The sequence below is a fragment of the Hyperoodon ampullatus genome, assembly GCF_949752795.1.
Source record: "Hyperoodon ampullatus genome assembly, chromosome: 7".
Taxonomy (NCBI): Eukaryota; Metazoa; Chordata; class Mammalia; order Artiodactyla; family Ziphiidae; genus Hyperoodon; species Hyperoodon ampullatus.
Window position 1 is genome coordinate 81,748,409 of NC_136920.1, and position 72,089 is coordinate 81,820,497.

Below are 72,089 nucleotides of genomic sequence, written 5' to 3' on the forward strand. Positions count from 1 at the left end.
CCAGGAGAACCAGCTTCTGCACCTGCAGGAGACCCAAGTGACTATCCACCAGCCGTGTAGGGAGAACCTGCATCTGCACTGGAAAGAGAGCCAGGTAAGAATCCCAACAGCCCTGCAGGGAGAACCAGCATCTGCACCTGCAGGAGACCCATGTGAGAATTCCACCAGCCCTGCAGGGACAAAAAGCATCGGCACCTGCAGGAGACCCTTGCGAGAATCCCGCCAGGCCTGCAGGGAGAACCAGCTTCTGCAACTGCAGGAGTCCCAGGTGAGAATCCCACCAGCCCTGCAGGGAGAACCAGAATCTGCACCCAAAGGATAGACCCTGGTGAGAATCCCACCAGCCCTGCTGGGAGAAACAGCATTTACACCTGCAGGGGACCCAGGTGAGAATCCCAACAGCTGGGCAAGGAAAACCAGCATCTGCACAAGCAGGGGGCCCAGTTGACAATCCCACCAGCCCTGCAGGAAGAACCAGCATCTGCACCTGCAGGAGACCCAGGTGACAATCCCACCAGCCCTGCAGGGAGAACCACCATCTGCACCTGCAGGACACCCAGGTGAGAACACCACCAACGCTGAAGAGAGATCCAGCATATGCCCCTGAAGGAGACCCAGATGACAATCCCAACAGCCCTGCAGAGAGAAACAGCAGCAGCACCTGCAGGACACTCAGGTGAGAATCCCCACAGCCCTGCAGGGAGAACCAGCATCTGCACCTACAGGAGAGCCAGGTGAGAATCCCACCAGCCCTGCAGGGAGATACAGCATCTGCACCTGCAGGACACCCAGGTGAGATTCCCACCAGCCCTGCAGGGAGAACCAACATCTGCCGCTGCAGAAAACCAGGTGACAATACCATCAACCCTGCAGGTACATCAAGCATCTGCACCTGCAGAAGACCCAGGTGAGAAACCCACCAACCCTGCAGGAAAACCAACTAATGCACCTGCAGGAGACCCAGGTTAGAATCCCACCAGCCCTGCAGAGAGAACCAGCATCTGCACCGGCAGAACACCAAGGTGAGAATCCCTACAGCCCTGCAGGTACATCCAGCCTTTGCACCTGCAGGAGACCCAGGTGAGAATCCCACCAGCCCTGCATGGGGAACAAGCATCTGTACCTGCAGGAGACCCAGGTGACAATCCCAACGGCACTGCAGAGGGAACCAGCTTCTGCACCTCCAGGAAAAACAGATGAGAATCTTACCATTCCTGCAGGAAGATCCAGCATCTGCACCTTCGGGAGACCCAGGTGAGACTCTGACAAGCCTTGCTGGGAGAACCAGCATCGGCACATTCAGGAGACCCATGGGAGAATCCCAACAGCGCTGGAGAGACATCCATTATCTGCAGCTGCAGGAGACCCAGGTGAGAATCCGACCACCCTTGCACAACAAACCACCATCTGCACCTGCAGCAGACCCAGGTGAGAATCCCAACAGCCCTGCACGGAGAACCAGCATCTGTACCTTCAGGAGACCCAGGTGACAATCCTACCAGGCCTGCAGGGAGAACGAGCAACTCCACCTGCAGGAGGACCAGGTGAGACTCCCAACAGCCCTGCATGGAGAAGCACCTACTGCACCTGCAGGAGGCCCAGGTGAGCATCCCAACAGCCCTGCAGGGAGAGCCAGCATCTGCACCGGCACGACACCTATATGAGACACCCACCTGCTCTGCAGGGGGAAACAGCATCTGGACCTTCAAGAGACCCACGTGAGAATCCCACCAGCCCTGCAGAGAGAACCAGCACCTGTACCTGCAGGAGACCCAGGTGACAATCCCACCAGCCATGCAGGGAGAACCAGCACCTGTACCTGCAGGAGACCCAGGTGACAATCCCACCAGCCATGCAGGGAGAACCAGCATCTGCACTGGAAAGAGAGCCAGGTAAGAATCCCACCAGCCCTGCAGGGAGATCCAGCATCTGCACATGCAGTAGACCCAGATGACAATCCCAACAGCTGTGCAGGGAGAACCACCATCTGCACCTGCAGGAGACCCAGGTGAGAATCCCACCACCCTTGCAGAGAGAACCAGCATCTGCACCTTCAGGAGATCCAGGTGAGAATCCCACCAGCGCTGCGAGATATCCAGCATCTGCACCTGCACGAGACCCAGTTGAGAATCCCAGCAGCCCTGCAGAGAGAAACAGCATCAGCACCTGCAGAAGATGCAGGTGAGAATCCCCCCAGCCCTGCAGGGAGATCCAGCATCTGCACCTGCAGGAGATGCAGGTGAGAATCCCACCAGCCCTGCAGGGAGATCCAGCATCTGAAGCTGCAAGAAACCCAGGTGAGAATCACACGAGCCCTGCAGGAAGAACCAGCTACTGCACCTGCAGGAGGCCCAGGTGAGCATCCCGCCAGCCCTGCAGGGAGAACCAGCTTCTGAACCTGAAGGAGACACAGGTGAGAATAAATTCAGCCCTGCAGTGAGATCCAGCATCTGCACACACAGGACAGACCCAGGTGAGAATCGCACCAGCCCTACTGGGAGAACCTGCATTTGCAACTGCAGGGGACCCAGGAGACAATCCCAACAGCCGTGCAAGGAAAACCAGCATCTGCACCTGCAGGAGACCCAGGTGAGAATACCACCAGCCCTGCAGAGAGAACCAGCATCTGCACCAGCAGAACACCAAGGTGAGAATCCCTACAGCCCTGCAGGGAGATCCAACATTTACACCTGCAGGAGACCCAGGTGAGAATCCCACCAGCCCTGCAGGGCAAACAAGCATCTGCACCTGCAGGAGACCCAGGTGACAATCTCAACGGCCCTGCAGAGGGAACCAGCATCTGCACCTGCAGGAAACCCATGTAAGAATACCACCAGCCCTCCAGGAGAACCACCTTCTGCACCTGCAGGAAAAACAGATGAGAATCTCACCACCCCTGCAGGAACATCCAGCATCTGCACCTTCGGGACACGCAGGTGAGAATCCGACAAGCCTTGCAGGGAGAACCAGCATCAGCACGTTCAGCAGACACAGGTGAGAATCCCACCATTCCTGCAATCCAGCGTCTGCACCTGCAGGAGACCAAGGTGAGAATCCCAACAGCGCTGCAGAGACATCCATCATCTGCAGCTGCAGGAGACCCAGGTGAGAATCCCACCAGCCCTGCATGGAGAACTAGCATTTGGACCTGCAGGAGACCCAGGTGAGAATCCCAACAGCCCTGCAGGGAGAACCAGCACCTGTACCAGCAGGAGACCCAGGTGACAATCCCACCAGCTGTGAAGGGAGAACCAGCATCTGCACTGGAAAGAGAGCCAGGTAAGAATCACACCAGCCCTGCAGGGAGAACCAGCACCTGTTCCTGCAGGAGACCCAGGTGACAATCCCACCAGCCATGCAGGGAGAGCCAGCATCTGCACCCACAGGATAGACGCAGGTGAGAATCCCACCAGCCCTACTGGGAGAACATGCATTTGCACCTACAGGGAACGCAGGTGACAATCCCAGGAGCCGTGCAAGGAAAACCAGCATCTGCACCAGCAGAGGGCCCAGGTGACAATCCCACCAGCCCTGCAGTGAGAACCAGCATCTGCACCTGCAGGACACCCTGGTGAGAATACCACGAGCGCTGAAGAGAGAACCAGCATCTGCACCGGCAGGAGACCCAGGTGAGAATCCCACCAGCCATGCATGGAGAACCAGCATCTGCACCTGCAGGACAGCCAGGTGAGAACACCACCAGCGCTGAAGAGAGATCCAGCACCTGAACCTGCAGGAGACCCAGGTGAGAATCCCACCGCCCTTGCAGAGAGAAATAGCATCTGTACCTTCAGGAGACCCAGGTGAGAATCCCACCAGCCCTGCAGGGAGATCCAGCATCTGCACGGACAAGAGAGACCCAGGTGAGAATCCCAACAGCCCTACAGGGACAACCAGCATCTACACCTTCACGAGATCCAGGTGAGAATCCCACCAGCGCTGCAGAGATATCCAGCATCTGCACCTGCACGAGACCCAGTTGAGAATCCCAACAGCCCAGCAGAGAGAAACAGGTTCAGCACCTGCAGGAGACGCAGGTGAGAATCCCCTCAGCCCTGCAGGGAGAACCAGCATCTGCACCTGCAGGAGACGCAGGTGAGAATCCCACCAGCCCTGCAGGGAGATCCAGCATCTGAAGCTGCAAGAGACCCAGGTGAGAATCACACCAGCCCTTCAGGGAGAACCACCATTTGCTCCTGCAGGAGAGCCAGGTGAGAATCCAACCAGCCATGCAGGGAGAACCAACATCTGCCACTGCAGAAGACCAGGTGACAATACCATCAACCCTGCAGGTAGATCAAGCATCTGCACCTGCAGGAGACCCAGGTGAGAAACCCAACAACCCTGCAGGAAAACCAACTTATGCACCTGCAAGAGACCCAGGTGAGAATCCCAACAGCCCTGCAGAGAGAACCAGCATCTGCACCTGCAGGAGACCCAGTTGAGTATACCACCAGCCCTGCAGAGAGAACCAGCATATGCACCTGCAGGAGACCCAGGTGAGTATACCACCAGCCCTGCAGAGAGAACCAGCATCTGCACCGGCAAAACACCAAGTAGAGAATCCCTACAGCCCTGCAGGTAGATCCAGCATTTACACCTGCCGGAGACCCAGGTGAGAATCCCACCAGCCCTGCAGGGAGAACCAGCTTCTGAACCTGAAGGAGACACAGGTGAGAATAAATTCAGCCTTGCAGTGAGATCTAGCATCTGCACCCACAGGACAGACCGAGGTGAGAATCCCACCAGCCCTACTGGGAGAACCTGCATTTGCACCTGCAGGGGAACCAGGTACAATCCCAACAGCCGTGCAAGGAAAACCAGCATCTGAACCTGCAGAGGGCCCAGGTGACAATCCCACCAGCCCTGCAGGGAGAACCAGCATCTGCACCTGCAGGACAACCCTGTGAGGATACCATCAGCGCTGCAGGGAGAACGAGCATCTCCACCTGAACGACACCCAGGTGAGAATACCACCAGCGCTGAGGAGAGATCCAGCATCGGCACCTGCAAGAGACCCAGGTGAGAATCCCACCAGCCCTGCAGGGAGAACCAGCATCTGCACCTTCAGGAGATCCAGGTGAGAATCCCACCAGCGCTGCGAGATATCCAGCATCTGCACCTGCACGAGACCCAGTTGAGAATCCCAACAGCCCTGCAGAGAGAAACAGCATCAGCACCTGCAGGAGACGCAGGTGAGAATCCCCCCAGCCCTGCAGGGAGATCCAGCATCTGCACCTGCAGGAGATGCAGGTGAGAATCCCACCAGCCCTGCAGGGAGATCCAGCATCTGAAGCTGCAGGAAACCCAGGTGAGAATCACACGAGCCCTGCAGGAAGAACCAGCTACTGCACCTGCAGGAGGCCCAGGTGAGCATCCCGCCAGCCCTGCAGGGAGAACCAGCTTCTGAACCTGAAGGAGACACTGGTGAGAATAAATTCAGCCCTGCAGTGAGATCCAGCATCTGCACCCACAGGATAGACCCAGATGAGAATCGCACCAGCCCTACTGAGAGAACCTGCATTTGCACCTGCAGGGGACCCAGGAGACAATCCCAACAGCTGTGCAAGGAAAACCAGCATCTGCACCTGCAGAGGGCCCAGGTGACAATCCCACCAGCCCTGCAGGGAGAACCAGCATCTGCACCTGCAGCCCACCCATGTGAGAATACCACCAACGCTGAAGAGAGATCCAGCATCTGCAACTGCAGGAGACCCAGGTGACAATCCCACCAGCCCTGCAGGGAGATCCAGCATCTGCACATGCAGAATACCCACATGACAATCCCAACAGCTGTTCAGGGAGAACCACCATCTGCACCTGCAGGAGACCCAGGGGAGAATCCCACCAGCCCTGCACAGAGAACCAGCACCTGCACCGGCAGGAGGCCCAGGTGAGAATCCCACCAGGCCTGCAGGGACAACCAGCATCTGCACCTTCAGGAGATCCAGGTGAGAATCCCACCAGCGCTGCAGAGATATCCAGCATCGGCACCTGCACGAGACCCACTTGACAATCCCAACAGCCCTGCAGGGAGAACCATCATCTGCACCTGCAGGAGACCCAGGTGAGAATCCCACCAGGCCTGCATGGAGAACCAGCATTTGGACCTGCAGGAGAACCAGGTGAGAATCCCACCAGCCCTGCATGGATAACCAGCACTGGCACCTGCAGGAGAGACCCAGGTGAGAATCCCAACAGCCCTGCAGGGAGAACCAGCACCTGTACCAGCAGGAGACCCAGGTGACAATCCCACCAGCTGTGAAGGGAGAACCAGCATCTGCACCGGCAGGAGAGCCAGGTAAGAATCACACCAGCCATGCATGGAGAACCAGCATCTGCACCTGCAGGACAGCCAGGTGAGAACACCACCAGCGCTGAAGAGAGATCCAGCACCTGCACCTGCAAGAGACCCAGGTGAGAATCCCACTGCCCTTGCAGAGAGAAATAGCATCTGTACCTTCAGGAGACCCAGGTGAGAATCCCACCAGCCCTGCAGGGAGATCCAGCATCTGCACGGACAAGAGAGACCCAGGTGAGAATCCCAACAGCCCTACAGGGACAACCAGCATCTGCACCTTCAGGAGATCCAGGTGAGAATCCCACCAGCGCTGCAGAGATATCCAGCATCTGCACCTGCACGAGACCCAGGTGAGAATCCCCCCAGCCCTGCAGGGAGAACCAGAATCTGTACCCAAAGGATAGACCCTGGTGAGAATCCCACCAGCCCTGCTGGGAGAAACAGCATTTATACCTGCAGGGAACCCAGGTGTGAATCCCAACAGCTGGGCAAGGAAAACCAGCATCTGCACATGCAGGGGGCCCAGTTGACAATCCCACCAGCCCTGCAGGAAGAACCAGCATCTGCACCTGCAGGATACCCAGGTGAGAATACCACCAGCTCTGAACAGAGATCCAGCATCTGCACCTGAAGGAGACCCAGGTGACAATCCCACCAGCCCTGCAGGGAGAACCAGCATCTGCACCTGCAGGAGACGCAGGTGAGAATCCCAACAGCCCTGCAGGGAGATCCAGCATCTGAAGCTGCAAGAGACCCAGGTGAGAATCACACCAGCCCTTCAGGGAGAACCACCATTTGCTCCTGCAGGAGAGCCAGGTGAGAATCCAACCAGCCATGCAGGGAGAACCAACATCTGCCACTGCAGAAGACCAGGTGACAATACCATCAACCCTGCAGGTAGATCAAGCATCTGCACCTGCAGGAGACCCAGGTGAGAAACCCAACAACCCTGCAGGAAAACCAACTTATGCACCTGCAAGAGACCCAGGTGAGAATCCCAACAGCCCTGCAGAGAGAACCAGCATCTGCACCTGCAGGAGACCCAGTTGAGTATACCACCAGCCCTGCAGAGAGAACCAGCATATGCACCTGCAGGAGACCCAGGTGAGTATACCACCAGCCCTGCAGAGAGAACCAGCATCTGCACCGGCAAAACACCAAGTAGAGAATCCCTACAGCCCTGCAGGTAGATCCAGCATTTACACCTGCCGGAGACCCAGGTGAGAATCCCACCAGCCCTGCAGGGAGAACCAGCTTCTGAACCTGAAGGAGACACAGGTGAGAATAAATTCAGCCTTGCAGTGAGATCTAGCATCTGCACCCACAGGACAGACCGAGGTGAGAATCCCACCAGCCCTACTGGGAGAACCTGCATTTGCACCTGCAGGGGAACCAGGTACAATCCCAACAGCCGTGCAAGGAAAACCAGCATCTGAACCTGCAGAGGGCCCAGGTGACAATCCCACCAGCCCTGCAGGGAGAACCAGCATCTGCACCTGCAGGACAACCCTGTGAGGATACCATCAGCGCTGCAGGGAGAACGAGCATCTCCACCTGAACGACACCCAGGTGAGAATACCACCAGCGCTGAGGAGAGATCCAGCATCGGCACCTGCAAGAGACCCAGGTGAGAATCCCACCAGCCCTGCAGGGAGAACCAGCATCTGCACCTTCAGGAGATCCAGGTGAGAATCCCACCAGCGCTGCGAGATATCCAGCATCTGCACCTGCACGAGACCCAGTTGAGAATCCCAACAGCCCTGCAGAGAGAAACAGCATCAGCACCTGCAGGAGACGCAGGTGAGAATCCCCCCAGCCCTGCAGGGAGATCCAGCATCTGCACCTGCAGGAGATGCAGGTGAGAATCCCACCAGCCCTGCAGGGAGATCCAGCATCTGAAGCTGCAGGAAACCCAGGTGAGAATCACACGAGCCCTGCAGGAAGAACCAGCTACTGCACCTGCAGGAGGCCCAGGTGAGCATCCCGCCAGCCCTGCAGGGAGAACCAGCTTCTGAACCTGAAGGAGACACTGGTGAGAATAAATTCAGCCCTGCAGTGAGATCCAGCATCTGCACCCACAGGATAGACCCAGATGAGAATCGCACCAGCCCTACTGAGAGAACCTGCATTTGCACCTGCAGGGGACCCAGGAGACAATCCCAACAGCTGTGCAAGGAAAACCAGCATCTGCACCTGCAGAGGGCCCAGGTGACAATCCCACCAGCCCTGCAGGGAGAACCAGCATCTGCACCTGCAGCCCACCCATGTGAGAATACCACCAACGCTGAAGAGAGATCCAGCATCTGCAACTGCAGGAGACCCAGGTGACAATCCCACCAGCCCTGCAGGGAGATCCAGCATCTGCACATGCAGAATACCCACATGACAATCCCAACAGCTGTTCAGGGAGAACCACCATCTGCACCTGCAGGAGACCCAGGGGAGAATCCCACCAGCCCTGCACAGAGAACCAGCACCTGCACCGGCAGGAGGCCCAGGTGAGAATCCCACCAGGCCTGCAGGGACAACCAGCATCTGCACCTTCAGGAGATCCAGGTGAGAATCCCACCAGCGCTGCAGAGATATCCAGCATCGGCACCTGCACGAGACCCACTTGACAATCCCAACAGCCCTGCAGGGAGAACCATCATCTGCACCTGCAGGAGACCCAGGTGAGAATCCCACCAGGCCTGCATGGAGAACCAGCATTTGGACCTGCAGGAGAACCAGGTGAGAATCCCAACAGCCCTGCATGGATAACCAGCACTGGCACCTGCAGGAGAGACCCAGGTGAGAATCCCAACAGCCCTGCAGGGAGAACCAGCACCTGTACCAGCAGGAGACCCAGGTGACAATCCCACCAGCTGTGAAGGGAGAACCAGCATCTGCACCGGCAGGAGAGCCAGGTAAGAATCACACCAGCCATGCATGGAGAACCAGCATCTGCACCTGCAGGATAGCCAGGTGAGAACACCACCAGCGCTGAAGAGAGATCCAGCACCTGCACCTGCAAGAGACCCAGGTGAGAATCCCACTGCCCTTGCAGAGAGAAATAGCATCTGTACCTTCAGGAGACCCAGGTGAGAATCCCACCAGCCCTGCAGGGAGATCCAGCATCTGCACGGACAAGAGAGACCCAGGTGAGAATCCCAACAGCCCTACAGGGACAACCAGCATCTGCACCTTCAGGAGATCCAGGTGAGAATCCCACCAGCGCTGCAGAGATATCCAGCATCTGCACCTGCACGAGACCCAGGTGAGAATCCCCCCAGCCCTGCAGGGAGAACCAGAATCTGTACCCAAAGGATAGACCCTGGTGAGAATCCCACCAGCCCTGCTGGGAGAAACAGCATTTATACCTGCAGGGAACCCAGGTGTGAATCCCAACAGCTGGGCAAGGAAAACCAGCATCTGCACATGCAGGGGGCCCAGTTGACAATCCCACCAGCCCTGCAGGAAGAACCAGCATCTGCACCTGCAGGATACCCAGGTGAGAATACCACCAGCTCTGAACAGAGATCCAGCATCTGCACCTGAAGGAGACCCAGGTGACAATCCCACCAGCCCTGCAGGGAGAACCAGCATCTGCACCTGCAGGAGACGCAGGTGAGAATCCCAACAGCCCTGCAGGGAGATCCAGCATCTGAAGCTGCAAGAGACCCAGGTGAGAATCACACCAGCCCTTCAGGGAGAACCACCATTTGCTCCTGCAGGAGAGCCAGGTGAGAATCCAACCAGCCATGCAGGGAGAACCAACATCTGCCACTGCAGAAGACCAGGTGACAATACCATCAACCCTGCAGGTAGATCAAGCATCTGCACCTGCAGGAGACCCAGGTGAGAAACCCAACAACCCTGCAGGAAAACCAACTAATGCACCTGCAGGAGACCCAGGTTAGAATCCCACCAGCCCTGCAGAGAGAACCAGCATCTGCACCGGCAGAACACCAAGGTGAGAATCCCTACAGCCCTGCAGGTACATCCAGCCTTTGCACCTGCAGGAGACCCAGGTGAGAATCCCACCAGCCCTGCATGGGGAACAAGCATCTGTACCTGCAGGAGACCCAGGTGACAATCCCAACGGCACTGCAGAGGGAACCAGCTTCTGCACCTCCAGGAAAAACAGATGAGAATCTTACCATTCCTGCAGGAAGATCCAGCATCTGCACCTTCGGGAGACCCAGGTGAGACTCTGACAAGCCTTGCTGGGAGAACCAGCATCGGCACATTCAGGAGACCCATGGGAGAATCCCAACAGCGCTGGAGAGACATCCATTATCTGCAGCTGCAGGAGACCCAGGTGAGAATCCGACCACCCTTGCACAACAAACCACCATCTGCACCTGCAGCAGACCCAGGTGAGAATCCCAACAGCCCTGCACGGAGAACCAGCATCTGTACCTTCAGGAGACCCAGGTGACAATCCTACCAGGCCTGCAGGGAGAACGAGCAACTCCACCTGCAGGAGGACCAGGTGAGACTCCCAACAGCCCTGCATGGAGAAGCACCTACTGCACCTGCAGGAGGCCCAGGTGAGCATCCCAACAGCCCTGCAGGGAGAGCCAGCATCTGCACCGGCACGACACCTATATGAGACACCCACCTGCTCTGCAGGGGGAAACAGCATCTGGACCTTCAAGAGACCCACGTGAGAATCCCACCAGCCCTGCAGAGAGAACCAGCACCTGTACCTGCAGGAGACCCAGGTGACAATCCCACCAGCCATGCAGGGAGAACCAGCACCTGTACCTGCAGGAGACCCAGGTGACAATCCCACCAGCCATGCAGGGAGAACCAGCATCTGCACTGGAAAGAGAGCCAGGTAAGAATCCCACCAGCCCTGCAGGGAGATCCAGCATCTGCACATGCAGTAGACCCAGATGACAATCCCAACAGCTGTGCAGGGAGAACCACCATCTGCACCTGCAGGAGACCCAGGTGAGAATCCCACCACCCTTGCAGAGAGAACCAGCATCTGCACCTTCAGGAGATCCAGGTGAGAATCCCACCAGCGCTGCGAGATATCCAGCATCTGCACCTGCACGAGACCCAGTTGAGAATCCCAGCAGCCCTGCAGAGAGAAACAGCATCAGCACCTGCAGAAGATGCAGGTGAGAATCCCCCCAGCCCTGCAGGGAGATCCAGCATCTGCACCTGCAGGAGATGCAGGTGAGAATCCCACCAGCCCTGCAGGGAGATCCAGCATCTGAAGCTGCAAGAAACCCAGGTGAGAATCACACGAGCCCTGCAGGAAGAACCAGCTACTGCACCTGCAGGAGGCCCAGGTGAGCATCCCGCCAGCCCTGCAGGGAGAACCAGCTTCTGAACCTGAAGGAGACACAGGTGAGAATAAATTCAGCCCTGCAGTGAGATCCAGCATCTGCACACACAGGACAGACCCAGGTGAGAATCGCACCAGCCCTACTGGGAGAACCTGCATTTGCAACTGCAGGGGACCCAGGAGACAATCCCAACAGCCGTGCAAGGAAAACCAGCATCTGCACCTGCAGGAGACCCAGGTGAGAATACCACCAGCCCTGCAGAGAGAACCAGCATCTGCACCAGCAGAACACCAAGGTGAGAATCCCTACAGCCCTGCAGGGAGATCCAACATTTACACCTGCAGGAGACCCAGGTGAGAATCCCACCAGCCCTGCAGGGCAAACAAGCATCTGCACCTGCAGGAGACCCAGGTGACAATCTCAACGGCCCTGCAGAGGGAACCAGCATCTGCACCTGCAGGAAACCCATGTAAGAATACCACCAGCCCTCCAGGAGAACCACTTTCTGCACCTGCAGGAAAAACAGATGAGAATCTCACCACCCCTGCAGGAACATCCAGCATCTGCACCTTCGGGACACGCAGGTGAGAATCCGACAAGCCTTGCAGGGAGAACCAGCATCAGCACGTTCAGCAGACACAGGTGAGAATCCCACCATTCCTGCAATCCAGCGTCTGCACCTGCAGGAGACCAAGGTGAGAATCCCAACAGCGCTGCAGAGACATCCATCATCTGCAGCTGCAGGAGACCCAGGTGAGAATCCCACCAGCCCTGCATGGAGAACTAGCATTTGGACCTGCAGGAGACCCAGGTGAGAATCCCAACAGCCCTGCAGGGAGAACCAGCACCTGTACCAGCAGGAGACCCAGGTGACAATCCCACCAGCTGTGAAGGGAGAACCAGCATCTGCACTGGAAAGAGAGCCAGGTAAGAATCACACCAGCCCTGCAGGGAGAACCAGCACCTGTTCCTGCAGGAGACCCAGGTGACAATCCCACCAGCCATGCAGGGAGAGCCAGCATCTGCACCCACAGGATAGACGCAGGTGAGAATCCCACCAGCCCTACTGGGAGAACATGCATTTGCACCTACAGGGAACGCAGGTGACAATCCCAGGAGCCGTGCAAGGAAAACCAGCATCTGCACCAGCAGAGGGCCCAGGTGACAATCCCACCAGCCCTGCAGTGAGAACCAGCATCTGCACCTGCAGGACACCCTGGTGAGAATACCACGAGCGCTGAAGAGAGATCCAGCATCTGCACCGGCAGGAGACCCAGGTGAGAATCCCACCAGCCATGCATGGAGAACCAGCATCTGCACCTGCAGGACAGCCAGGTGAGAACACCACCAGCGCTGAAGAGAGATCCAGCACCTGAACCTGCAGGAGACCCAGGTGAGAATCCCACCGCCCTTGCAGAGAGAAATAGCATCTGTACCTTCAGGAGACCCAGGTGAGAATCCCACCAGCCCTGCAGGGAGATCCAGCATCTGCACGGACAAGAGAGACCCAGGTGAGAATCCCAACAGCCCTACAGGGACAACCAGCATCTACACCTTCACGAGATCCAGGTGAGAATCCCACCAGCGCTGCAGAGATATCCAGCATCTGCACCTGCACGAGACCCAGTTGAGAATCCCAACAGCCCAGCAGAGAGAAACAGGTTCAGCACCTGCAGGAGACGCAGGTGAGAATCCCCTCAGCCCTGCAGGGAGAACCAGCATCTGCACCTGCAGGAGACGCAGGTGAGAATCCCACCAGCCCTGCAGGGAGATCCAGCATCTGAAGCTGCAAGAGACCCAGGTGAGAATCACACCAGCCCTTCAGGGAGAACCACCATTTGCTCCTGCAGGAGAGCCAGGTGAGAATCCAACCAGCCATGCAGGGAGAACCAACATCTGCCACTGCAGAAGACCAGGTGACAATACCATCAACCCTGCAGGTAGATCAAGCATCTGCACCTGCAGGAGACCCAGGTGAGAAACCCAACAACCCTGCAGGAAAACCAACTTATGCACCTGCAAGAGACCCAGGTGAGAATCCCAACAGCCCTGCAGAGAGAACCAGCATCTGCACCTGCAGGAGACCCAGTTGAGTATACCACCAGCCCTGCAGAGAGAACCAGCATATGCACCTGCAGGAGACCCAGGTGAGTATACCACCAGCCCTGCAGAGAGAACCAGCATCTGCACCGGCAAAACACCAAGTAGAGAATCCCTACAGCCCTGCAGGTAGATCCAGCATTTACACCTGCCGGAGACCCAGGTGAGAATCCCACCAGCCCTGCAGGGAGAACCAGCTTCTGAACCTGAAGGAGACACAGGTGAGAATAAATTCAGCCTTGCAGTGAGATCTAGCATCTGCACCCACAGGACAGACCGAGGTGAGAATCCCACCAGCCCTACTGGGAGAACCTGCATTTGCACCTGCAGGGGAACCAGGTACAATCCCAACAGCCGTGCAAGGAAAACCAGCATCTGAACCTGCAGAGGGCCCAGGTGACAATCCCACCAGCCCTGCAGGGAGAACCAGCATCTGCACCTGCAGGACAACCCTGTGAGGATACCATCAGCGCTGCAGGGAGAACGAGCATCTCCACCTGAATGACACCCAGGTGAGAATACCACCAGCGCTGAGGAGAGATCCAGCATCGGCACCTGCAAGAGACCCAGGTGAGAATCCCACCAGCCCTGCAGGGAGAACCAGCATCTGCACCTTCAGGAGATCCAGGTGAGAATCCCACCAGCGCTGCGAGATATCCAGCATCTGCACCTGCACGAGACCCAGTTGAGAATCCCAACAGCCCTGCAGAGAGAAACAGCATCAGCACCTGCAGGAGACGCAGGTGAGAATCCCCCCAGCCCTGCAGGGAGATCCAGCATCTGCACCTGCAGGAGATGCAGGTGAGAATCCCACCAGCCCTGCAGGGAGATCCAGCATCTGAAGCTGCAGGAAACCCAGGTGAGAATCACACGAGCCCTGCAGGAAGAACCAGCTACTGCACCTGCAGGAGGCCCAGGTGAGCATCCCGCCAGCCCTGCAGGGAGAACCAGCTTCTGAACCTGAAGGAGACACTGGTGAGAATAAATTCAGCCCTGCAGTGAGATCCAGCATCTGCACCCACAGGACAGACCCAGATGAGAATCGCACCAGCCCTACTGAGAGAACCTGCATTTGCACCTGCAGGGGACCCAGGAGACAATCCCAACAGCTGTGCAAGGAAAACCAGCATCTGCACCTGCAGAGGGCCCAGGTGACAATCCCACCAGCCCTGCAGGGAGAACCAGCATCTGCACCTGCAGCCCACCCATGTGAGAATACCACCAACGCTGAAGAGAGATCCAGCATCTGCAACTGCAGGAGACCCAGGTGACAATCCCACCAGCCCTGCAGGGAGATCCAGCATCTGCACATGCAGAATACCCACATGACAATCCCAACAGCTGTTCAGGGAGAACCACCATCTGCACCTGCAGGAGACCCAGGGGAGAATCCCACCAGCCCTGCACAGAGAACCAGCACCTGCACCGGCAGGAGGCCCAGGTGAGAATCCCACCAGGCCTGCAGGGACAACCAGCATCTGCACCTTCAGGAGATCCAGGTGAGAATCCCACCAGCGCTGCAGAGATATCCAGCATCGGCACCTGCACGAGACCCACTTGACAATCCCAACAGCCCTGCAGGGAGAACCATCATCTGCACCTGCAGGAGACCCAGGTGAGAATCCCACCAGGCCTGCATGGAGAACCAGCATTTGGACCTGCAGGAGAACCAGGTGAGAATCCCAACAGCCCTGCATGGATAACCAGCACGGGCACTTGCAGGAGAGACCCAGGTGAGAATCCCAACAGCCCTGCAGGGAGAACCAGCACCTGTACCAGCAGGAGACCCAGGTGACAATCCCACCAGCTGTGAAGGGAGAACCAGCATCTGCACCGGCAGGAGAGCCAGGTAAGAATCACACCAGCCATGCATGGAGAACCAGCATCTGCACCTGCAGGACAGCCAGGTGAGAACACCACCAGCGCTGAAGAGAGATCCAGCACCTGCACCTGCAAGAGACCCAGGTGAGAATCCCACTGCCCTTGCAGAGAGAAATAGCATCTGTACCTTCAGGAGACCCAGGTGAGAATCCCACCAGCCCTGCAGGGAGATCCAGCATCTGCACGGACAAGAGAGACCCAGGTGAGAATCCCAACAGCCCTACAGGGACAACCAGCATCTGCACCTTCAGGAGATCCAGGTGAGAATCCCACCAGCGCTGCAGAGATATCCAGCATCTGCACCTGCACGAGACCCAGGTGAGAATCCCCCCAGCCCTGCAGGGAGAACCAGAATCTGTACCCAAAGGATAGACCCTGGTGAGAATCCCACCAGCCCTGCTGGGAGAAACAGCATTTATACCTGCAGGGAACCCAGGTGTGAATCCCAACAGCTGGGCAAGGAAAACCAGCATCTGCACATGCAGGGGGCCCAGTTGACAATCCCACCAGCCCTGCAGGAAGAACCAGCATCTGCACCTGCAGGATACCCAGGTGAGAATACCACCAGCTCTGAACAGAGATCCAGCATCTGCACCTGAAGGAGACCCAGGTGACAATCCCACCAGCCCTGCAGGGAGAACCAGCATCTGCACCTGCAGGAGACGCAGGTGAGAATCCCAACAGCCCTGCAGGGAGATCCAGCATCTGAAGCTGCAAGAGACCCAGGTGAGAATCACACCAGCCCTTCAGGGAGAACCACCATTTGCTCCTGCAGGAGAGCCAGGTGAGAATCCAACCAGCCATGCAGGGAGAACCAACATCTGCCACTGCAGAAGACCAGGTGACAATACCATCAACCCTGCAGGTAGATCAAGCATCTGCACCTGCAGGAGACCCAGGTGAGAAACCCAACAACCCTGCAGGAAAACCAACTTATGCACCTGCAAGAGACCCAGGTGAGAATCCCAACAGCCCTGCAGAGAGAACCAGCATCTGCACCTGCAGGAGACCCAGTTGAGTATACCACCAGCCCTGCAGAGAGAACCAGCATATGCACCTGCAGGAGACCCAGGTGAGTATACCACCAGCCCTGCAGAGAGAACCAGCATCTGCACCGGCAAAACACCAAGTAGAGAATCCCTACAGCCCTGCAGGTAGATCCAGCATTTACACCTGCCGGAGACCCAGGTGAGAATCCCACCAGCCCTGCAGGGAGAACCAGCTTCTGAACCTGAAGGAGACACAGGTGAGAATAAATTCAGCCTTGCAGTGAGATCTAGCATCTGCACCCACAGGACAGACCGAGGTGAGAATCCCACCAGCCCTACTGGGAGAACCTGCATTTGCACCTGCAGGGGAACCAGGTGACAATCCCAACAGCCGTGCAAGGAAAACCAGCATCTGAACCTGCAGAGGGCCCAGGTGACAATCCCACCAGCCCTGCAGGGAGAACCAGCATCTGCACCTGCAGGACAACCCTGTGAGGATACCATCAGCGCTGCAGGGAGAACGAGCATCTCCACCTGAACGACACCCAGGTGAGAATACCACCAGCGCTGAGGAGAGATCCAGCATCGGCACCTGCAAGAGACCCAGGTGAGAATCCCACCAGCCCTGCAGGGAGAACCAGCATCTGCACCTTCAGGAGATCCAGGTGAGAATCCCACCAGCGCTGCGAGATATCCAGCATCTGCACCTGCACGAGACCCAGTTGAGAATCCCAACAGCCCTGCAGAGAGAAACAGCATCAGCACCTGCAGGAGACGCAGGTGAGAATCCCCCCAGCCCTGCAGGGAGATCCAGCATCTGCACCTGCAGGAGATGCAGGTGAGAATCCCACCAGCCCTGCAGGGAGATCCAGCATCTGAAGCTGCAGGAAACCCAGGTGAGAATCACACGAGCCCTGCAGGAAGAACCAGCTACTGCACCTGCAGGAGGCCCAGGTGAGCATCCCGCCAGCCCTGCAGGGAGAACCAGCTTCTGAACCTGAAGGAGACACTGGTGAGAATAAATTCAGCCCTGCAGTGAGATCCAGCATCTGCACCCACAGGACAGACCCAGATGAGAATCGCACCAGCCCTACTGAGAGAACCTGCATTTGCACCTGCAGGGGACCCAGGAGACAATCCCAACAGCTGTGCAAGGAAAACCAGCATCTGCACCTGCAGAGGGCCCAGGTGACAATCCCACCAGCCCTGCAGGGAGAACCAGCATCTGCACCTGCAGCCCACCCATGTGAGAATACCACCAACGCTGAAGAGAGATCCAGCATCTGCAACTGCAGGAGACCCAGGTGACAATCCCACCAGCCCTGCAGGGAGATCCAGCATCTGCACATGCAGAATACCCACATGACAATCCCAACAGCTGTTCAGGGAGAACCACCATCTGCACCTGCAGGAGACCCAGGGGAGAATCCCACCAGCCCTGCACAGAGAACCAGCACCTGCACCGGCAGGAGGCCCAGGTGAGAATCCCACCAGGCCTGCAGGGACAACCAGCATCTGCACCTTCAGGAGATCCAGGTGAGAATCCCACCAGTGCTGCAGAGATATCCAGCATCGGCACCTGCACGAGACCCACTTGACAATCCCAACAGCCCTGCAGGGAGAACCATCATCTGCACCTGCAGGAGACCCAGGTGAGAATCCCACCAGGCCTGCATGGAGAACCAGCATTTGGACCTGCAGGAGAACCAGGTGAGAATCCCAACAGCCCTGCATGGATAACCAGCACTGGCACCTGCAGGAGAGACCCAGGTGAGAATCCCAACAGCCCTGCAGGGAGAACCAGCACCTGTACCAGCAGGAGACCCAGGTGACAATCCCACCAGCTGTGAAGGGAGAACCAGCATCTGCACCGGCAGGAGAGCCAGGTAAGAATCACACCAGCCATGCATGGAGAACCAGCATCTGCACCTGCAGGATAGCCAGGTGAGAACACCACCAGCGCTGAAGAGAGATCCAGCACCTGCACCTGCAAGAGACCCAGGTGAGAATCCCACTGCCCTTGCAGAGAGAAATAGCATCTGTACCTTCAGGAGACCCAGGTGAGAATCCCACCAGCCCTGCAGGGAGATCCAGCATCTGCACGGACAAGAGAGACCCAGGTGAGAATCCCAACAGCCCTACAGGGACAACCAGCATCTGCACCTTCAGGAGATCCAGGTGAGAATCCCACCAGCGCTGCAGAGATATCCAGCATCTGCACCTGCACGAGACCCAGGTGAGAATCCCCCCAGCCCTGCAGGGAGAACCAGAATCTGTACCCAAAGGATAGACCCTGGTGAGAATCCCACCAGCCCTGCTGGGAGAAACAGCATTTATACCTGCAGGGAACCCAGGTGTGAATCCCAACAGCTGGGCAAGGAAAACCAGCATCTGCACATGCAGGGGGCCCAGTTGACAATCCCACCAGCCCTGCAGGAAGAACCAGCATCTGCACCTGCAGGATACCCAGGTGAGAATACCACCAGCTCTGAACAGAGATCCAGCATCTGCACCTGAAGGAGACCCAGGTGACAATCCCACCAGCCCTGCAGGGAGAACCAGCATCTGCACCTGCAGGAGACGCAGGTGAGAATCCCAACAGCCCTGCAGGGAGATCCAGCATCTGAAGCTGCAAGAGACCCAGGTGAGAATCACACCAGCCCTTCAGGGAGAACCACCATTTGCTCCTGCAGGAGAGCCAGGTGAGAATCCAACCAGCCATGCAGGGAGAACCAACATCTGCCACTGCAGAAGACCAGGTGACAATACCATCAACCCTGCAGGTAGATCAAGCATCTGCACCTGCAGGAGACCCAGGTGAGAAACCCAACAACCCTGCAGGAAAACCAACTAATGCACCTGCAGGAGACCCAGGTTAGAATCCCACCAGCCCTGCAGAGAGAACCAGCATCTGCACCGGCAGAACACCAAGGTGAGAATCCCTACAGCCCTGCAGGTACATCCAGCCTTTGCACCTGCAGGAGACCCAGGTGAGAATCCCACCAGCCCTGCATGGGGAACAAGCATCTGTACCTGCAGGAGACCCAGGTGACAATCCCAACGGCACTGCAGAGGGAACCAGCTTCTGCACCTCCAGGAAAAACAGATGAGAATCTTACCATTCCTGCAGGAAGATCCAGCATCTGCACCTTCGGGAGACCCAGGTGAGACTCTGACAAGCCTTGCTGGGAGAACCAGCATCGGCACATTCAGGAGACCCATGGGAGAATCCCAACAGCGCTGGAGAGACATCCATTATCTGCAGCTGCAGGAGACCCAGGTGAGAATCCGACCACCCTTGCACAACAAACCACCATCTGCACCTGCAGCAGACCCAGGTGAGAATCCCAACAGCCCTGCACGGAGAACCAGCATCTGTACCTTCAGGAGACCCAGGTGACAATCCTACCAGGCCTGCAGGGAGAACGAGCAACTCCACCTGCAGGAGGACCAGGTGAGACTCCCAACAGCCCTGCATGGAGAAGCACCTACTGCACCTGCAGGAGGCCCAGGTGAGCATCCCAACAGCCCTGCAGGGAGAGCCAGCATCTGCACCGGCACGACACCTATATGAGACACCCACCTGCTCTGCAGGGGGAAACAGCATCTGGACCTTCAAGAGACCCACGTGAGAATCCCACCAGCCCTGCAGAGAGAACCAGCACCTGTACCTGCAGGAGACCCAGGTGACAATCCCACCAGCCATGCAGGGAGAACCAGCACCTGTACCTGCAGGAGACCCAGGTGACAATCCCACCAGCCATGCAGGGAGAACCAGCATCTGCACTGGAAAGAGAGCCAGGTAAGAATCCCACCAGCCCTGCAGGGAGATCCAGCATCTGCACATGCAGTAGACCCAGATGACAATCCCAACAGCTGTGCACGGAGAACCACCATCTGCACCTGCAGGAGACCCAGGTGAGAATCCCACCGCCCTTGCAGAGAGAACCAGCATCTGCACCTTCAGGAGATCCAGGTGAGAATCCCACCAGCGCTGCGAGATATCCAGCATCTGCACCTGCACGAGACCCAGTTGAGAATCCCAGCAGCCCTGCAGAGAGAAACAGCATCAGCACCTGCAGGAGACGCAGGTGAGAATCCCCCCCAGCCCTGCAGGGAGATCCAGCATCTGCACCTGCAGGAGATGCAGGTGAGAATCCCACCAGCCCTGCAGGGAGATCCAGCATCTGAAGCTGCAAGAAACCCAGGTGAGAATCACACGAGCCCTGCAGGAAGAACCAGCTACTGCACCTGCAGGAGGCCCAGGTGAGCATCCCGCCAGCCCTGCAGGGAGAACCAGCTTCTGAACCTGAAGGAGACACAGGTGAGAATAAATTCAGCCCTGCAGTGAGATCCAGCATCTGCACACACAGGACAGACCCAGGTGAGAATCGCACCAGCCCTACTGGGAGAACCTGCATTTGCACCTGCAGGGGACCCAGGAGACAATCCCAACAGCCGTGCAAGGAAAACCAGCATCTGCACCTGCAGGAGACCCAGGTGAGAATACCACCAGCCCTGCAGAGAGAACCAGCATCTGCACCAGCAGAACACCAAGGTGAGAATCCCTACAGCCCTGCAGGGAGATCCAACATTTACACCTGCAGGAGACCCAGGTGAGAATCCCACCAGCCCTGCAGGGCAAACAAGCATCTGCACCTGCAGGAGACCCAGGTGACAATCTCAACGGCCCTGCAGAGGGAACCAGCATCTGCACCTGCAGGAAACCCATGTAAGAATACCACCAGCCCTCCAGGAGAACCAGCTTCTGCACCTGCAGGAAAAACAGATGAGAATCTCACCATCCCTGCAGGAACATCCAGCATCTGCACCTTCGGGACACGCAGGTGAGAATCCGACAAGCCTTGCAGGGAGAACCAGCATCAGCACGTTCAGCAGACACAGGTGAGAATCCCACCATTCCTGCAATCCAGCGTCTGCACCTGCAGGAGACCAAGGTGAGAATCCCAACAGCGCTGCAGAGACATCCATCATCTGCAGCTGCAGGAGACCCAGGTGAGAATCCCACCAGCCCTGCATGGAGAACTAGCATTTGGACCTGCAGGAGACCCAGGTGAGAATCCCAACAGCCCTGCAGGGAGAACCAGCACCTGTACCAGCAGGAGACCCAGGTGACAATCCCACCAGCTGTGAAGGGAGAACCAGCATCTGCACTGGAAAGAGAGCCAGGTAAGAATCACACCAGCCCTGCAGGGAGAACCAGCACCTGTTCCTGCAGGAGACCCAGGTGACAATCCCACCAGCCATGCAGGGAGAGCCAGCATCTGCACCCACAGGATAGACGCAGGTGAGAATCCCACCAGCCCTACTGGGAGAACATGCATTTGCACCTACAGGGAACGCAGGTGACAATCCCAGGAGCCGTGCAAGGAAAACCAGCATCTGCACCAGCAGAGGGCCCAGGTGACAATCCCACCAGCCCTGCAGTGAGAACCAGCATCTGCACCTGCAGGACACCCTGGTGAGAATACCACGAGCGCTGAAGAGAGATCCAGCATCTGCACCGGCAGGAGACCCAGGTGAGCATCCCGCCAGCCCTGCAGGGAGAACCAGCTTCTGAACCTGAAGGAGACACAGGTGAGAATAAATTCAGCCCTGCAGGGAGAGCCAGCATCTGCACCTGCACGACACCCATATGAGAAACCCACACCCATATGAGAAACCCACCTGCTCTGCAGAGGGAAACAGCATCTGCACCTTCAGGAGACCCACGTGAGAATCCCACCAACCCTGCAAGGAAAACGAGCCTTTAAACCTGCAGGAGACCCAGGTGAGAATCCCACCAGCCCTTCAGGGAGAACCAGCATTTGCTCCTGCAGGAGAGCCAGGTGAGAATCCCACCAGCCCTTCAAGGAGATACAGCATCTGCACCTGCAGGACACCCAGGTGAGATTCCCACCAGCCCTTCAGGGAGAACCAACATCTGCCGCTGTAGAAGACCAGGTGACAATACCATCCACCCTGCAGGTAGATCAAGCATCTGCACCTGAAGGAGACCCAGGTGAGAAACCCACCAACCCTGCAGGAAAACCAACTTATGCACCTGCAGGAGAGCCAGGTGACAATCCCAACGGCCCTACAGAAGGAACCAGCATCTGCACCTGCAGGAAACCCTGGTGACAACACCACCAGCCCTCCAGGAGAACCAGCTTCTGCACCTGCAGGAGACCCAAGTGACTATCCACCAGCCGTGTAGGGAGAACCTGCATCTGCACTGGAAAGAGAGCCAGGTAAGAATCCCAACAGCCCTGCAGGGAGAACCAGCATCTGCACCTGCAGGAGACCCATGTGAGAATTCCACCAGCCCTGCAGGGACAAAAAGCATCGGCACCTGCAGGAGACCCTTGCGAGAATCCCACCAGGCCTGCAGGGAGAACCAGCTTCTGCAACTGCAGGAGTCCCAGGTGAGAATCCCACCAGCCCTGCAGGGAGAACCAGAATCTGCACCCAAAGGATAGACCCTGGTGAGAATCCCACCAGCCCTGCTGGGAGAAAAAGCATTTACACCTGCAGGGGACCCAGGTGAGAATCCCAACAGCTGGGCAAGGAAAACCAGCATCTGCACATGCAGGGGGCCCAGTTGACAATCCCACCAGCCCTGCAGGAAGAACCAGCATCTGCACCTGCAGGAGACCCAGGTGACAATCCCACCAGCCCTGCAGGGAGAACCACCATCTGCACCTGCAGGACACCCAGGTGAGAACACCACCAACGCTGAAGAGAGATCCAGCATATGCCCCTGAAGGAGACCCAGATGACAATCCCAACAGCCCTGCAGAGAGAAACAGCAGCAGCACCTGCAGGACACTCAGGTGAGAATCCCCACAGCCCTGCAGGGAGAACCAGCATCTGCACCTACAGGAGAGCCAGGTGAGAATCCCACCAGCCCTGCAGGGAGATACAGCATCTGCACCTGCAGGACACCCAGGTGAGATTCCCACCAGCCCTGCAGGGAGAACCAACATCTGCCGCTGCAGAAAACCAGGTGACAATACCATCAACCCTGCAGGTACATCAAGCATCTGCACCTGCAGAAGACCCAGGTGAGAAACCCACCAACCCTGCAGGAAAACCAACTAATGCACCTGCAGGAGACCCAGGTTAGAATCCCACCAGCCCTGCAGAGAGAACCAGCATCTGCACCGGCAGAACACCAAGGTGAGAATCCCTACAGCCCTGCAGGTACATCCAGCCTTTGCACCTGCAGGAGACCCAGGTGAGAATCCCACCAGCCCTGCATGGGGAACAAGCATCTGTACCTGCAGGAGACCCAGGTGACAATCCCAACGGCACTGCAGAGGGAACCAGCTTCTGCACCTCCAGGAAAAACAGATGAGAATCTTACCATTCCTGCAGGAAGATCCAGCATCTGCACCTTCGGGAGACCCAGGTGAGACTCTGACAAGCCTTGCTGGGAGAACCAGCATCGGCACATTCAGGAGACCCATGGGAGAATCCCAACAGCGCTGGAGAGACATCCATTATCTGCAGCTGCAGGAGACCCAGGTGAGAATCCGACCACCCTTGCACAACAAACCACCATCTGCACCTGCAGCAGACCCAGGTGAGAATCCCAACAGCCCTGCACGGAGAACCAGCATCTGTACCTTCAGGAGACCCAGGTGAAAATCCTACCAGGCCTGCAGGGAGAACGAGCAACTCCACCTGCAGGAGGACCAGGTGAGACTCCCAACAGCCCTGCATGGAGAAGCACCTACTGCACCTGCAGGAGGCCCAGGTGAGCATCCCAACAGCCCTGCAGGGAGAGCCAGCATCTGCACCGGCACGACACCTATATGAGACACCCACCTGCTCTGCAGGGGGAAACAGCATCTGGACCTTCAAGAGACCCACGTGAGAATCCCACCAGCCCTGCAGAGAGAACCAGCACCTGTACCTGCAGGAGACCCAGGTGACAATCCCACCAGCCATGCAGGGAGAACCAGCACCTGTACCTGCAGGAGACCCAGGTGACAATCCCACCAGCCATGCAGGGAGAACCAGCATCTGCACTGGAAAGAGAGCCAGGTAAGAATCCCACCAGCCCTGCAGGGAGATCCAGCATCTGCACATGCAGTAGACCCAGATGACAATCCCAACAGCTGTGCACGGAGAACCACCATCTGCACCTGCAGGAGACCCAGGTGAGAATCCCACCGCCCTTGCAGAGAGAACCAGCATCTGCACCTTCAGGAGATCCAGGTGAGAATCCCACCAGCGCTGCGAGATATCCAGCATCTGCACCTGCACGAGACCCAGTTGAGAATCCCAGCAGCCCTGCAGAGAGAAACAGCATCAGCACCTGCAGGAGACGCAGGTGAGAATCCCCCCCAGCCCTGCAGGGAGATCCAGCATCTGCACCTGCAGGAGATGCAGGTGAGAATCCCACCAGCCCTGCAGGGAGATCCAGCATCTGAAGCTGCAAGTAACCCAGGTGAGAATCACACGAGCCCTGCAGGAAGAACCAGCTACTGCACCTGCAGGAGGCCCAGGTGAGCATCCCGCCAGCCCTGCAGGGAGAACCAGCTTCTGAACATGAAGGAGACACAGGTGAGAATAAATTCAGCCCTGCAGTGAGATCCAGCATCTGCACACACAGGACAGACCCAGGTGAGAATCGCACCAGCCCTACTGGGAGAACCTGCATTTGCACCTGCAGGGGACCCAGGAGACAATCCCAACAGCCGTGCAAGGAAAACCAGCATCTGCACCTGCAGGAGACCCAGGTGAGAATACCACCAGCCCTGCAGAGAGAACCAGCATCTGCACCAGCAGAACACCAAGGTGAGAATCCCTACAGCCCTGCAGGGAGATCCAACATTTACACCTGCAGGAGACCCAGGTGAGAATCCCACCAGCCCTGCAGGGCAAACAAGCATCTGCACCTGCAGGAGACCCAGGTGACAATCTCAACGGCCCTGCAGAGGGAACCAGCATCTGCACCTGCAGGAAACCCATGTAAGAACACCACCAGCCCTCCAGGAGAACCACCTTCTGCACCTGCAGGAAAAACAGATGAGAATCTCACCATCCCTGCAGGAACATCCAGCATCTGCACCTTCGGGACACGCAGGTGAGAATCCGACAAGCCTTGCAGGGAGAACCAGCATCAGCACGTTCAGCAGACACAGGTGAGAATCCCACCATTCCTGCAATCCAGCGTCTGCACCTGCAGGAGACCAAGGTGAGAATCCCAACAGCGCTGCAGAGACATCCATCATCTGCAGCTGCAGGAGACCCAGGTGAGAATCCCACCAGCCCTGCATGGAGAACTAGCATTTGGACCTGCAGGAGACCCAGGTGAGAATCCCAACAGCCCTGCAGGGAGAACCAGCACCTGTACCAGCAGGAGACCCAGGTGACAATCCCACCAGCTGTGAAGGGAGAACCAGCATCTGCACTGGAAAGAGAGCCAGGTAAGAATCACACCAGCCCTGCAGGGAGAACCAGCACCTGTTCCTGCAGGAGACCCAGGTGACAATCCCACCAGCCATGCAGGGAGAGCCAGCATCTGCACCCACAGGATAGACGCAGGTGAGAATCCCACCAGCCCTACTGGGAGAACCTGCATTTGCACCTACAGGGAACGCAGGTGACAATCCCAGGAGCCGTGCAAGGAAAACCAGCATCTGCACCAGCAGAGGGCCCAGGTGACAATCCCACCAGCCCTGCAGTGAGAACCAGCATCTGCACCTGCAGGACACCCTGGTGAGAATACCACGAGCGCTGAAGAGAGATCCAGCATCTGCACCGGCAGGAGACCCAGGTGAGAATCCCACCAGCCATGCATGGAGAACCAGCATCTGCACCTGCAGGACAGCCAGGTGAGAACACCACCAGCGCTGAAGAGAGATCCAGCACCTGAACCTGCAGGAGACCCAGGTGAGAATCCCACCGCCCTTGCAGAGAGAAATAGCATCTGTACCTTCAGGAGACCCAGGTGAGAATCCCACCAGCCCTGCAGGGAGATCCAGCATCTGCACGGACAAGAGAGACCCAGGTGAGAATCCCAACAGCCCTACAGGGACAACCAGCATCTGCACCTTCAGGAGATCCAGGTGAGAATCCCACCAGCGCTGCAGAGATATCCAGCATCGGCACCTGCACGAGACCCAGTTGAGAATCCCAACAGCCCAGCAGAGAGAAACAGGTTCAGCACCTGCAGGAGACGCAGGTGAGAATCCCCCCAGCCCTGCAGGGAGAACCAGCATCTGCACCTTCAGGAGACGCAGGTGAGAATCCCAACAGCCCTGCAGGGAGATCCAGCATCTGAAGCTGCAAGAGACCCAGGTGAGAATCACACCAGCCCTTCAGGGAGAACCAGCATTTGCTCCTGCAGGAGAGCCAGGTGAGAATCCAACCAGCCATGCAGGGAGAACCAACATCTGCCACTGCAGAAGACCAGGTGACAATACCATCAACCCTGCAGGTAGATCAAGCATCTGCACCTGCAGGAGACCCAGGTGAGAAACCCAACAACCCTGCAGGAAAATCAACTTATGCACCTGCAGGAGACCCCGGTGAGAATCCCAACAGCCCTGCAGAGAGAACCAGCATCTGCACCTGCAGGAGACCCAGTTGAGTATACCACCAGCCCTGCAGAGAGAACCAGCATATGCACCTGCAGGAGACCCAGGTGAGTATACCACCAGCCCTGCAGAGAGAACCAGCTTCTGAACCTGAAGGAGACACAGGTGAGAATTAATTCAGCCTGGCAGTGAGATCTAGCATCTGCACCCACAGGACAGACCGAGGTGAGAATCCCACCAGCCCTACTGGGAGAACCTGCATTTGCACCTGCAGGGGAACCAGGTGACAATCCCAACAGCCGTGCAAGGAAAACCAGCATCTGAACCTGCAGAGGGCCCACGTGACAATCCCACCAGCCCTGCAGAGAGAACCAGCATCTGCACCTGCAGGACACCCCTGTGAGGATGCCACCAGCGCTGAAGAGAGATCCAGCATCTGCACCTGCAGGAGACCCAGGTGACAATCCCACCAGCCCTGCAGGGAGAACCAGCATCTGTACCTTCAGGAGACCCAGGTGACAATCCCACCAGCCCTGCAGGGAGAACGAGCATCTCCACCTGAAGGACACCCAGGTGAGAATACCACCAGCGCTGAGGAGAGATCCAGCATCGGCACCTGCAAGAGACCCAGGTGAGAATCCCACCAGCCCTGCAGGGAGATCCAGCATCTGCACCCACAGGATAGACCCAGGTGAGAATCCTACCAGCCCTACTGGGAGAACCTGCACTTGCACCTGCAGGGAACCCAGTTGAATATCCCAACAGCCGTGCAAGGAAAACCAGCATCTGCACCTGCAGAGGGCCCAGGTGAGAATCCCACCAGCTCTGCAGGACTCCCAGGTGAGAATACCACCAGCGCTGAAGAGAGATCCAGCATCTGCACCTGCAGGAGACCCAGGTGACAATCCCACCAGCCCTGCAGGGAGAACCAGCATCTGCTCCTGCAGGACACCCAAGTGAGAACAGCACCAGCGCTGAAGAGAGATCCAGCATCTGCACCTGCAGGAGACCCAGGGGAGAATCCCACCAGCCCTGCAGGGAGATCCAGCATCTGCAAACGCAGTAGACCCAGATGAAAATCCCAACAGCTGTGCGGGGAGAAGCACCATCTGCACCTGCTGGAGACCCAGGTGAGAATCACACGAGCCCTGCACAGAGAAAGAGCAAATGCACCTGCAGGACACCCAGGTGAGAATCCCACCAGCCCTCCATGGAGAACCGGCACCTGCACCTGCAGGAGACCCAGGTGAGAATCCCACCGCCCGTGCAGAGAGATACAGCATTTGTGCCTTCAGGAGACCCAGGTGAGAATCCAACCAGCCCTGTAGGAAGATCCAGCATCTGCAGGGACAGGAGAGACCCAGGAGAGAATACCAACGGCCCTAAAGGGACAACAAGCATCTGTACCTTCAGGAGACCCAGGTGAGAATCCCACCAGCCCTGCAGGGACAACCAGCATCTGCACCTTCAGGAGATCCAGGTGAGAATCCCACCAGCGTTGCAGAGATATCCAGCATCTGCACCTGCACGAGACCCAGGTGAGAATCCCAACAGCCCTGCAGAGAGAAACAGCATCAGCACCTGCAGGAGATGCAGGTGAGAATCCCCCCAGCCCTGCAGGGAGAACCAGCATCTGCACCTGCAGGAGATGCAGGTGAGAATCCCACCAGCCCTGCAGGGAGATGCAGCATCTGAAGCTGCAAGAGACCCAGGTGAGAATCACACCAGCCCTACAGGGAGAACCACCTCCTGCACCTGCATTAGGCCCAGGTGAGCATCCCGCCAGCCCTGCAGGGAGAACCAGCTTCTGAACCTGAAGGAGACACAGGTGAGAATAAATTCAGCCCTGCAGGGAGAGCCAGCATCTGCACCTGCACGACACCCATATGAGAAACCCACACCCATATGAGAAACCCACCTGCTCTGCAGAGGGAAACAGCATCTGCACCTTCAGGAGACCCACGTGAGAATCCCACCAACCCTGCAAGGAAAACGAGCCTTTAAACCTGCAGGAGACCCAGGTGAGAATCCCACCAGCCCTTCAGGGAGAACCAGCATTTGCTCCTGCAGGAGAGCCAGGTGAGAATCCCACCAGCCCTTCAAGGAGATACAGCATCTGCACCTGCAGGACACCCAGGTGAGATTCCCACCAGCCCTTCAGGGAGAACCAACATCTGCCGCTGTAGAAGACCAGGTGACAATACCATCCACCCTGCAGGTAGATCAAGCATCTGCACCTGAAGGAGACCCAGGTGAGAAACCCACCAACCCTGCAGGAAAACCAACTTATGCACCTGCAGGAGAGCCAGGTGACAATCCCAACGGCCCTACAGAAGGAACCAGCATCTGCACCTGCAGGAAACCCTGGTGACAACACCACCAGCCCTCCAGGAGAACCAGCTTCTGCACCTGCAGGAGACCCAAGTGACTATCCACCAGCCGTGTAGGGAGAACCTGCATCTGCACTGGAAAGAGAGCCAGGTAAGAATCCCAACAGCCCTGCAGGGAGAACCAGCATCTGCACCTGCAGGAGACCCATGTGAGAATTCCACCAGCCCTGCAGGGACAAAAAGCATCGGCACCTGCAGGAGACCCTTGCGAGAATCCCACCAGGCCTGCAGGGAGAACCAGCTTCTGCAACTGCAGGAGTCCCAGGTGAGAATCCCACCAGCCCTGCAGGGAGAACCAGAATCTGCACCCAAAGGATAGACCCTGGTGAGAATCCCACCAGCCCTGCTGGGAGAAACAGCATTTACACCTGCAGGGGACCCAGGTGAGAATCCCAACAGCTGGGCAAGGAAAACCAGCATCTGCACATGCAGGGGGCCCAGTTGACAATCCCACCAGCCCTGCAGGAAGAACCAGCATCTGCACCTGCAGGATACCCAGGTGAGAATACCACCAGCGCTGAACAGAGATCCAGCATCTGCACCTGCAGGAGACCCAGGTGACAATCCCACCAGCCCTGCAGGGAGAACCACCATCTGCACCTGCAGGACACCCAGGTGAGAACACCACCAACGCTGAAGAGAGATCCAGCATATGCCCCTGAAGGAGACCCAGATGACAATCCCAACAGCCCTGCAGAGAGAAACAGCAGCAGCACCTGCAGGACACTCAGGTGAGAATCCCCACAGCCCTGCAGGGAGAACCAGCATCTGCACCTACAGGAGAGCCAGGTGAGAATCCCACCAGCCCTGCAGGGAGATACAGCATCTGCACCTGCAGGACACCCAGGTGAGATTCCCACCAGCCCTGCAGGGAGAACCAACATCTGCCGCTGCAGAAAACCAGGTGACAATACCATCAACCCTGCAGGTACATCAAGCATCTGCACCTGCAGAAGACCCAGGTGAGAAACCCACCAACCCTGCAGGAAAACCAACTAATGCACCTGCAGGAGACCCAGGTTAGAATCCCACCAGCCCTGCAGAGAGAACCAGCATCTGCACCGGCAGAACACCAAGGTGAGAATCCCTACAGCCCTGCAGGTACATCCAGCCTTTGCACCTGCAGGAGACCCAGGTGAGAATCCCACCAGCCCTGCATGGGGAACAAGCATCTGTACCTGCAGGAGACCCAGGTGACAATCCCAACGGCACTGCAGAGGGAACCAGCTTCTGCACCTCCAGGAAAAACAGATGAGAATCTTACCATTCCTGCAGGAAGATCCAGCATCTGCACCTTCGGGAGACCCAGGTGAGACTCTGACAAGCCTTGCTGGGAGAACCAGCATCGGCACATTCAGGAGACCCATGGGAGAATCCCAACAGCGCTGGAGAGACATCCATTATCTGCAGCTGCAGGAGACCCAGGTGAGAATCCGACCACCCTTGCACAACAAACCACCATCTGCACCTGCAGCAGACCCAGGTGAGAATCCCAACAGCCCTGCACGGAGAACCAGCATCTGTACCTTCAGGAGACCCAGGTGACAATCCTACCAGGCCTGCAGGGAGAACGAGCAACTCCACCTGCAGGAGGACCAGGTGAGACTCCCAACAGCCCTGCATGGAGAAGCACCTACTGCACCTGCAGGAGGCCCAGGTGAGCATCCCAACAGCCCTGCAGGGAGAGCCAGCATCTGCACCGGCACGACACCTATATGAGACACCCACCTGCTCTGCAGGGGGAAACAGCATCTGGACCTTCAAGAGACCCACGTGAGAATCCCACCAGCCCTGCAGAGAGAACCAGCACCTGTACCTGCAGGAGACCCAGGTGACAATCCCACCAGCCATGCAGGGAGAACCAGCACCTGTACCTGCAGGAGACCCAGGTGACAATCCCACCAGCCATGCAGGGAGAACCAGCATCTGCACTGGAAAGAGAGCCAGGTAAGAATCCCACCAGCCCTGCAGGGAGATCCAGCATCTGCACATGCAGTAGACCCAGATGACAATCCCAACAGCTGTGCAGGGAGAACCACCATCTGCACCTGCAGGAGACCCAGGTGAGAATCCCACCACCCTTGCAGAGAGAACCAGCATCTGCACCTTCAGGAGATCCAGGTGAGAATCCCACCAGCGCTGCGAGATATCCAGCATCTGCACCTGCACGAGACCCAGTTGAGAATCCCAGCAGCCCTGCAGAGAGAAACAGCATCAGCACCTGCAGAAGATGCAGGTGAGAATCCCCCCAGCCCTGCAGGGAGATCCAGCATCTGCACCTGCAGGAGATGCAGGTGAGAATCCCACCAGCCCTGCAGGGAGATCCAGCATCTGAAGCTGCAAGAAACCCAGGTGAGAATCACACGAGCCCTGCAGGAAGAACCAGCTACTGCACCTGCAGGAGGCCCAGGTGAGCATCCCGCCAGCCCTGCAGGGAGAACCAGCTTCTGAACCTGAAGGAGACACAGGTGAGAATAAATTCAGCCCTGCAGTGAGATCCAGCATCTGCACACACAGGACAGACCCAGGTGAGAATCGCACCAGCCCTACTGGGAGAACCTGCATTTGCAACTGCAGGGGACCCAGGAGACAATCCCAACAGCCGTGCAAGGAAAACCAGCATCTGCACCTGCAGGAGACCCAGGTGAGAATACCACCAGCCCTGCAGAGAGAACCAGCATCTGCACCAGCAGAACACCAAGGTGAGAATCCCTACAGCCCTGCAGGGAGATCCAACATTTACACCTGCAGGAGACCCAGGTGAGAATCCCACCAGCCCTGCAGGGCAAACAAGCATCTGCACCTGCAGGAGACCCAGGTGACAATCTCAACGGCCCTGCAGAGGGAACCAGCATCTGCACCTGCAGGAAACCCATGTAAGAATACCACCAGCCCTCCAGGAGAACCACCTTCTGCACCTGCAGGAAAAACAGATGAGAATCTCACCACCCCTGCAGGAACATCCAGCATCTGCACCTTCGGGACACGCAGGTGAGAATCCGACAAGCCTTGCAGGGAGAACCAGCATCAGCACGTTCAGCAGACACAGGTGAGAATCCCACCATTCCTGCAATCCAGCGTCTGCACCTGCAGGAGACCAAGGTGAGAATCCCAACAGCGCTGCAGAGACATCCATCATCTGCAGCTGCAGGAGACCCAGGTGAGAATCCCACCAGCCCTGCATGGAGAACTAGCATTTGGACCTGCAGGAGACCCAGGTGAGAATCCCAACAGCCCTGCAGGGAGAACCAGCACCTGTACCAGCAGGAGACCCAGGTGACAATCCCACCAGCTGTGAAGGGAGAACCAGCATCTGCACTGGAAAGAGAGCCAGGTAAGAATCACACCAGCCCTGCAGGGAGAACCAGCACCTGTTCCTGCAGGAGACCCAGGTGACAATCCCACCAGCCATGCAGGGAGAGCCAGCATCTGCACCCACAGGATAGACGCAGGTGAGAATCCCACCAGCCCTACTGGGAGAACATGCATTTGCACCTACAGGGAACGCAGGTGACAATCCCAGGAGCCGTGCAAGGAAAACCAGCATCTGCACCAGCAGAGGGCCCAGGTGACAATCCCACCAGCCCTGCAGTGAGAACCAGCATCTGCACCTGCAGGACACCCTGGTGAGAATACCACGAGCGCTGAAGAGAGATCCAGCATCTGCACCGGCAGGAGACCCAGGTGAGAATCCCACCAGCCATGCATGGAGAACCAGCATCTGCACCTGCAGGACAGCCAGGTGAGAACACCACCAGCGCTGAAGAGAGATCCAGCACCTGAAACTGCAGGAGACCCAGGTGAGAATCCCACCGCCCTTGCAGAGAGAAATAGCATCTGTACCTTCAGGAGACCCAGGTGAGAATCCCACCAGCCCTGCAGGGAGATCCAGCATCTGCACGGACAAGAGAGACCCAGGTGAGAATCCCAACAGCCCTACAGGGACAACCAGCATCTACACCTTCAGGAGATCCAGGTGAGAATCCCACCAGCGCTGCAGAGATATCCAGCATCTGCACCTGCACGAGACCCAGTTGAGAATCCCAACAGCCCAGCAGAGAGAAACAGGTTCAGCACCTGCAGGAGACGCAGGTGAGAATCCCCCCAGCCCTGCAGGGAGATCCAGCATCTGAAGCTGCAAGAGACCCAGGTGAGAATCACACCAGCCCTTCAGGGAGAACCAGCATTTGCTCCTGCAGGAGAGCCAGGTGAGAATCCAACCAGCCATGCAGGGAGAACCAACATCTGCCACTGCAGAAGACCAGGTGACAATACCATCAACCCTGCAGGTAGATCAAGCATCTGCACCTGCAGGAGACCCAGGTGAGAAACCCAACAACCCTGCAGGAAAACCAACTTATGCACCTGCAAGAGACCCAGGTGAGAATCCCAACAGCCCTGCAGAGAGAACCAGCATCTGCACCTGCAGGAGACCCAGTTGAGTATACCACCAGCCCTGCAGAGAGAACCAGCATATGCACCTGCAGGAGACCCAGGTGAGTATACCACCAGCCCTGCAGAGAGAACCAGCATCTGCACCGGCAAAACACCAAGTAGAGAATCCCTACAGCCCTGCAGGTAGATCCAGCATTTACACCTGCCGGAGACCCAGGTGAGAATCCCACCAGCCCTGCAGGGAGAACCAGCTTCTGAACCTGAAGGAGACACAGGTGAGAATAAATTCAGCCTTGCAGTGAGATCTAGCATCTGCACCCACAGGACAGACCGAGGTGAGAATCCCACCAGCCCTACTGGGAGAACCTGCATTTGCACCTGCAGGGGAACCAGGTACAATCCCAACAGCCGTGCAAGGAAAACCAGCATCTGAACCTGCAGAGGGCCCAGGTGACAATCCCACCAGCCCTGCAGGGAGAACCAGCATCTGCACCTGCAGGACAACCCTGTGAGGATACCATCAGCGCTGCAGGGAGAACGAGCATCTCCACCTGAACGACACCCAGGTGAGAATACCACCAGCGCTGAGGAGAGATCCAGCATCGGCACCTGCAAGAGACCCAGGTGAGAATCCCACCAGCCCTGCAGGGAGAACCAGCATCTGCACCTTCAGGAGATCCAGGTGAGAATCCCACCAGCGCTGCGAGATATCCAGCATCTGCACCTGCACGAGACCCAGTTGAGAATCCCAACAGCCCTGCAGAGAGAAACAGCATCAGCACCTGCAGGAGACGCAGGTGAGAATCCCCCCAGCCCTGCAGGGAGATCCAGCATCTGCACCTGCAGGAGATGCAGGTGAGAATCCCACCAGCCCTGCAGGGAGATCCAGCATCTGAAGCTGCAGGAAACCCAGGTGAGAATCACACGAGCCCTGCAGGAAGAACCAGCTACTGCACCTGCAGGAGGCCCAGGTGAGCATCCCGCCAGCCCTGCAGGGAGAACCAGCTTCTGAACCTGAAGGAGACACTGGTGAGAATAAATTCAGCCCTGCAGTGAGATCCAGCATCTGCACCCACAGGATAGACCCAGATGAGAATCGCACCAGCCCTACTGAGAGAACCTGCATTTGCACCTGCAGGGGACCCAGGAGACAATCCCAACAGCTGTGCAAGGAAAACCAGCATCTGCACCTGCAGAGGGCCCAGGTGACAATCCCACCAGCCCTGCAGGGAGAACCAGCATCTGCACCTGCAGCCCACCCATGTGAGAATACCACCAACGCTGAAGAGAGATCCAGCATCTGCAACTGCAGGAGACCCAGGTGACAATCCCACCAGCCCTGCAGGGAGATCCAGCATCTGCACATGCAGAATACCCACATGACAATCCCAACAGCTGTTCAGGGAGAACCACCATCTGCACCTGCAGGAGACCCAGGTGAGAATCCCACCAGCCCTGCACAGAGAACCAGCACCTGCACCGGCAGGAGGCCCAGGTGAGAATCCCACCAGGCCTGCAGGGACAACCAGCATCTGCACCTTCAGGAGATCCAGGTGAGAATCCCACCAGTGCTGCAGAGATATCCAGCATCGGCACCTGCACGAGACCCACTTGACAATCCCAACAGCCCTGCAGGGAGAACCATCATCTGCACCTGCAGGAGACCCAGGTGAGAATCCCACCAGGCCTGCATGGAGAACCAGCATTTGGACCTGCAGGAGAACCAGGTGAGAATCCCAACAGCCCTGCATGGATAACCAGCACTGGCACCTGCAGGAGAGACCCAGGTGAGAATCCCAACAGCCCTGCAGGGAGAACCAGCACCTGTACCAGCAGGAGACCCAGGTGACAATCCCACCAGCTGTGAAGGGAGAACCAGCATCTGCACCGGCAGGAGAGCCAGGTAAGAATCACACCAGCCATGCATGGAGAACCAGCATCTGCACCTGCAGGATAGCCAGGTGAGAACACCACCAGCGCTGAAGAGAGATCCAGCACCTGCACCTGCAAGAGACCCAGGTGAGAATCCCACTGCCCTTGCAGAGAGAAATAGCATCTGTACCTTCAGGAGACCCAGGTGAGAATCCCACCAGCCCTGCAGGGAGATCCAGCATCTACACGGACAAGAGAGACCCAGGTGAGAATCCCAACAGCCCTACAGGGACAACCAGCATCTGCACCTTCAGGAGATCCAGGTGAGAATCCCACCAGCGCTGCAGAGATATCCAGCATCTGCACCTGCACGAGACCCAGGTGAGAATCCCCCCAGCCCTGCAGGGAGAACCAGAATCTGTACCCAAAGGATAGACCCTGGTGAGAATCCCACCAGCCCTGCTGGGAGAAACAGCATTTATACCTGCAGGGAACCCAGGAGTGAATCCCAACAGCTGGGCAAGGAAAACCAGCATCTGCACATGCAGGGGGCCCAGTTGACAATCCCACCAGCCCTGCAGGAAGAACCAGCATCTGCACCTGCAGGATACCCAGGTGAGAATACCACCAGCTCTGAACAGAGATCCAGCATCTGCACCTGAAGGAGACCCAGGTGACAATCCCACCAGCCCTGCAGGGAGAACCAGCATCTGCACCTGCAGGAGACGCAGGTGAGAATCCCAACAGCCCTGCAGGGAGATCCAGCATCTGAAGCTGCAAGAGACCCAGGTGAGAATCACACCAGCCCTTCAGGGAGAACCACCATTTGCTCCTGCAGGAGAGCCAGGTGAGAATCCAACCAGCCATGCAGGGAGAACCAACATCTGCCACTGCAGAAGACCAGGTGACAATACCATCAACCCTGCAGGTAGATCAAGCATCTGCACCTGCAGGAGACCCAGGTGAGAAACCCAACAACCCTGCAGGAAAACCAACTTATGCACCTGCAAGAGACCCAGGTGAGAATCCCAACAGCCCTGCAGAGAGAACCAGCATCTGCACCTGCAGGAGACCCAGTTGAGTATACCACCAGCCCTGCAGAGAGAACCAGCATATGCACCTGCAGGAGACCCAGGTGAGTATACCACCAGCCCTGCAGAGAGAACCAGCATCTGCACCGGCAAAACACCAAGTAGAGAATCCCTACAGCCCTGCAGGTAGATCCAGCATTTACACCTGCCGGAGACCCAGGTGAGAATCCCACCAGCCCTGCAGGGAGAACCAGCTTCTGAACCTGAAGGAGACACAGGTGAGAATAAATTCAGCCTTGCAGTGAGATCTAGCATCTGCACCCACAGGACAGACCGAGGTGAGAATCCCACCAGCCCTACTGGGAGAAACTGCATTTGCACCTGCAGGGGAACCAGGTGACAATCCCAACAGCCGTGCAAGGAAAACCAGCATCTGAACCTGCAGAGGGCCCAGGTGACAATCCCACCAGCCCTGCAGGGAGAACCAGCATCTGCACCTGCAGGACAACCCTGTGAGGATACCATCAGCGCTGCAGGGAGAACGAGCATCTCCACGTGAAGGACACCCAGGTGAGAATACCATCAGCGCTGAGGAGAGATCCAACATCGGCACCTGCAAGAGACCCAGGTGAGAATCCCAACAGCCCTGCAGGGAGAACCAGCATCTGCACCTTCAGGAGATCCAGCTGAGAATCCCACCAGCGCTGCGAGATATCCAGCATCTGCACCTGCACGAGACCCAGTTGAGAATCCCAACAGCCCTGCAGAGAGAAACAGCATCAGCACCTGCAGGAGACGCAGGTGAGAATCCCCCCAGCCCTGCAGGGAGATCCAGCATCTGCACCTGCAGGAGATGCAGATGAGAATCCCACCAGCCCTGCCGGGAGATCCAGCATCTGAAGCTGCAAGAAACCCCGGTGAGAATCACACGAGCCCTGCAGGAAGAACCAGCTACTGCACCTGCAGGAGGCCCAGGTGAGCATCCCGCCAGCCCTGCAGGGAGAACCAGCTTCTGAACCTGAAGGAGACACAGGTGAGAATAAATTCAGCCCTGCAGTAAGATCCAGCATCTGCACCCACAGGATAGACCCAGGTGAGAATTGCACCAGCCCTACTGGGAGAACCTGCATTTGCACCTGCAGGGGACCCAGGAGACAATCCCAACAGCTGTGCAAGGAAAACCAGCATCTGCACCTGCAGAGGGCCCAGGTGACAATCCCACCAGCCCTGCAGGGAGAACCAGCATCTGCACTTGCAGGCCACCCATGTGAGAATACCACCAACGCTGAAGAGAGATCCAGCATCTGCACCTGCAGGAGACCCAGGTGACAATCCCACCAGCCCTGCAGGGAGAACCAGCATCTGCACCTGCAGGACACCCAGGTGAGAATCCCAACAGCCCTGCAGGGAGATCCAGCATCTGCACATGCAGTATACCCAGATGACAATCCCAACAGCTGTTCAGGGAGAACCACCATCTGCACCTGCAGGAGACCCAGGTGAGAATCCCACCAGCCCTGCACAGAGAACCAGCACCTGCACCGGCAGGAGGCCCAGGTGAGAATCCCACCAGGCCTGCAGGGACAACCAGCATCTGCACCTTCAGGAGATCCAGGTGAGAATCCCACCAGCGCTGCAGAGATATCCAGCATCGGCACCTGCACGAGACCCAGTTGAGAATCCCAACAGCCCTGCAGGGAGAACCATTATCTGCACCTGCAGGAGACGCAGGTGAGAATCCCACCAGCCCTGCAGGGAGAACCATCATCTGCACCTGCAGCAGACCCAGGTGAGAATCCCACCAGCCCTGCATGGAGAACCAGCATTTGGACCTGCAGGAGAACCAGGTGAGAATCCCAACAGCCCTGCATGGATAACCAGCACTGGCACCTGCAGGAGAGACCCAGGTGAGAATCCCAACAGCCCTGCAGGGAGAACCAGCATCTGCACCTGCAGGACAGCCAGGTGAGAACACCACCAGCGCTGAAGAGAGATCCAGCACCTGCACCTGCAAGAGACCCAGGTGAGAATCCCACCGCCCTTGCAGAGAGAAATAGCATCTGTACCTTCAGGAGACCCAGGTGAGAATCCCACCAGCCCTGCAGGGAGATCCAGCATCTGCACGGACAAGAGAGACCCAGGTGAGAATCCCAACAGCCCTACAGGGACAACCAGCATCTGCACCTTCAGGAGATCCAGGTGAGAATCCCACAAGCGCTGCAGAGATATCCAGCATCTGCACCTGCACGAGACCCAGGTGAGAATCCCCCCAGCCCTGCAGAGAGAACCAGCATCTGCACCTGCAGGAGACGCAGGTGAGAATCCCACCAGCCCTGCAGGGAGAACCAGAATCTGCACCCAAAGATAGACCCTGGTGAGAATCCCCCCAGCCCTGCTGGGAGAAACAGCATTTACACCTGCAGGGAACCCAGGTGAGAATCCCAACAGCTGGGCAAGGAAAACCAGCATCTACACATGCAGGGGGCCCAGTTGACAATCCCACCAGCCCTGCAGGAAGAACCAGCATCTGCACCTGCAGGATACCCAGGTGAGAATACCACCAGCTCTGAACAGAGATCCAGCATCTGCACCTGCAGGAGACCCAGGTGACAATCCCACCAGCCCTGCAGGGAGAACCAGCATCTGCCCGTGCAGGACACCCAGGTGAGAATCCCAACAGCCCTGCAGGGAGATCCAGCATCTGCACATGCAGTATACCCACATGACAATCCCAACAGCTGTTCAGGGAGAACCACCATCTGCACCTGCAGGAGACCCAGGTGAGAATCCCACCAGCCCTGCACAGAGAACCAGCACCTGCACCGGCAGGAGGCCCAGGTGAGAATCCCACCAGCCCTGCAGGGACAACCAGCATCTGCACCTTCAGGAGATCCAGGTGAGAATCCCACCAGCACTGCAGAGATATCCAGCATCGGCACCTGCACGAGACCCAGTTGAGAATCCCAACAGCCCTGCAGAGAGAAACAGCATCAGCACCTGCAGGAGACGCAGGTGAGAATCCCCCCAGCCCTGCAGGGAGAACCAGCATCTGCACCTGCAGGAGACACAGGTGAGAATCCCACCAGCCCTGCAGGGAGATCCAGCATCTGAAGCTGCAAGAGACCCAGGTGAGAATCACACCAGCCCTTCAGGGAGAACCAGCATTTGCTCCTGCAGGAGAGCCAGGTGAGAATCCAACCAGCCATGCAGCGAGAACCAACATCTGCCACTGCAGAAGACCAGGTGACAATACCATCAACCCTGCAGGTAGATCAAGCATCTGCACCTGCAGGAGACCCAGGTGAGAAACCCAACAACCCTGCAGGAAAACCAACTTATGCACCTGCAAGAGACCCAGGTGAGAATCCCAACAGCCCTGCAGAGAGAACCAGCATCTGCACCTGCAGGAGACCCAGTTGAGTATACCACCAGCCCTGCAGAGAGAACCAGCATATGCACCTGCAGGAGACCCAGGTGAGTATACCACCAGCCCTGCAGAGAGAACCAGCATCTGCACCGGCAAAACACCAAGTAGAGAATCCCTACAGCCCTGCAGGTAGATCCAGCATTTACACCTGCCGGAGACCCAGGTGAGAATCCCACCAGCCCTGCAGGGAGAACCAGCTTCTGAACCTGAAGGAGACACAGGTGAGAATAAATTCAGCCTTGCAGTGAGATCTAGCATCTGCACCCACAGGACAGACCGAGGTGAGAATCCCACCAGCCCTACTGGGAGAACCTGCATTTGCACCTGCAGGGGATCCAGGTGACAATCCCAACAGCCGTGCAAGGAAAACCAGCATCTGAACCTGCAGAGGGCCCAGGTGACAATCCCACCAGCCCTGCAGGGAGAACCAGCATCTGCACCTGCAGGACACCCCTGTGAGGATAACACCAGCGCTGAAGAGAGATCCAGCATCTGCACCTGCAGGAGACCCAGGTGACAATCCCACCAGCCCTGCAGGGAGAACCAGCATCTGTACCTTCAGGAGACCCAGGTGACAATCCCACCAGCCCTGCAGGGAGAACGAGCATCTCCACCTGAAGGACACCCAGGTGAGAATACCACCAGCGCTGAGGAGAGATCCAGCATCGGCACCTGCAAGAGACCCAGGTGAGAATCCCACCAGCCCTGCAGGGAGATCCAGCATCTGCACCCACAGGATAGACCCAGGTGAGAATCCCACCAGCCCTACTGGGAGAACCTGCACTTGCACCTGCAGGGAACCCAGTTGAATATCCCAACAGCCGTGCAAGGAAAACCGGCATCTGCACCTGCAGAGGGCCCAGGTGAGACTCCCACCAGCTCTGCAGGACTCCCAGGTGAGAATACCACCAGCGCTGAAGAGAGATCCAGCATCTGCACCTGCAGGAGACCCAGGTGACAATCCCACCAGCCCTGCAGGGAGAACCAGCATCTGCTCCTGCAGGACACCCAAGTGAGAACGGCACCAGCGCTGAAGAGAGATCCAGCATCTGCACCTGCAGGAGACCCAGGGGAGAATCCCACCACCCCTGCAGGGAGATCCAGCATCTGCAAACGCAGTAGACCCAGATGAAAATCCCAACAGCTGTGCGGGGAGAAGCACCATCTGCACCTGCTGGAGACCCAGGTGAGAATCACACGAGCCCTGCACAGAGAAACAGCAAATGCACCTGCAGGACACCCAGGTGAGAATCCCACCAGCCCTCCACGGAGAACCGGCACCTGCACCTGCAGGAGACCCAGGTGAGAATCCCACCGCCCGTGCAGAGAGATACAGCATTTGTACCTTCAGGAGACCCAGGTGAGAATCCAACCAGCCCTGCAGGGAGATCCAGCATCTGCATGGACAAGAGAGACCCAGGAGAGAATACCAACAGCCCTGAAGGGACAACAAGCATCTGTACCTTCAGGAGACCCAGGTGAGAATCCCACCAGCCCTGCAGGGAGAGCCAGCATCTGCACCTGCACGACACCCATATGAGAAACCCACACCCATATGAGAAACCCACCTGCTCTGCAGAGGGAAACAGCATCTGCACCATCAGGAAACCCACGTGAGAAACCCACCAACCCTGCAAAGAAAACAAGCCTTTAAACCTGCAGGAGACCCAGGTGAGAATCCCACCAGCCCTTCAGGGAGAACCAGCATTTGCTCCTGCAGGAGAGCCAGGTGAGAATCCCACCAGCCCTTCAAGGAGATACAGCATCTGCACCTGCAGGACACCCAGGTGAGATTCCCACCAGCCCTGCAGGGAGAACCAACATCTGCCGCTGTAGAAGACCAGGTGACAATACCATCCACCCTGCAGGTAGATCAAGCATCTGCACCTGAAGGAGACCCAGGTGAGAAACCCACCAACCCTGCAGGAAAACCAACTTATGCACCTGCAGGAGAGCCAGGTGACAATCCCAACGGCCCTACAGAAGGAACCTGCATCTGCACCTGCAGGAAATCCAGGTGAGAATACCACCAGCCCTCCAGGAGAACCAGCATCTGCACCTTCGGGACACCGAGGTGAGAATCCAACAAGCCTTGCAGGGAGAATCAGCACTGGCACGTTCAGGAGACACAGGTGAGAATCCCAACATTGTTGCAATCCAGAGTCTGCACCAGCAGGAGACCAAGGTGAGAATCCCAACAGCGCTGCAGAGACATCCATCATCTGCAGCTGCAGGAGACCCAGGTGAGAATACCACCACCCTTGCACGAAGAACCACCATCGGCACCTGCAGCAGACCCAGGTGAGAATCCCACCAGCCCTGCAAGGAGAACCAGCATTTGGACCTGCAGGAGACCCAGGTGAGAAACCCACCAGGCCTGCAAGGAAAACCAGCAACTGCACCTGCAGGAGACCCACGTGAGAATCCCACCAGCCCTGCAAGGAAAACGAGCTTTTAAACCTGCAGGAGACCCAGGTGAGAATCTCACCAGCCCTGCAGGGAGATACAGCATCTGCAAATGCAGTAGACCCAGATGAAAATCCCAACAGCTGTGCAGGGAGAAGCATCATCTGCAACTGCTGGAGACCCAGGTGAGAATCACACGAGCCCTGCACAGAGAACCAGCAACTGCACCTGCAGGACACCCAGGTGAGAATCCCACCAGCCCTGCACGGAGAACCAACATCTGCCGCTGTAGAAGACCAGGTGACAATACCATCCACCCTGCAGGTAGATCAAGCATCTGCACCTGAAGGAGACCCAGGTGAGAAACCCACCAACCCTGCAGGAAAACCAACTTATGCACCTGCAGGAGAGCCAGGTGACAATCCCAACGGCCCTACAGAAGGAACCAGCATCTGCACCTGCAGGAAACCCTGGTGACAACACCACCAGCCCTCCAGGAGAACCAGCTTCTGCACCTGCAGGAGACCCAAGTGACTATCCACCAGCCGTGTAGGGAGAACCTGCATCTGCACTGGAAAGAGAGCCAGGTAAGAATCCCAACAGCCCTGCAGGGAGAACCAGCATCTGCACCTGCAGGAGACCCATGTGAGAATTCCACCAGCCCTGCAGGGACAAAAAGCATCGGCACCTGCAGGAGACCCTTGCGAGAATCCCACCAGGCCTGCAGGGAGAACCAGCTTCTGCAACTGCAGGAGTCCCAGGTGAGAATCCCACCAGCCCTGCAGGGAGAACCAGAATCTGCACCCAAAGGATAGACCCTGGTGAGAATCCCACCAGCCCTGCTGGGAGAAACAGCATTTACACCTGCAGGGGACCCAGGTGAGAATCCCAACAGCTGGGCAAGGAAAACCAGCATCTGCACATGCAGGGGACCCAGTTGACAATCCCACCAGCCCTGCAGGAAGAACCAGCATCTGCACCTGCAGGATACCCAGGTGAGAATACCACCAGCGCTGAACAGAGATCCAGCATCTGCACCTGCAGGAGACCCAGGTGACAATCCCACCAGCCCTGCAGGGAGAACCACCATCTGCACCTGCAGGACACCCAGGTGAGAACACCACCAACGCTGAACAGAAATCCAGCATATGCCCCCGCAGGAGACCCAGATGACAATCCCAACAGCCCTGCAGAGAGAAACAGCATCAGCACCTGCAGGACGCTCAGGTGAGAATCCCCACAGCCCTGCAGGGAGAACCAGCATCTGCACCTGCAGGAGAGCCAGGTGAGAATCCCACTAGCCCTGCAGGGAGATACAGCATCTGCACCTGCAGGGCACCCAGGTGAGAATCCCACCAGCCCTGCAGGGAGAACCAACATCTGCCGCTGCAGAGAACCAGGTGACAATACCATCAACCCTGCAGGTACATCAAGCATCTGCACCTGCAGGAGACCCAGGTGAGAAACCCACCAAACCTGCAGGAAAACCAACTAATGCACCTGCAGGAGACCCAGGTGAGAATCCCACCAGCCCTGCAGAGAGAACCAGCATCTTCACCGGCAGAACACCAAGGTGAGAATCCCTACAGCCCTGCATGTAGATCCAGCATTTTCACCTGCAGGAGACCCAGGTGAGAATCCCACCAGCCCTGCATGGGGAACAAGCATCTGCACCTGCAGGAGACCCAGGTGACAATCCCAACGGCACTGCAGAAGGAACCAGCCTCTGTACCTGCAGGAAAAACAGATGAGAATCTTACCATTCCTGCAGGAAGATCCAGCATCTGCACCTTCGGGAGACCCAGGTGAGAATCCGACAAGCCTTGCAGGGAGAACCAGCATCGGCACGTTCAGGAGACCCAGGGGAGAATCCCAACAGCGCTGGAGAGACATACATTATCTGCAGCTGCAGGAGACCCAGGTGAGAATCCGACCACCCTTGCACAACAAACCACCATCTGCACCTGCAGTAGACCCAGGTGAGAATCCCAACAGCCCTGCACGGAGAACCAGCATCTGTACCTTCAGGAGACCCAGGTGACAATCCTACCAGGCCTGCAGAGAGAACGAGCAACTCCACCTGCAGGAGGACCAGGTGAGAATCCCAACAGCCCTGCATGGAGAAGCACCTACTGCACCTGCAGGAGGCCCAGGTGAGCATCCCAACAGCCCTGCAGGGAGAGCCAGCATCTGCACCGGCACGACACCTATATGAGAAACCCACCTGCTCTGCAGGGGGAAACAGCATCTGGACCTTCAAGAGACCCACGTGAGAATCCCACCAGCCCTGCAGAGAGAACCAGCACCTGTACCTGCAGGAGACCCAGGTGACAATCCCACCAGCCATGCAGGGAGAACCAGCACCTGTACCTGCAGGAGACCCAGGTGACAATCCCACCAGCCATGCAGGGAGAACCAGCATCTGCACTGGAAAGAGAGCCAGGTAAGAATCCCACCAGCCCTGCAGGGAGATCCAGCATCTGCACATGCAGTAGACCCAGATGACAATCCCAACAGCTGTGCACGGAGAACCACCATCTGCACCTGCAGGAGACCCAGGTGAGAATCCCACCGCCCTTGCAGAGAGAACCAGCATCTGCACCTTCAGGAGATCCAGATGAGAATCCCACCAGCGCTGCGAAATATCGAGCATCTGCACTTGCACGAGACCGAGTTGAGAATCCCAACAGCCCTGCAGAGAGAAACAATATCAGCACCTGCAGGAGACGCAGGTGAGAATCACCCCAGCCCTGCAGGGAGATCCAGCATCTGCACCTGCAGGAGATGCAGGTGAGAATCCCACCAGCCCTGCAGGGAGAACTAGCTTCTGAACCTGAAGGAGACACAGGTGAGAATAAATTCAGCCCTGCAGTGAGATCCAGCATCTGCACCCACAGGATAGACCCAAGTGAGAATCGCACCAGCCCTACTGGGAGAACTTGCATTTGCACCTGCAGGGGACCCAGGAGACAATCCCAACAGCCGTGCAAGGAAAACCAGCATCTGCACCTGCAGAGGGCCCAGGTGACAATCCCACCAGCCCTGCAGGGAGAACCAGCATCTGCACCTGCAGGCCACCCATGTGAGAATACCACCAACGCTGAAGAGAGATCCAGCATCTGCACCTGCAGGAGACCCAGGTGACAATCCCACCAGCCCTGCAGGGAGAACCAGCATCTGCCCATGCAGGACACCCAGGTGAGAATCCCAACAGCCCTGCAGGGAGATCCAGCATCTGCACATGCAGTATACCCAGATGACAATCCCAACAGCTGTTCAGGGAGAACCACCATCTGCACCTGCAGGAGACCCAGGTGAGAATCCCACCAGCCCTGCAGGGAGATCCAGCATCTGCACATGCAGTATACCCAGATGACAATCCCAACAGCTGTTCAGGGAGAACCACCATCTGCACCTGCAGGCCACCCATGTGAGAATACCACCAACGCTGAAGAGAGATCCAGCATCCGCACCTGCAGGAGACCCAGGTGACAATCCCACCAGCCCTGCAGGGAGATCCAGCATCTGCACATGCAGTATACCCAGATGACAATCCCAACAGCTGTTCAGGGTGAACCACCATCTGCACCGGCAGGAGACCCAGGTGAGAATCCCACCGCCCTTGCAGAGAGAACCAGCGTCTGTACCTTCAGGAGATCCAGGTGAGAATCCCACCAGCGCTGTGAGATATCCAGCATCTGCACCTGCACGAGACCCAGTTGAGAATCCCAACAGCCCTGCAGAGAGAAACAGCATCAGCTCCTGCAGGAGATGCAGGTGAGAATCCCACCAGCCCTGCAGGGAGATCCAGCATCTGCACCTGCAGGAGATGCAGGTGAGAATCCCACCAGCCCTGCAGGGAGATCCAGCATCTGAAGCTGCAAGAAACCCAGGTGAGAATCACACGAGCCCTGCAGGAAGAACCAGCTACTGCACCTGCAGGAGGCCCAGGTGAGCATCCCGCCAGCCCTGCAGGGAGAACCAGCTTCTGAACCTGAAGGAGACACTGGTGAGAATAAATTCAGCCCTGCAGTGAGATCCAGCATCTGCACCCACAGGACAGACCCAGGTGAGAATCGCACCAGCCCTACTGGGAGAACGTGCATTTGCACCTGCAGGGGACCCAGGAGACAATCCCAACAGCCGTGCAAGGAAAACCAGCATCTGCACCTGCAGAGGGCCCAGATGACAATCCCACCAGCCCTGCAGGGAGAACCAGCATCTGCACCTGCAGGCCACCCATGTGAGAATACCACCAACGCTGAAGAGAGATCCAGCATCTGCACCTGAAGGAGACCCAGGTGACAATTCCACCAGCCCTGCAGGGAGAACCAGCATCTGCCCTGCAGGACACCCAGGTGAGAATCCCATAGCCCTTCAGGGAGAAAGAGCATTTGCTCCTGCAGGAGAGCCAGGTGAGAATCCCACCAGACCTGCAGGGAGATACAGCATCTGCACCTGAAGGTCACCCAGGTGATAGTCCCACCAGCCCTTCAGGGAGAAGCAACATCTGCCACTGCAGAAGACCAGGTGACAATACCATCCACCATGCAGGTAGATGAAGCATCTGCACCTGCAGGAGACCCAGGTGAGAAACCCACCAACCCTGCAGGAAAACCAACTAATGCACCTGGAGGAGACCCAGGTGAGAATCCCACCAGCCCTGAAGGGGGAACAAGCCTCTGCACCTGCAGGAGACCCAGGTGACAATTCCAACGTCCATGCAGAGGGAACCAGCATCTGCACCTGCAGGAAATCAAGGTGAGAATACCACCAGCCCTCCAGGAGAACCAGCTTTGTACCTGCAGGAAATCCATGTGAGAATCTCACCATCCCTGCAGGAAGATCCAGCATCTGCACCTTCGGGACACCGAGGCGAGAATGCGACAAGCCTTGCAGGGAGAACCAGCATCGGCACGTTCAGGAGACACAGGTGAGAATCCCACCATTCCTGCAATCCAGCGTCTGCACCTGCAGGAGACCAAGGTGAGAATCCCAACAGCACTGTAGAGACATCCATCATCTGCAGCTGCAGGAGACCCAGGTGAGAATACCACCACCCTTGCACGAAGAACCATCATCTGCACCTGCAGCAGACCCAGGTGAGAATCCCACCAGCCCTGCATGGAGAACCAGCATTTGGACCTGCAGGAGAACCAGGTGAGAATCCCAGCAGCCCTGCATGGAGAACCAGCACTGGCACCTACAAGAGAGACCCAGGTGAGAATCCCAACAGCCCTGCAGGGAGAACCAGCACCTGTACCAGCAGGAGACCCAGGTGACAATCGCACCAGCTGTGAAGGGAGAACCAGCATCTGCACTGGAAAGAGAGCCAGGTAAGAATCACACCAGCCCTGCAGGGAGATCCAGCATCTGCACCCACAGGATAGACGCAGGTGAGAATCCCACCAGCCCTACTGAGAGAACCTGCATTTGCACCTACAGGGAACGCAGGTGACAATCCCAGGAGCCGTGCAAGGAAAACCAGCATCTGCACCAGCAGAGGGCCCAGGTGACAATCCCACCAGCCCTGCAGTGAGAACCAGCATCTGCACCTGCAGGACACACTGGTGAGAATACCACAAGCGCTGAAGAGAGATCCAGCATCTGCACCGGCAGGAGACCCAGGTGAGAATCCCAACAGCCATGCATGGAGAACCAGCATCTGCACCTGCAGGACAGCCAGGTGAGAACACCACCAGCGCTGAAGAGAGATCCAGCACCTGCACCTGCAAGAGACCCAGGTGAGAATCCCACTGCCCTTACAGAGAGAAATAGCATCTGTACCTTCAGGAGACCCAGGTGAGAATCCCACCAGCCCTGCAGGGAGATCCAGCATCTGCACGGACAAGAGAGACCCAGGTGAGAATCCCAACAGCCCTACTGGGACAACCAGCATCTGCACCTTCAGGAGATCCAGGTGAGAATCCCACAAGCGCTGCAGAGATATCCAGCATCTGCACCTGCACGAGACCCAGGTGAGAATCCCAACAGCCCTGCAGAGAGAAACAGCATCAGCACCTGCAGGAGACGCAGGTGAGAATCCCCCCAGCCCTGCAGAGAGAACCAGCATCTGCACCTGCAGGAGACGCAGGTGAGAATCCCACCAGCCCTGCAGGGAGAACCAGAATCTGCACCCAAAGGATAGAACCTGCTGAGAATCCCACCAGCCCTGCTGGGAGAAACAGCATTTACAGCTGCAGGGAACCCAGGTGAGAATCCCAACAGCTGGGCAAGGAAAACCAGCATCTGCACATGCAGGGGGACCAGTTGGCAATCCCACCAGCCCTGCAGGAAGAACCAGCATCTGCACCTGCAGGATACCCAGGTGAGAATACCACCAGCTCTGAACAGAGATCCAGCATCTGCACCTGCAGGAGACCCAGGTGACAATCCCACCAGCACTGCAGGGAGAACCAGCATCTGCACTTGCAGACCACCCATGTGAGAAAACCACCAACGCTGAAGAGAGATCCAGCATATGCCCCTGCAGGAGACCCAGGTGACAATCCCACCAGCCCTGCAGGGAGAACCAGCATCTGCCCCTGCAGGAGACGCAGGTGAGAATCCCACCAGCCCTGCAGGGAGATCCAGCATCTGAAGCTGCAAGAGACCCAGGTGAGAATCACACCAGCCCTGCAGGAAGATCCAGCTACTGCACCTGCATTAGGCCCAGGTGAGCATCCCGTCAGCCCTGCAGGGAGAACCAGCTTCTGAACCTGAAGGAGACACAGGTGAGAATACCATCAGACCTGCAGAGAGAACCAGCATCTGCACCTGCAGGAGACCCAGGTGAGAATCCCACCAGCCCTGCATGGAGAACCAGCATTTGGACCTGCAGGAGAACCAGATGAGAATCCCAGCAGCCCTGCATGGAGAACCAGCACTGGCACCTACAAGAGAGACCCAGGTGAGAATCCCAACAGCCCTGCAGGGAGAACCAGCACCTGTACCAGCAGGAGACCCAGGTGACAATCCCACCAGCTGTGAAGGGAGAACCAGCATCTGCACTGGAAAGAGAGCCAGGTAAGAATCACACCAGCCCTGCAGGGAGATCCAGCATCTGCACCCACAGGATAGACGCAGGTGAGATTCCCCCCAGCCCTACTGGGAGAACCTGCATTTGCACCTACAGGGAACGCAGGTGACAATCCCAGGAGCCGTGCCAGGAAAACCAGCATCTGCACCAGCAGAGGGCCCAGGTGACAATCCCCCCAGCCCTGCAGTGAGAACCAGCATCTGCACCTGCAGGACACCCTGGTGAGAATACCACGAGCGCTGAAGAGAGATCCAGCATCTGCACCGGCAGGAGACCCAGGTGAGAATCCCACCAGCCATGCATGGAGAACCAGCATCTGCACCTGCAGGACAGCCAGGTGAGAACACCACCAGCGCTGAAGAGAGATCCAGCACCTGCACCTGCAAGAGACCCAGGTGAGAATCCCACCGCCCTTGCAGAGAGAAATAGCATCTGTACCTTCAGGAGACCCAGGTGAGAATCCCACCAGCCCTGCAGGGAGATCCAGCATCTGCACGGACAAGAGAGACCCAGGTGAGAATCCCAACAGCCCTACAGGGACAACCAGCATCTGCACCTTCAGGAGATCCAGGTGAGAATCCCACAAGCGCTGCAGAGATATCCAGCATCTGCACCTGCACGAGACCCAGGTGAGAATCCCAACAGCCCTGCAGAGAGAACCAGCATCTGCACCTGCAGGAGACGCAGGTGAGAATCCCACCAGCCCTGCAGGGAGAACCAGAATCTGCACCCAAAGGATAGACCCTGCAGAGAATCCCACCAGCCCTGCTGGGAGAAACAGCATTTACAGCTGCAGGGAACCCAGGTGAGAATCCCAACAGCTGGGCAAGGAAAACCAGCATCTGCACATGCAGGGGGACCAGTTGGCCATCCCACCAGCCCTGCAGGAACAACCAGCATCTGCACCTGCAGGATACCCAGGTGAGAATACCACCAGCTCTGAACAAAGATCCAGCATCTGCACCTGCAGGAGACCCAGGTGACAATCCCACCAGCCCTGCAGGGAGAAGCAGCATCTGCACCAGCAGGCCACCCATGTGAGAATACCACCAACGCTGAAGAGAGATCCAGCATATGCCCCTGCAGGAGACCCAGGTGACAATCGCACCAGCCCTGAAGGGAGAACCAGCATCTGCCCCTGCAGGACACCCAGGTGAGAATCCCACCAGCCCTGCAGGGAGATCCAGCATCTGCACATGCAGTATACCCAGATGACAATCCCAACAGCTGTTCAGGGAGAACCACCATCTGCACATGCAGGAGACCCAGGTGAGAATCCCACCAGCCCTGCACAGAGAACCAGCACCTGCACCTGCAGGAGGCCCAGGTGAGAATCCCAACAGCCCTGCAGGGACAACCAGCATCTGCACCTTCAGGAGATCCAGGTGAGAATCCCACCAGCGCTGCAGAGATATCCAGCATCGGCAACTGCACGAGACCCAGGTGAGAATCCCAACAGCCCTGAAGAGACAAACAGCATCAGCACCTGCAGGAGACGCAGGTGAGAATCCCCCCAGCCCTGCTGGGAGAACCAGCATCTGCACCTGCAGGAGACGCAGGTGAGAATCCCACCAGCCCTGCAGGGAGATCCAGCATCTGAAGCTGCAAGAGACCCAGGTGAGAATCACACCAGCCCTGCACGGAGAACCAGCTACTGCACCTGCATTAGACCCAGGTGAGCATCCCGTCAGCCCTGCAGGGAGAACCAGCTTCTGAACCTGAAGGAGACACAGGTGAGAATACCATCAGACCTGCAGAGAGAACCAGCATCTGCACCTGCAGGAGACCCAGGTGAGAATACCACCAGCCCTGCACGGCAAACAAGCATCTGCACATGCAGGAGACCCAGGTGACAATCTCAACGGCCATGCAGAGGGAACCAGCATCTGCACCTGCAGGAAACCCATGTAAGAATACCACCAGCCCTCCAGGAGAACCAGCTTCTGCACCTGCAGGAAAAACAGATGAGAATCTCACCATCCCTGCAGGAAGATCCAGCATCTGCACCTTCGGGACACGCAGGTGAGAATCCGACAAGCCTTGCAGGGAGAACCAGCATCAGCACGTTCAGCAGACACAGGTGAGAATCCCACCATTCCTGCAATCCAGCGTCTGCACCTGCAGGAGACCAAGGTGAGAATCCCAACAGCGCTGCAGAGACATCCATCATCTGCAGCTGCAGGAGACCCAGGTGAGAATGCCACCACCCTTGCACGAAGAACCATCATCTGCACCTGCAGCAGACCCAGGTGAGAATCCCACCAGCCCTGCATGGAGAACCAGCATTTGGACCTGCAGGAGACCCAGGGGAGAATCCCAACAGCCCTGCATGGATAACCAGCATTGGGACCTACAAGAGAGACCCAGGTGAGAATCCCAACAGCCCTGCAGGGAGAACCAGCACCTGTACCAGCAGGAGACCCAGGTAACAGTCCCACCAGCTGTGAAGGGACAACCAGCATCTGCACTGGAAAGAGAGCCAGGTAAGAATCACACCAGCCCTGCAGAGAGAACCAGCACCTGTTCCTGCAGGAGACCCAGGTGACAATCCCACCAGCCATGCAGGGAGAGCCAGCATCTGCACCCACAGGATAGACGCAGGTGAGAATCCCACCAGCCCTACTGGGAGAACCTGCATTTGCACCTACAGGGAACGCAGGTGACAATCCCAGGAGCCGTGCAAGGAAAACCAGCATCTGCACCAGCAGAGGGCCCAGGTGACAATCCCACCAGCCCTGCAGTGAGAACCAGCATCTGCACCTGCAGGACACCCTGGTGAGAATACCACGAGCGCTGAAGAGAGATCCAGCATCTGCACCGGCAGGAGACCCAGGTGAGAATCCCACCGCCCTTGCAGAGAGAAATAGCATCTGTACCTTCAGGAGACCCAGGTGAGAATCCCACCAGCCCTGCAGGGAGATCCAGCATCTGCACGGACAAGAGAGACCCAGGTGAGAATCCCAACAGCCCTACAGGGACAACCAGCATCTACACCTTCAGGAGATCCAGGTGAGAATCCCACCAGCGCTGCAGAGATATCCAGCATCTGCACCTGCACGAGACCCAGGTGAGAATCCCAACAGCCCTGCAGATAGAAACAGGTTCAGCACCTGCAGGAGATTCAGGTGAGAATTCCCCCAGCCCTGCAGGGAGAACCAGCATCTGCACCTGCAGGGGACGCAGGTGAGAATCCCACCAGCCCTGCAGGGAGATCCAGCATCTGAAGCTGCAAGAGACCCAGGTGAGAATCACACCAGCCCTTCAAGGAGAACCAGCATTTGCTCCTGCAGGAGAGCCAGGTGAGAATCCAACCAGCCATGCAGGGAGAACCAACATCTGCCACTGCAGAAGACCAGGTGACAATACCATCAACCCTGCAGGTAGATCAAGCATCTGCACCTGCAGGAGACCCAGGTGAGAAACCCAACAACCCTGCAGGAAAACCAACTTATGCACCTGCAAGAGACCCAGGTGAGAATCCCAACAGCCCTGCAGAGAGAACCAGCATCTGCACCTGCAGGAGACCCAGTTGAGTATACCACCAGCCCTGCAGAGAGAACCAGCATATGCACCTGCAGGAGACCCAGGTGAGTATACCACCAGCCCTGCAGAGAGAACCAGCATCTGCACCGGCAAAACACCAAGCAGAGAATCCCTACAGCCCTGCAGGTAGATCCAGCATTTACACCTGCCGGAGACCCAGGTGAGAATCCCACCAGCCCTGCAGGGAGAACCAGCTTCTGAACCTGAAGGAGACACAGGTGAGAATAAATTCAGCCTTGCAGTGAGATCTAGCATCTGCACCCACAGGACAGACCGAGGTGAGAATCCCACCAGCCCTACTGGGAGAACCTGCATTTGCATCTGCAGGGGAACCAGGTGACAATCCCACCAGCCCTGCAGGGGGAACCAGCATCTGCACCTGCAGGACAACCCTGTGAGGATACCATCAGCGCTGCAGGGAGAACGAGCATCTCCACCTGAAGGACACCCAGGTGAGAATACCACCAGCGCTGAGGAGAGATCCAGCATCGGCACCTGCAAGAGACCCAGGTGAGAATCCCACCAGCCCTGCAGGGAGAACCAGCATATGCACCTTCAGGTGATCCAGGTGAGAATCCCACCAGCGCTGCGAGATATCCAGCATCTGCACCTGCACGAGACCCAGTTGAGAATCCCAACAGCCCTGCAGAGAGAAACAGCATCAGCACCTGCAGGAGACGCAGGTGAGAATCCCCCCAGCCCTACAGGGAGATCCAGCATCTGCACCTGCAGGAGATGCAGGTGAGAATCCCACCAGCCCTGCAGGGAGATCCAGCATCTGAAGCTGCAAGAAACCCAGGTGAGAATCACACGAGCCCTGCAGGAAGAACCAGCATCTGCACCTGCAGGATACCCAGGTGAGAATACCACCAGCGCTGAACAGAGATCCAGCATCTGCACCTGCAGGAGACCCAGGTGACAATCCCACCAGCCCTGCAGGGAGAACCACCATCTGCCCCTGCAGGACACCCAGGTGAGAACACCACCAACGCTGAAGAGAGATCCAGCATATGCCCCTGAAGGAGACCCAGATGACAATCCCAACAGCCCTGCAGAGAGAAACAGCAGCAGCACCTGCAGGACACTCAGGTGAGAATCCCCACAGCCCTGCAGGGAGAACCAGCATCTGCACCTACAGGAGAGCCAGGTGAGAATCCCACCAGCCCTGCAGGGAGATACAGCATCTGCACCTGCAGGACACCCAGGTGAGATTCCCACCAGCCCTGCAGGGAGAACCAACATCTGCCGCTGCAGAAAACCAGGTGACAATACCATCAACCCTGCAGGTACATCAAGCATCTGCACCTGCAGAAGACCCAGGTGAGAAACCCACCAACCCTGCAGGAAAACCAACTGATGCACCTGCAGGAGACCCAGGTGAGAATCCCACCAGCCCAACTGGGAGAACCTGCACTTGCACCTGCAGGGAACCCAGTTGAATATCCCAACAGCCGTGCAAGGAAAACCAGCATCTGCACCTGCAGAGGGCCCAGGTGAGAATCCCACCAGCTCTGCAGGACTCCCAGGTGAGAATACCACCAGCGCTTAAGAGAGATCCAGCATCTGCACCTGCAGGAGACCCAGGTGACAATCCCACCAGCCCTGCAGGGAGAACCAGCATCTGCTCCTGCAGGACACCCAAGTGAGAACAGCACCAGCGCTGAAAAGAGATCCAGCATCTGCACCTGCAGGAGACACAGGGGAGAATCCCACCACCCCTGCAGGGAGATCCAGCATCGGCAAACGCAGTAGACCCAGATGAAAATCCCAACAGCTGTGCGGGGAGAAGCATCATCTGCACCTGCTGGAGACCCAGGTGAGAATCACACGAGCCCTGCACAGAGAACCAGCAACTGCACCTGCAGGACACCCAGGTGAGAATCCCACCAGCCTTCCACGGAGAACCGGCACCTGCACCTGCAGGAGACCCAGGTGAGAATCCCACCGCCCGTGCAGAGAGATACAGCATTTGTACCTTCAGGAGACCCAGGTGAGAATCCAACCAGCCCTGCAGGGAGATCCAGCATCTGCACGGACAAGAGAGACCCAGGAGAGAATACCAACAGCCCTGAAGGGACAACCAGCATCTGTACCTTCAGGAGACCCAGGTGAGAATCCCACCAGCCCTGCAGGGACAACCAGCATCTGCACCTTCAGGAGATCCAGGTGAGAATCCCACCAGCGCTGCAGAGATATCCAGCATCTGCACCTGCACGAGACCCAGGTGAGAATCCCAACAGCCCTGCAGAGAGAAACAGCATCAGCACCTGCAGGAGATGCAGGTGAGAATCCCCCCAGCCCTGCAGGGAGAACCAGCATCTGCACCTGCAGGAGATGCAGGTGAGAATCCCACCAGCCCTGCAGGGAGATGCAGCATCTGAAGCTGCAAGAGACCCAGGTGAGAATCACACCAGCCCTACAGGGAGAACCACCTCCTGCACCTGCATTAGGCCCAGGTGAGCATCCCGCCAGCCCTGCAGGGAGAACCAGCTTCTGAACCTGAAGGAGACACAGGTGAGAATAAATTCAGCCCTGCAGGGAGAGCCAGCATCTGCACCTGCACGACACCCATATGAGAAACCCACCTGCTCTGCAGAGGGAAACAGCATCTGCACCTTCAGGAGACCCACGTGAGAATCCCACCAACCCTGCAAGGAAAACGAGCTTTAAACCTGCAGGAGACCCAGGTGAGAATCCCACCAGCCCTTCAGGGAGAACCAGCATTTGCTCCTGCAGGAGAGCCAGGTGAGAATCCCACCAGCCCTTCAAGGAGATACAGCATCTGCACCTGCAGGACACCCAGGTGAGATTCCCACCAGCCCTGCAGGGAGAACCAACATCTGCCGCTGTAGAAGACCAGGTGACAATACCATCCACCCTGCAGGTAGATCAAGCATCTGCACCTGAAGGAGACCCAGGTGAGAAACCCACCAACCCTGCAGGAAAACCAACTTATGCACCTGCAGGAGAGCCAGGTGACAATCCCAACGGCCCTACAGAAGGAACCAGCATCTGCACCTGCAGGAAACCCTGGTGACAACACCACCAGCCCTCCAGGAGAACCAGCTTCTGCACCTGCAGGAGACCCAAGTGACTATCCACCAGCCGTGTAGGGAGAACCTGCATCTGCACTGGAAAGAGAGCCAGGTAAGAATCCCAACAGCCCTGCAGGGAGAACCAGCATCTGCACCTGCAGGAGACCCATGTGAGAATTCCACCAGCCCTGCAGGGACAAAAAGCATCGGCACCTGCAGGAGACCCTTGCGAGAATCCCACCAGGCCTGCAGGGAGAACCAGCTTCTGCAACTGCAGGAGTCCCAGGTGAGAATCCCACCAGCCCTGCAGGGAGAACCAGAATCTGCACCCAAAGGATAGACCCTGGTGAGAATCCCACCAGCCCTGCTGGGAGAAACAGCATTTACACCTGCAGGGGACCCAGGTGAGAATCCCAACAGCTGGGCAAGGAAAACCAGCATCTGCACATGCAGGGGGCCCAGTTGACAATCCCACCAGCCCTGCAGGAAGAACCAGCATCTGCACCTGCAGGAGACCCAGGTGACAATCCCACCAGCCCTGCAGGGAGAACCACCATCTGCACCTGCAGGACACCCAGGTGAGAACACCACCAACGCTGAAGAGAGATCCAGCATATGCCCCTGCAGGAGACCCAGATGACAATCCCAACAGCCCTGCAAAGAGAAACAGCAGCAGCACCTGCAGGACACTCAGGTGAGAATCCCCACAGCCCTGCAGGGAGAACCAGCATCTGCACCTACAGGAGAGCCAGGTGAGAATCCCACCAGCCCTGCAGGGAGATACAGCATCTGCACCTGCAGGACACCCAGGTGAGATTCCCACCAGCCCTGCAGGGAGAACCAACATCTGCCGCTGCAGAAAACCAGGTGACAATACCATCAACCCTGCAGGTACATCAAGCATCTGCACCTGCAGGAGACCCAGGTGAGAAACCCACCAACCCTGCAGGAAAACCAACTAATGCACCTGCAGGAGACCCAGGTGAGAATCCCACCAGCCCTGCAGAGAGAACCAGCATCTGCACCGCCAGAACACCAAGGTGAGAATCCCTAGAGCCCTGCAGGTAGATACAGCATTTGCACCTGCAGGAGACCCAGGTTAGAATCCCACCAGCCCTGCAGAGAGAACCAGCATCTGCACCAGCAGAACACCAAGGTGAGAATCCCTACAGCCCTGCAGGTACATCCAGCCTTTGCACCTGCAGGAGACCCAGGTGAGAATCCCACCAGCCCTGCATGGGGAACAAGCATCTGTACCTGCAGGAGACCCAGGTGACAATCCCAACGGCACTGCAGAGGGAACCAGTTTCTGCACCTCCAGGAAAAACAGATGAGAATCTTACCATTCCTGCAGGAAGATCCAGCATCTGCACCTTCGGGAGACCCAGGTGAGACTCTGACAAGCCTTGCAGGAGAACCAGCATCGGCACGTTCAGGAGACCCATGGGAGAATCCCAACAGCACTGGAGAGACATCCATTATCTGCAGCTGCAGGAGACCCAGGTGAGAATCCGACCACCCTTGCACAACAAACCACCATCTGCACCTGCAGCAGACCCAGGTGAGAATCCCAACAGCCCTGCACGGAGAACCAGCATCTGTACCTTCAGGAGACCCAGGTGACAATCCTACCAGGCCTGCAGGGAGAACGAGCAACTCCACCTGCAGGAGGACCAGGTGAGAATCCCAACAGCCCTGCATGGAGAAGCACCTACTGCACCTGCAGGAGGCCCAGGTGAGCATCCCAACAGCCCTGCAGGGAGAGCCAGCATCTGCACCGGCACGACACCTATATGAGAAACCCACCTGCTCTGCAGGGGGAAACAGCATCTGGACCTTCAAGAGACCCACGTGAGAATCCCACCAGCCCTGCAGAGAGAACCAGCACCTGTACCTGCAGGAGACCCAGGTGACAATCCCACCAGCCATGCAGGGAGAACCAGCACCTGTACCTGCAGGAGACCCAGGTGACAATCCCACCAGCCATGCAGGGAGAACCAGCATCTGCACTGGAAAGAGAGCCAGGTAAGAATCCCACCAGCCCTGCAGGGAGATCCAGCATCTGCACATGCAGTAGACCCAGATGACAATCCCAACAGCTGTGCACGGAGAACCACCATCTGCACCTGCAGGAGACCCAGGTGAGAATCCCACCGCCCTTGCAGAGAGAACCAGCATCTGCACCTTCAGGAGATCCAGGTGAGAATCCCACCAGCGCTGCGAGATATCCAGCATCTGCACCTGCACGAGACCCAGTTGAGAATCCCAGCAGCCCTGCAGAGAGAAACAGCATCAGCACCTGCAGGAGACGCAGGTGAGAATCCCCCCAGCCCTGCAGGGAGATCCAGCATCTGCACCTGCAGGAGATGCAGGTGAGAATCCCACCAGCCCTGCAGGGAGATCCAGCATCTGAAGCTGCAAGAAACCCAGGTGAGAATCACACGAGCCCTGCAGGAAGAACCAGCTACTGCACCTGCAGGAGGCCCAGGTGAGCATCCCGCCAGCCCTGCAGGGAGAACCAGCTTCTGAACCTGAAGGAGACACATGTGAGAATAAATTCAGCCCTGCAGTGAGATCCAGCATCTGCACACACAGGACAGACCAAGGTGAGAATCCCACCAGCCCTACTGGGAGAACCTGCATTTGCACCTACAGGGAACGCAGGTGACAATCCCAGGAGCCGTGCAAGGAAAACCAGCATCTGCACCAGCAGAGGGCCCAGGTGACAATCCCACCAGCCCTGCAGTGAGAACCAGCATCTGCACCTGCAGGACATCCTGGTGAGAATACCACGAGCGCTGAAGAGAGATCCAGCATCTGCACCGGCAGGAGACCCAGGTGAGAATCCCACCAGCCATGCATGGAGAACCAGCATCTGCACCTGCAGGACACCCTGGTGAGAACACCACCAGCGCTGAAGAGAGATCCAGCACCTGAACCTGCAGGAGACCCAGGTGAGAATCCCACCGCCCTTGCAGAGAGAAATAGCATCTGTACCTTCAGGAGACGAGGTGAGAATCCCACCAGCCCTGCAGGGAGATCCAGCATCTGCACGGACAAGAGAGACCCAGGTGAGAATCCCAACAGCCCTACAGGGACAACCAGCATCTAAACCTTCAGGAGATCCAGGTGAGAATCCCACCAGCGCTGCAGAGATATCCAGCATCTACACCTGCACGAGACCCAGTTGAGAATCCCAACAGCCCTGCAGAGAGAAACAGGTTCAGCACCTGCAGGAGACGCAGGTGAGAATCCCCCCAGCCCTGCAGGGAGAACCAGCATCTGCACCTGCAGGAGACACAGGTGAGAATCCCACCAGCCCTGCAGGGAGATCCAGCATCTGAAGCTGCAAGAGACCCAGGTGAGAATCACACCAGCCCTTCAGGGAGAACCAGCATTTGCTCCTGCAGGAGAGCCAGGTGAGAATCCAACCAGCCATGCAGGGAGAACCAACATCTGCCACTGCAGAAGACCAGGTGACAATACCATCAACCCTGCAGGTAGATCAAGCATCTGCACCTGCAGGAGACCCAGGTGAGAAACCCAACAACCCTGCAGGAAAACCAACTTATGCACCTGCAAGAGACCCAGGTGAGAATCCCAACAGCCCTGCAGAGAGAACCAGCATCTGCACCTGCAGGAGACCCAGTTGAGTATACCACCAGCCCTGCAGAGAGAACCAGCATATGCACCTGCAGGAGACCCAGGTGAGTATACCACCAGCCCTGCAGAGAGAACCAGCATCTGCACCGGCAAAACACCAAGTAGAGAATCCCTACAGCCCTGCAGGTAGATCCAGCATTTACACCTGCCGGAGACCCAGGTGAGAATCCCACCAGCCCTGCAGGGAGAACCAGCTTCTGAACCTGAAGGAGACACAGGTGAGAATAAATTCAGCCTTGCAGTGAGATCTAGCATCTGCACCCACAGGACAGACCGAGGTGAGAATCCCACCAGCCCTACTGGGAGAACCTGCATTTGCACCTGCAGGGGAACCAGGAGACAATCCCAACAGCCGTGCAAGGAAAACCAGCATCTGAACCTGCAGAGGGCCCAGGTGACAATCCCACCAGCCCTGCAGGGAGAACCAGCATCTGCACCTGCAGGACAACCCTGTGAGGATACCATCAGCGCTGCAGGGAGAACGAGCATCTCCACCTGAACGACACCCAGGTGAGAATACCACCAGCGCTGAGGAGAGATCCAGCATCGGCACCTGCAAGAGACCCAGGTGAGAATCCCACCAGCCCTGCAGGGAGAACCAGCATCTGCACCTTCAGGAGATCCAAGTGAGAATCCCACCAGCGCTGCGAGATATAAAGCATCTGCACCTGCACGAGACCCAGTTGAGAATCCCAACAGCCCTGCAGAGAGAAACAGCATCAGCACCTGCAGGAGACGCAGGTGAGAATCCCCCCAGCCCTGCAGGGAGATCCAGCATCTGCACCTGCAGGAGATGCAGGTGAGAATCCCACCAGCCCTGCAGGGAGATCCAGCATCTGAAGCTGCAGGAAACCCAGGTGAGAATCACACGAGCCCTGCAGGAAGAACCAGCATCTGCACCTGCAGGAGACGCAGGTGAGAATCCCACCAGCCCTGCAGGGAGATCCAGCATATGAAGCTGCAAGGGACCCAGGTGAGAATCACACCAGCCCTTCAGGGAGAACCACCATTTGCTCCTGCAGGAGAGCCAGGTGAGAATCCAACCAGCCATGCAGGGAGAACCAACATCTGCCACTGCAGAAGACCAGGTGACAATACCATCAACCCTGCAGGTAGATCAAGCAACTGCACCTGCAGGAGACCCAGGTGAGAAACCCAACAACCCTGCAGGAAAACCAACTTATGCACCTGCAAGAGACCCAGGTGAGAATACCAACAGCCCTGCAGAGAGAACCAGCATCTGCACCTGCAGGAGACCCAGTTGAGTATACCACCAGCCCTGCAGAGAGAACCAGCATATGCACCTGCAGGAGACCCAGGTGAGTATACCACCAGCCCTGCAGAGAGAACCAGCATCTGCACCGGCAAAACACCAAGTAGAGAATCCCTACAGCCCTGCAGGTAGATCCAGCATTTACACCTGCCGGAGACCCAGGTGAGAATCCCACCAGCCCTGCAGGGAGAACCAGCTTCTGAACCTGAAGGAGACACAGGTGAGAATAAATTCAGCCTTGCAGTGAGATCTAGCATCTGCACCCACAGGACAGACCGAGGTGAGAATCCCACCAGCCCTACTGGGAGAACCTGCATTTGCACCTGCAGGGGATCCAGGTGACAATCCCAACAGCCGTGCAAGGAAAACCAGCATCTGAACCTGCAGAGGGCCGAGGTGAAAATCCCACCAGCCCTGCAGGGAGAACCAGCATCTGCACCTTCAGGAGATCCAGGTGAGAATCCCACCAGCGCTGCGAGATATCCAGCATCTGCACCTGCACGAGACCCAGTTGAGAATCCCAACAGCCCTGCAGAGAGAAACAGCATCAGCACCTGCAGGAGACGCAGGTGAGAATCCCCCCAGCCCTGCAGGGAGATCCAGCATCTGCACCTGCAGGAGATGCAGGTGAGAATCCCACCAGCCCTGCAGGGAGATCCAGCATCTGAAGCTGCAGGAAACCCAGGTGAGAATCACACGAGCCCTGCAGGAAGAACCAGCTACTGCACCTGCAGGAGGCCCAGGTGAGCATCCCGCCAGCCCTGCAGGGAGAACCAGCTTCCGAACCTGAAGGAGAAACAGGTGAGAATAAATTCAGCCCTGCAGTGAGATCCAACATCTGCACCCACAGGACAGACCCAGGTGAGAATCGCACCAGCCCTACTGGGAGAACGTGCATTTGCACCTGCAGGGGACCCAGGAGACAATCCCAACAGCCGTGCAAGGAAAACCAGCATCTGCACCTGCAGGCCACCCATGTGAGAATACCACCAACGCTGAAGACAGATCCAGCATCTGCACCTGCAGGAGACCCAGGTGAGAATACCACCAGCCCTGCAGAGAGAACCAGCATCTGCACCAGCAGAACACCAAGGTGAGAATCCCTACAGCCCCGCAGGGAGATCCAACATTTACACCTGCAGGAGACCCAGGTGAGAATCCCACCAGCCCTGCAGGACAAACAAGCATCTGCACCTGCAGGAGAACCAGGTGACAATCTCAACGGCCCTGCAGAGGGAACCAGCATCTGCTCCTGCAGGAAACCCATGTAAGAATACCACCAGCCCTCCAGGAGAACCACCTTCTGCACCTGCAGGAAAAACAGATGAGAATCTCACCATCCCTGCAGGAAGATCCAGCATCTGCACCTTCGGGACACGCAGGTGAGAATCCGACAAGCCTTGCAGGGAGAACCAGCATCAGCACGTTCAGCAGACACAGGTGAGAATCCCACCATTCCTGCAATCCAGCGTCTGCACCTGCAGGAGACCAAGGTGAGAATCCCAACAGCGCTGCAGAGACATCCATCATCTGCAGCTGCAGGAGACCCAGGTGAGAATCCCACCAGCCCTGCATGGAGAACTAGCATTTGGACCTGCAGGAGACCCAGGTGAGAATCCCAACAGCCCTGCAGGGAGAACCAGCACCTGTACCAGCAGGAGACCCAGGTGACAATCCCACCAGCTGTGAAGGAAGAACCATCATCTGCACTGGAACGAGAGCCAGGTAAGAATCACACCAGCCCTGCAGGGAGAACCAGCACCTGTTCCTGCAGGAGACCCAGGTGACAATCCCACCAGCCATGCAGGGAGAGCCAGCATCTGCACCCACAGGATAGACGCAGGTGAGAATCCCACCAGCCCTACTGGGAGAACCTGCATTTGCACCTACAGGGAACGCAGGTGACAATCCCAGGAGCCGTGCAAGGAAAACCAGCATCTGCACCAGCAGAGGGCCCAGGTGACAATCCCACCAGCCCTGCAGTGAGAACCAGCATCTGCACCTGCAGCACACCCTGGTGAGAATACGAGCGCTGAAGAGAGATCCAGCATCTGCACCGGCAGGAGACCCAGGTGAGAATCCCACCAGCCATGCATGGAGAACCAGCATCTGCACCTGCAGGACAGCCAGGTGAGAACACCACCAGCGCTGAAGAGAGATCCAGCACCTGCACCTGCAAGAGACCCAGGTGAGAATCCCACCGCCCTTGCAGAGAGAAATAGCATCTGTACCTTCAGGAGACCCAGGTGAGAATCCCACCAGCCCTGCAGGGAGATCCAGCATCTGCACGGACAAGAGAGACCCAGGTGAGAATCCCAACAGCCCTACAGGGACAACCAGCATCTGCACCTTCAGGAGATCCAGGTGAGAATCCCACCAGCGCTGCAGAGATATCCAGCATCTGCACCTGCACGAGACCCAGGTGAGAATCCCACCAGCCCTGCAGGGAGAACCAGAATCTGCACCTGCAGGACAACCCTGTGAGGATACCATCAGCGCTGCAGGGAGAACGAGCATCTCCACCTGAACGACACCCAGGTGAGAATACCACCAGCGCTGAGGAGAGATCCAGCATCGGCACCTGCAAGAGACCCAGGTGAGAATCCCACCAGCCCTGCAGGGAGAACCAGCATCTGCACCTTCAGGAGATCCAGGTGAGAATCCCACCAGCGCTGCGAGATATCCAGCATCTGCACCTGCACGAGACCCAGTTGAGAATCCCAACAGCCCTGCAGAGAGAAACAGCATCAGCACCTGCAGGAGACGCAGGTGAGAATTCCCCCAGCCCTGCAGGGAGATCCAGCATCTGCACCTGCAGGAGATGCAGGTGAGAATCCCACCAGCCCTGCAGGGAGATCCAGCATCTGAAGCTGCAAGAAACCCAGGTGAGAATCACACGAGCCCTGCAGGAAGAACCAGCTACTGCACCCGCAGGAGGCCCAGGTGAGCATCCCGCCAGCCCTGCAGGGAGAACCAGCTTCTGAACCTGAAGGAGACACAGGTGAGAATAAATTCAGCCCTGCAGTGAGATCCAGCATCTGCACCCACAGGATAGACCCAGGTGAGAATCGCACCAGCCCTACTGGGAGAACCTGCATTTGCACCTGCAGGGGACCCAGGAGACAATCCCAACAGCTGTGCAAGGAAAACCAGCATCTGCACCTGCAGGGGGCCCAGGTGACAATCCCACCAGCCCTGCAGGGAGAACCAGCATCTGCACCTGCAGGCCACCCATGTGAGAATACCACCAACGCTGAAGAGAGATCCAGCATCTGCACCTGCAGGAGACCCAGGTGAGAATCCCAACAGCCCTGCAGGGAGATCCAGCATCTGCACATGCAGTATACCCAGATGACAATCCCAACAGCTGTTCAGGGAGAACCACCATCTGCACCTGCAGGAGACCCAGGTGAGAATCCCACCAGCCCTGCACAGAGAACCAGCACCTGCACCGGCAGGAGGCCCAGGTGAGAATCCCACCAGGCCTGCAGGGACAACCAGCATCTGCACCTTCAGGAGATCCAGGTGAGAATCCCACCAGCGCTGCAGAGATATCCAGCATCGGCACCTGCACGAGACCCACTTGACAATCCCAACAGCCCTGCAGGGAGAACCATCATCTGCACCTGCAGGAGACGCAGGTGAGAATCCCACCAGCCCTGCAGGGAGAACCATCATCTGCACCTGCAGCAGACCCAGGTGAGAATCCCACCAGCCCTGCATGGAGAACCAGCATTTGGACCTGCAGGAGAACCAGGTGAGAATCCCAACAGCCCTGCATGGATAACCAGCACTGGCACCTGCAGGAGAGACCCAGGTGAGAATCCCAACAGCCCTGCAGGGAGAACCAGCACCTGTACCAGCAGGAGACCCAGGTGACAATCCCACCAGCTGTGAAGGGAGAACCAGCATCTGCACTGGAAAGAGAGCCAGGTAAGAATCACACCAGCCCTGCAGGGAGATCCAGCATCTGCACCCACAGGATAGACGCAGGTGAGAATCCCACCAGCCCTACTGGGAGAACCTGCATTTGCACCTACAGGGAACGCAGGTGACAATCCCAGGAGCCGTGCAAGGAAATCCAGCATCTGCACCAGCAGAGGGCCCAGGTGACAATCCCACCAGCCCTGCAGTGAGAACCAGCATCTGCACCTGCAGGACACCCTGGTGAGAATACCACGAGCGCTGAAGAGAGATCCAGCATCTGCACCGGCAGGAGACCCAGGTGAGAATCCCACCAGCCATGCATGGAGAACCAGCATCTGCACCTGCAGGACAGCCAGGTGAGAACACCACCAGCGCTGAAGAGAGATCCAGCACCTGCACCTGCAAGAGACCCAGGTGAGAATCCCACCGCCCTTGCAGAGAGAAATAGCATCTGTACCTTCAGGAGACCCAGGTGAGAATCCCACCAGCCCTGCAGGGAGATCCAGCATCTGCACGGACAAGAGAGACCCAGGTGAGAATCCCAACAGCCCTACAGGGACAACCAGCATCTGCACCTTCAGGAGATCCAGGTGAGAATCCCACCAGCGCTGCAGAGATATCCAGCATCTGCACCTGCACGAGACCCAGGTGAGAATCCCCCCAGCCCTGCAGAGAGAACCAGCATCTGCACCTGCAGGAGACGCAGGTGAGAATCCCACCAGCCCTGCAGGGAGAACCAGAATCTGCACCCAAAGGATAGACCCTGGTGAGAATCCCACCAGCCCTGCTGGGAGAAACAGCATTTACACCTGCAGGGAACCCAGGTGAGAATCCCAACAGCTGGGCAAGGAAAACCAGCATCTGCACATGCAGGGGGCCCAGTTGACAATCCCACCAGCCCTGCAGGAAGAACCAGCATCTGCACCTGCAGGATACCCAGGTGAGAATACCACCAGCTCTGAACAGAGATCCAGCATCTGCACCTGCAGGAGACCCAGGTGACAATCCCACCAGCCCTGCAGGGAGAACCAGCATCTGCACCTGCAGGACACCCAGGTGAGAATCCCAACAGCCCTGCAGGGAGATCCAGCATCTGCACATGCAGTATACCCAGATGACAATCCCAACAGCTGTTCAGGGAGAACCACCATCTGCACCTGCAGGAGACCCAGGTGAGAATCCCACCAGCCCTGCAAAGAGAACCAGCACCTGCACCTGCAGGAGGCCCAGGTGAGAATCCCAACAGCCCTGCAGGGACAACCAGCATCTGCACCTTCAGGAGAACCAGGTGAGAATCCCACCAGCGCTGCAGAGATATCCAGCATCGGCACCTGCACGAGACCCAGTTGAGAATCCCAACAGCCCTGCAGAGAGAAACAGCATCAGCACCTGCAGGAGACGCAGGTGAGAATACCCCCAGCCCTGCAGGGAGAACCAGCATCTGCACCTGCAGGAGACGCAGGTGAGAATCCCACCAGCCCTGCAGGGAGATCCAGCATCTGAAGCTGCAAGAGACCCAGGTGAGAATCACACCAGCCCTTCAGGGAGAACCACCATTTGCTCCTGCAGGAGAGCCAGGTGAGAATCCAACCAGCCATGCAGGGAGAACCAACATCTGCCACTGCAGAAGACCAGGTGACAATACCATCAACCCTGCAGGTAGATCAAGCATCTGCACCTGCAGGAGACCCAGGTGAGAAACCCAACAACCCTGCAGGAAAACCAACTTATGCACCTGCAAGAGACCCAGGTGAGAATCCCAACAGCCCTGCAGAGAGAACCAGCATCTGCACCTGCAGGAGACCCAGTTGAGTATACCACCAGCCCTGCAGAGAGAACCAGCATATGCACCTGCAGGAGACCCAGGTGAGTATACCACCAGCCCTGCAGAGAGAACCAGCATCTGCACCGGCAAAACACCAAGCAGAGAATCCCTACAGCCCTGCAGGTAGATCCAGCATTTACACCTGCCGGAGACCCAGGTGAGAATCCCACCAGCCCTGCAGGGAGAACCAGCTTCTGAACCTGAAGGAGACACAGGTGAGAATAAATTCAGCCTTGCAGTGAGATCTAGCATCTGCACCCACAGGACAGACCGAGGTGAGAATCCCACCAGCCCTACTGGGAGAACCTGCATTTGCACCTGCAGGGGAACCAGGTGACAATCCCAACAGCCGTGCAAGGAAAACCAGCATCTGAACCTGCAGAGGGCCCAGGTGACAATCCCACCAGCCCTGCAGGGAGAACCAGCATCTGCACCTGCAGGACAACCCTGTGAGGATACCATCAGCGCTGCAGGGAGAACGAGCATCTCCACCTGAACGACACCCAGGTGAGAATACCACCAGCGCTGAGGAGAGATCCAGCATCGGCACCTGCAAGAGACCCAGGTGAGAATCCCACCAGCCCTGCAGGGAGAACCAGCATCTGCACCTTCAGGAGATCCAGGTGAGAATCCCACCAGCGCTGCGAGATATCCAGCATCTGCACCTGCACGAGACCCAGTTGAGAATCCCAACAGCCCTGCAGAGAGAAACAGCATCAGCACCTGCAGGAGACGCAGGTGAGAATCCCCCCAGCCCTGCAGGGAGATCCAGCATCTGCACCTGCAGGAGATGCAGGTGAGAATCCCACCAGCCCTGCAGGGAGATCCAGCATCTGAAGCTGCAAGAAACCCAGGTGAGAATCACACGAGCCCTGCAGGAAGAACCAGCTACTGCACCTGCAGGAGGCCCAGGTGAGCATCCCGCCAGCCCTGCAGGGAGAACCAGCTTCTGAACCTGAAGGAGACACAGGTGAGAATAAATTCAGCCCTGCAGTGAGATCCAGCATCTGCACCCACAGGATAGACCCAGGTGAGAATCGCACCAGCCCTACTGGGAGAACCTGCATTTGCACCTGCAGGGGACCCAGGAGACAATCCCAACAGCTGTGCAAGGAAAACCAGCATCTGCACCTGCAGAGGGCCCAGGTGACAATCCCACCAGCCCTGCAGGGAGAACCAGCATCTGCACCTGCAGGCCACCCATGTGAGAATACCACCAACGCTGAAGAGAGATCCAGCATCTGCACCTGCAGGAGACCCAGGTGACAATCCCACCAGCCCTGCAGGGAGAAACAGCATCTGCCCCTGCAGGACACCCAGGTGAGAATCCCAACAGCCCTGCAGGGAGATCCAGCATCTGCACATGCAGTATACCCAGATGACAATCCCAACAGCTGTTCAGGGAGAACCACCATCTGCACCTGCAGGAGACCCAGGTGAGAATCCCACCAGCCCTGCACAGAGAACCAGCACCTGCACCGGCAGGAGGCCCAGGTGAGAATCCCACCAGGCCTGCAGGGACAACCAGCATCTGCACCTTCAGGAGATCCAGGTGAGAATCCCACCAGCGCTGCAGAGATATCCAGCATCGGCACCTGCACGAGACCCACTTGACAATCCCAACAGCCCTGCAGGGAGAACCAACATCTGCACCTGCAGGACACGCAGGTGAGAATCCCACCAGCCCTGCAGGGAGAACCATCATCTGCACCTGCAGCAGACCCAGGTGAGAATCCCACCAGCCCTGCATGGAGAACCAGCATTTGGACCTGCAGGAGAACCAGGTGAGAATCCCAACAGCCCTGCATGGATAACCAGCACTGGCACCTGCAGGAGAGACCCAGGTGAGAATCCCAACAGCCCTGCAGGGAGAACCAGCACCTGTACCAGCAGGAGACCCAGGTGACAATCCCACCAGCTGTGAAGGGAGAACCAGCATCTGCACTGGAAAGAGAGCCAGGTAAGAATCACACCAGCCCTGCAGGGAGATCCAGCATCTGCACCCACAGGATAGACGCAGGTGAGAATCCCACCAGCCCTACTGGGAGAACCTGCATTTGCACCTACAGGGAACGCAGGTGACAATCCCAGGAGCCGTGCAAGGAAATCCAGCATCTGCACCAGCAGAGGGCCCAGGTGACAATCCCACCAGCCCTGCAGTGAGAACCAGCATCTGCACCTGCAGGACACCCTGGTGAGAATACCACGAGTGCTGAAGAGAGAACCAGCATCTGCACCGGCAGGAGACCCAGGTGAGAATCCCACCAGCCATGCATGGAGAACCAGCATCTGCACCTGCAGGACAGCCAGGTGAGAACACCACCAGCGCTGAAGAGAGATCCAGCACCTGCACCTGCAAGAGACCCAGGTGAGAATCCCACCGCCCTTGCAGAGAGAAATAGCATCTGTACCTTCAGGAGACCCAGGTGAGAATCCCACCAGCCCTGCAGGGAGATCCAGCATCTGCACGGACAAGAGAGACCCAGGTGAGAATCCCAACAGCCCTACAGGGACAACCAGCATCTGCACCTTCAGGAGATCCAGGTGAGAATCCCACCAGCGCTGCAGAGATATCCAGCATCTGCACCTGCACGAGACCCAGGTGAGAATCCCCCCAGCCCTGCAGAGAGAACCAGCATCTGCACCTGCAGGAGACGCAGGTGAGAATCCCACCAGCCCTGCAGGGAGAACCAGAATCTGCACCCAAAGGATAGACCCTGGTGAGAATCCCACCAGCCCTGCTGGGAGAAACAGCATTTACACCTGCAGGGAACCCAGGTGAGAATCCCAACAGCTGGGCAAGGAAAACCAGCATCTGCACATGCAGGGGGCCCAGTTGACAATCCCACCAGCCCTGCAGGAAGAACCAGCATCTGCACCTGCAGGATACCCAGGTGAGAATACCACCAGCTCTGAACAGAGATCCAGCATCTGCACCTGCAGGAGACCCAGGTGACAATCCCACCAGCCCTGCAGGGAGAACCAGCATCTGCACCTGCAGGACACCCAGGTGAGAATCCCAACAGCCCTGCAGGGAGATCCAGCATCTGCACATGCAGTATACCCAGATGACAATCCCAACAGCTGTTCAGGGAGAACCACCATCTGCACCTGCAGGAGACCCAGGTGAGAATCCCACCAGCCCTGCACAGAGAACCAGCACCTGCACCTGCAGGAGGCCCAGGTGAGAATCCCACCAGCCCTGCAGGGACAACCAGCATCTGCACCTTCAGGAGAACCAGGTGAGAATCCCACCAGCGCTGCAGAGATATCCAGCATCGGCACCTGCACGAGACCCAGTTGAGAATCCCAACAGCCCTGCAGAGAGAAACAGCATCAGCACCTGCAGGAGACGCAGGTGAGAATCCCCCCAGCCCTGCAGGGAGAACCAGCATCTGCACCTGCAGGAGACGCAGGTGAGAATCCCACCAGCCCTGCAGGGAGATCCAGCATCTGAAGCTGCAAGAGACCCAGGTGAGAATCACACCAGCCCTTCAAGGAGAACCAGCATTGGCTCCTGCAGGACAGCCAGGTGAGAATCCAACCAGCCATGCAGGGAGAACCAACATCTGCCACTGCAGAAGACCAGGTGAAAATACCATCAACCCTGCAGGTAGATCAAGCATCTGCACCTGCAGGAGACCCAGGTGAGAATCCCACCAGCCCTGCAGGGAGAACCAGCTTCTGAACCTGAAGGAGACACAGGTGAGAATAAATTCAGCCTTGCAGTGAGATCTAGCATCTGCACCCACAGGACAGACCGAGGTGAGAATCCCACCAGCCCTACTGGGAGAACCTGCATTTGCACCTGCAGGGGAACCAGGTACAATCCCAACAGCCGTGCAAGGAAAACCAGCATCTGAACCTGCAGAGGGCCCAGGTGACAATCCCACCAGCCCTGCAGGGAGAACCAGCATCTGCACCTGCAGGATACCCAGGTGAGAATACCACCAGCTCTGAACAGAGATCCAGCATCTGCACCTGCAGGAGACCCAGGTGACAATCCCACCAGCCCTGCAGGGAGAACCAGCATCTGCACCTGCAGGACACCCTGGTGAGAATCCCAACAGCCCTGCAGGGAGATCCAGCATCTGCACATGCAGTATACCCAGATGACAATCCCAACAGCTGTTCAGGGAGAACCACCATCTGCACCTGCAGGAGACCCAGGTGAGAATCCCACCAGCCCTGCACAGAGAACCAGCACCTGCACCTGCAGGAGGCCCAGGTGAGAATCCCACCAGCCCTGCAGGGACAACCAGCATCTGCACCTTCAGGAGAACCAGGTGAGAATCCCACCAGCGCTGCAGAGATATCCAGCATCAGCACCTGCACGAGACCCAGTTGAGAATCCCAACAGCCCTGCAGAGAGAAACAGCATCAGCACCTGCAGGAGACGCAGGTGAGAATCCCCACAGCCCTGCAGGGAGAACCAGCATCTGCACCTGCAGGAGGCGCAGGTGAGAATCCCACCAGCCCTGCAGGGAGATCCAGCATCTGAAGCTGCAAGAGACCCAGGTGAGAATCACACCAGCCCTTCAAGGAGAACCAGCATTTGCTCCTGCAGGACAGCCAGGTGAGAATCCAACCAGCCATGCAGGGAGAACCAACATCTGCCACTGCAGAAGACCAGGTGACAATACCATCAACCCTGCAGGTAGATCAAGCATCTGCACCTGCAGGAGACCCAGGTGAGAAACCCAACAACCCTGCAGGAAAACCAACTTATGCACCTGCAAGAGACCCAGGTGAGAATCCCAACAGCCCTGCAGAGAGAACCAGCATCTGCACCTGCAGGAGACCCAGTTGAGTATACCACCAGCCCTGCAGAGAGAACCAGCATATGCACCTGCAGGAGACCCAGGTGAGTATACCACCAGCCCTGCAGAGAGAACCAGCATCTGCACCGGCAAAACACCAAGTAGAGAATCCCTACAGCCCTGCAGGTAGATCCAGCATTTACACCTGCCGGGGACCCAGGTGAGAATCCCACCAGCCCTGCAGGGAGAACCAGCTTCTGAACCTGAAGGAGACACAGGTGAGAATAAATTCAGCCTTGCAGTGAGATGTAGCATCTGCACCCACAGGACAGACCGAGGTGAGAATCCCACCAGCCCTACTGGGAGAACCTGCATTTGCACCTGCAGGGGATCCAGGTGA